The sequence below is a fragment of the Canis aureus genome, chromosome 1 (assembly GCF_053574225.1).
Source record: "Canis aureus isolate CA01 chromosome 1, VMU_Caureus_v.1.0, whole genome shotgun sequence".
NCBI lineage: Eukaryota > Metazoa > Chordata > Mammalia > Carnivora > Canidae > Canis > Canis aureus.
The window spans coordinates 2,821,985-2,894,073 of record NC_135611.1 but is presented as its reverse complement, the minus strand read 5'-3'; the positions used below and the strand labels follow the sequence as shown (position 1 = coordinate 2,894,073).

General features: G+C 46.3%; 2 long non-coding RNA genes across 4 annotated transcripts; one reads left to right on the top strand and one right to left on the bottom strand.

Moving 5' to 3' along the window:
- Positions 1-44,126: 44,126 nt before the first annotated feature.
- Positions 44,127-61,491, bottom strand: LOC144299669 (uncharacterized). Of its 2 annotated transcripts, XR_013366359.1 has the most exons (4): positions 61,271-61,491; positions 47,507-47,708; positions 45,565-45,753; positions 44,127-44,617 (listed from the first exon to the last, which is right to left on the bottom strand). It is a non-coding gene; the product is annotated as an uncharacterized LOC144299669 (long non-coding RNA). The 2 variants fall into 2 exon arrangements; XR_013366345.1 differs by having other exon boundaries at positions 44,127-45,753.
- A 126-nt stretch (positions 61,492-61,617) lies between these two features.
- Positions 61,618-65,654, top strand: LOC144322640 (uncharacterized). 2 transcript variants are annotated; one of them, XR_013388313.1, is made up of 3 exons: positions 61,618-61,878; positions 62,389-62,496; positions 63,535-65,654. It is a non-coding gene; the product is annotated as an uncharacterized LOC144322640 (long non-coding RNA). The 2 variants fall into 2 exon arrangements; XR_013388325.1 differs by lacking the exon at positions 63,535-65,654 and adding an exon at positions 62,591-62,725.
- The last annotated feature ends 6,435 nt before the right edge of the window (positions 65,655-72,089 follow it).

Here is a 72,089-nt window from a genome sequence, read left to right as displayed (position 1 = left end):
ACAGTCTAACAGGGAAGAAAATTCTTGCACAATTTACATGCATCGAAAGGGATGAATAGAGGGAGAGGGAATTTACACACATGAAGCAGGGGTCCGGGGAGCGTACATTATTTAAATGCAATCTAAAGGCCAGTGGATATAAGTGAGAGAGGCAGGAGCAAAATAAACCTTTCATATTGTAGCAGAAATGAAACCTGTGGGAATTTACATGGTTAAATATAATTGATCGGGTGATTACCTTATGCAGTGTGCACAGAATAAGCTCAAACATAAAACGTGTTTGCAGATTCATTACTTGGCTCCTTTGAAAGTACTGTGTTTGTGGCTTGAAATTTCTCTCCTTTTCTGGGAGTCTCAGTGGAATTGATATTGCATCTGGAATTCCAATAGGATGCAAAACAGTGTCAGAGGTAACACTTGCTCTTGGAGAGGTACTGCAGAGAACAGAACCACGGGTGACGTTAGCACACCATCTGGTGATTTCGGTAGCTCAGCGGAGCGAAGCTTGTTTCACGACATTTTTAATTCTCTGCTGACACTTAAATGCAACTTCATGGGCAGGAATACTCAACCATCTTCCTTCCCTTTTATTTAATAATTCTATGAGGACTGAAAAGACTTTTGAAACTCCATTAGAAGAGTCACTTTTGGCTCTAGATTAAACACAAGTGAGTAAGGTTGAGATGGTTCCCCCAGGGAATTTTAGTAATTTTACAAGAGTGTTCTTTAAAATACATAGCTGTTTGTGTTTAAAGGTCATGGATAGGATCCAATGGTGGGACTACTCCATTCAATGAGAATAGTGGTATCATATATTGTAAAAACACAAATAAAATTAATTTCAAACATAATATGAGTATTGCTTGAATTACCAGAATTAAGTATCATTTAACATGAGGGGCCCCTGGGCAATGCAAGAGGAAGAACAGGTTTCGCCAATTGTTCACTAACAGCCATGTTCGTTGGATTGTTCACAAATTATCATGTTCACATATGTGTCAGCATAGCAAATAGAAATATACTTAGCTTTAGGGTTGAGTAGGTAGGTTTCCCTAAAGACAAGAACTGGGTTGGTTTTGTTCACTTGTGCAAAATCTTAGCATCTATACTGGTGTCTATCACATTGCAAACACTCAGTAGAATGAATGAATGAATGAATGGGTGGTGAATGAATGAATGGATTTACAGAAAGATAAGGTATCAAAAGCATGACAATAATCCAGCAGCCCGTGCAGTTTTTATTACACTGATAAGGAGTCCGTCAGGGACAGAGAAGTTCAAGGGATTCCTTTTGGTGCTATAGCTTCTGGGTACTCGTCCCTCCTGGGTACATGTACCTTCTTGGAACCTGAGGTACAGGAGGCCTTCTGAGCAAAATGTGGTAGGCAGGATTCTGAAGTGCCCCCAGGACACCCCAGCTCTGGTGGAGATGCCCTCTGTGATTCCTTGCCTAAGCATGGATGGAACATGGTGAACTGGTCCCTCTGAGGTCACACCACTTTGTCTGCAGCTCTGTTGTCACAAGCTGGAAGGAGATCCTCCCACTGGCCTTGGGAAACAAGCAAGCACTTGTGACCTGTTTGGGGGGTCCACCGGGGGGATGCCTGACAATGGCCTCCAGATGCCAGGAGTGAGCACAAGCAGCAGCTAGCACGAAATCAGAAGGCCCAGACCTACAGCCTCCCAGCCATGGACCCTTCCCATGTCAGGGCATTGGTGGGAGGACCCTGTGCCTGAGACAATACCAACACCTTGATTCCAGCCTGGTCTGACCCCAAGCAGGGCTAACTCACAACTGGACCTCTGGTACAGGGAACTGTGAGCTAATAAATGTGTGTTTTTGTAAGTCACTAAATTTGCAGAAATTGTGAAGCAGCAGTTGAGAAGGAATGCACGTGTCTGAGCATGTGAAACTGGGGAAGATGCGTGCCTTGCAAAGCTTTTCTGAGGTAGAGACACTTGCGTGGATTTGCCACGTCAGCTCTTTCTGGGGTGACAGGAAGACCCTGTTCCCAGCAATGTGAGTGTGAGCTCTGCCAATGGACATGAAGGCCCTACCTTAACAATGTCCCTTCAGATGCTGGTCTGCGTTGCCTTTGGAGGCTGGCCTTCCTGGGGATGCACCTCAATGCTGAGAAGGTTCTGGAAGCCTGAGTCACTGCTTAGAAGAGAATCACCCATGTCGCCATAGACTCGGCCATTTAAACAACTCCTTTATTACAGCTCTGCAGGTCACAAGGAGTGGGCTCCACTGGTCCTCCACTCAGGGCCTGGGAACCCAAATCAGTGTCACACGGGCTTCCCAGTGTCTGAAGGTCATGAGGGACAACGTGCACTGAGCGGCTCCAGCAGGTGGCAGTGGGTTCCCAGAGGCCGAGGCACCAAAGTCCTTCTCCTCCCACTGGTGGGCAGCCAGGCCTGCCAGCCCACCCAGCCTCCAGGTGCCGTCCTCAGCAAGCAGCACCCGGTACTTAAATAGCATTTCTGTTGGAGAGATTTCTCCGCTTTTGAGCCCCACCCCCCACACCCATGATTGGACAATCTCCCTATTTTAAGGCTGCCTGCACATCATAATTTGGGGAGAAAAGACACATCTAGGAGGGAGGGAGCCAGGGAACCCAGAGTGTCTGACAATATAATTTGCTCCCTTCCCAACACCCCCTGTAGAATTACCAGCAGAATTAGGTTTCAGTAATGCTTTGTAGAGTGAATTTTCTTTTGAGAAAGAAGAGAGTTTCTGTACTCCAAGGCAAGTGTAGGGGCACACAGATGTTCACGCGTACACGCTATCTCTACAAGCACAGTCATCTGTTACATGCACAAATACACTGCAGGGGGATAAACACCATCCCATCAGAATGTTTCTAGGACTGGAGGGTTATTTTTTATACAAACTGATGGAATGTTCAGTACCAGGACAAAGGTTTATTCCCCGTGGGACGCCAAAATTAATTTTATTCGGGACATGCATCCCAGGGAGCCTCATTGTAAGTTCTCCTGGTTGTAGAGTTTGGTCTTCTGATTGCTATCAGTAGTGGGTCCCCACTTATGACTTGTCTCAAATCTGGTTTCTGAGCTCAGAGAGAATCCCCAGTCTCCCTACAGCTGTGGTAAGCTGTCCTTCTTCCGAGGCTGAGAACCAGAGCTCTTTGTAAATTAATTTAGAATACTTCCTGTTTCTGTTTTCAAATCACCATGGTTAAATAAAGATTAAAGTGATGTCATCAGAATCCTTGCACATTAACCTGTTCTTGAACCGAGGGAGGCTGACAATTCTCCCATGACCTCTGACACCATAAAAATTCCGTAAAATGATTTATTTCACAAACTGTAATGCAGAGAGAACACTGCTGGAAGTGGCTGGCTTTGGTATTGGTCTAGATTTCTGGCTGTAGATGGAGTAAAAGCAGGGTGTCTTGGCGGAGTCAGCGATTGCCTGTTGGAGGGAAGAGGGCATGCAAATGCAAACGTTCCAGGACATTCAGAAGGTTCTCGGCCACCACAGCCTGTGTGCCCTGCTCCTTCTCACCCTCAGGTAGCCTTGTGAAGTAAAAACACTTGAAAGGGAGTTTGAAAAGAACAATAACTAGGGAGCAAATGGGAGAAGGAAGGAGCACCTAACATGTAAACTGGGGTGTTTCTGAGAAAGAGCACAAAATAAGGTATACCCCCAAACCCTCAAGATAAAATTCATGGTGTTCCCATAAAGTGGAAGGTTGGATCAGGACAAATTATGCTCTAATGGGAAATATATTCCCAGCAGTTGCTACTGATTTATCTTAGTCTCCACTGACTTTTAATCCTCAGGACCCAGGGTAAACAGCCACTTGCAGTGAGGAAATAATCCAGTTAAGCCTCAGCCTCTCTCAAGGCCACACTGAGGACAGGTCATGGGGGATATCCACAAGCCAGATGATCTTCCCATGGCCTCCATGGCTGAATCCTGCCATGATGTCTGTGACCTATAGGATGTGACCTGTGGCCTGTGGAGTGGCATCATGACCTGCAGTGTGGCATCATGACTGTGGAGTGGCATCATGACCCTGCAAAGTGGCATCATGAATAATTAGGTTTGGCGTCATGACTCTTGTGACTTGGCGTCATGACTCTTGCCAGGCCTGCTCCTGTTCCCGTCCCTGCCTAACTTCTGACCGCCAGTTCCTGGGGTTCCCAGGGTGTGGCATGAGCTTCTCTCTTTGTGACCCTCCACTCAGAAACCCACGCTTCCTTGTCCTCCTCTTGGACCTGCCGGGGCATCCTGCCTATTGCTGGGCCGGTCCTGCCGCCTGCTGGCTGGGCTCTTCTCCTCTGTGCTCACCGTTGTAGGAGCCCATTTCCTAACTGTCAATGTTCCCAGCAATTTCTTCAGGAATTTTAATGTCTCGGTGAACACTGGAGTTGTTTCCATGGCAAGATCTCAGAGGGAACGAAGTAACAGAAAGCAATAATGAAGAGTCATCCTACATGAGACAGCTACCAAGGGGCAGTCTACTAGATCTGGGTGAAGAATTCTGCTTCTTGTTCTGTAGCAAATAGTAGCTAGTATCATCATCATAACACTAGCAAGCGCTGGCCATCTAGTTAAGGGGGATCCCTCTTGTATTCATCACAGAACAGCCACTATGGCAGACCAACAGCTCCAGGAGAAGATGCGAATGTGTGAATCGTTAGCAATGCAACCAATCTGGGAAGCCCTGAAATGGGATGAGGGAAGCTCCGCAGATGGCACAGTGACAGAAGAGGAGCGTAGTGGCTGAGGGTTTGCAGCCACTATTACCCTGTAACTGGCTGACTCTGGCCTCCCCTTGTAGCCTCAGCGGTGGTGAGAAAACCAAACATTTGTGACATTGGCCAAATCAGTGAGATCTAAGGGTGCCTAGGGTGTCCATGCATTTACGTTCTTCCAGGCTTCCAGTTCATAAACATGTGTGTATGAGCGCAACAACCCCACGAATGTTTACACTTTGGGGTTTATAAAAACACTTATATGATTTAGTAAATAGCAGATTTGAGATGGATTTAAAATAGCTGACCTATTACAGTGTGTGTGTGGGGCGGGGAGCAGTTCACACACATCGGCTTTCAGGGGCTCTCACTCTGATGTTAGCAGGTGCTTTTGCTGAGCTGGGATTAGCCAGCAATGAAGAACATAAGATCCCAGCACAGCTGGGCCCAGAGGGGACTGTCCAAAGCCCCTGGTAGCAGTGATCACAGTCCCGAGGCTGCAGGGAGACGTGCAGATGTTGAACGGGGCACAGCAGTCCTGACGGCAGCTGGACAGCCACATGCTCCATCTGTACAATATAACCAAATTAGCATTGAGTGGCAGAAGATGAGGGCAATTGTCCCAGCAAATAGTCCCAGTTGCTAGACCTTAACTAGTCTTCAGTCCCAGAAGCCTCTGGCTGACGAGGCTGTGTCCCCAGTGGAAAGGATCTTACAACATCGCCATGGTGAAGGCACACAGTCACAGTTCCCTGTCTTTCCCCACAGGAGTCTCCAGGAGGCTGAGCACCTGCATGCAGATAGAGGAGCGCCTCCCACAGTGGCCAGGATGCTCGGACCTGGGGCCCATGTGACACAGAAGCCCAGAGACCTCAGGCACCACCTTGACACCTCTTTGTGGCGGGAACACATAGGAGCAAATGGAGCACTGCCCCGACTGTACTACAGCCACTCGTGGACCTCACGGGGCCACCTGGTGGTCTTTTCCCTGGTCCCAAATGTAATTATGTGGTAATTAGCCTATCCCGGCACCGATTCCTCTTTGGCAGGTTAAGTGAAAACCACTAAGATGTCCCCGTGCTAACCAAGAGGGAGGATGAGAGCGATTCTGCACCTGGGGGAGCATCCAGAAACTGGTGCCACCCTAAGAGACCTAAAGGATGCAGGACGGTGGATTTCTCCATTTAATTCTATCTGCCACCCCTGGCACAGATCAGAGACAGCCTGAGGATGCGTGTGGGCCATGCCATCCCACATGTGATATGCTGGATGTAGGATATTTGGTGTGTTCTTTTCCATCTCTACCAGAAAGAAGGTCGGAGGCAGCTTGCCCTCCCTGGGAACAGATATGAGCACATGTTTACATTCCTCCACCAGGGCTGTGGTTTCCACCTCTGCACTGAGGTAGCCCACACTGACCTGGGTCAGCTGGGCATCAACTGGGTACACTAGATTGATGGCATCAGGCCGTTTGCACCAAATGGGCGGGAGGTGGCTAGTGCACGGGGTCCCCAGCCTCAGAGGGTGTGAGCTAAGGCTGACCGAAATTCTGGTGGCCACCACATGTACCCATGCTAGGGGTGACTAGGGGGCTAGATACGGGGAGCGGGGGCATCCATTCAGAGTAACAGACAGCTTGTCCTGTCTTGCAGTTCTCACTGCTGAGAAGGAACAATAATCCTTACATCTCTTGGCTTCTGGAGGCAGGATCTTCCCTGTCGAGGAATATTGCTTCAACGTATAACCAGGAGATTGAGAAAGGTGGCCAGTTTATGTGGGGGAAGAGCCTTGTCCTCTGGGTCATGTGACCTAGGAGACATTACACATTAGAGTCTCTGTTGTCGAAAAAAAGATGCCACACAGAGCTCACAGCGAACATGGAGGGGACAGTCTCTTCACCAGGGTTGAGAGAGGGCCATGCCGTCCGCAGTGGAGAATGATGCACCTGCAGAGAAGCAGCCCTTGGCTCTTACTGGCTCTGCTAATGTGGAGCATCGAACCACAGCTACCACCAGGCCATGTGACCCGAAATGCCACCCTTAGCTGGACTCTGCTGGCTCCACCGAGCTGTAGGGTCAAAGCATGCTAAAATCCTATACTGTGTGGAAAGAACCTGACATCTACTGATTTGTCATTTTGCTTTTGCTTCCTTGATTTCCAAATTCATCTAAGACAATTTTTCACATAAAATCCCCTGGTGTGCCCCTCACTAAGCCATCCCCACCAGCTCCTATTTTCCCTGTAGATTAACACATGATTTGAAAATGCTTCTGTAATAGATAATACCACGTGTACTGTGTGAGCAGATGTCGGTAGCAGGAATGCAGACAGAAAAAGATGTGATAGTCAGACATCGGTCAGATAATTCCCATAGGCCTCAAAGTCTACTGGTTATTGGGTCCTGGTTTCCTGGCTTCACAAAAATTTTACTAACAAGAAGACACAAGTTTTAAAATTCTCTGAGGTGTGCACAGGAATGATGCTATACAATTCAAATATATTTTAATATCAAAACAAGAAGTCTTGATATCTATTCTCTGAAACAGCTGTGCAGTAAATCAACCTAAGAAAGGATATATATATATTGCCACCCAGAACGATCAAAGTGAACGTAGACCAGATTTCTTAGTTCTGTCACATGCATTCTGCATGCATATGCATCACCCACAGGCACATTCATGCGTGTTGCTATTTGATCCCTGTGTCACAGTTCCTGACAGAACCACATCCACCTTCCATTGTAGAACAATGACCTGCTAGGACAAAAGTACTGGGGTTTATTTCTTAAGTAGGCTACTCATACAACATGCTAGCATCTCAGAGTTCATTTCTTGAAAGTCCCTTTTCTTCAACGTCCATCCTACAAGCTTTATTCCAGTATGTGATTATAGCATTTTAAAATTCAATTTTAATCTTTCCTGTTGCATTAATTTATATGTAATATGCTTTGACCTCTGCGTGCTCTCCCCATGTTTCCTCTCCTTAACCTTTTGCTGTGTTTCAAGTGATAGAAATTTGTTTTCTGGTTTTTAACATAATTTTTTCTTCACCAACATGGATCCTTGGAAGACCAAATTGTGTTTTTGACCAATAACCTTTCTTAGAGAAAGATGTTGTTTTTACACTTTGCTTGGAGTTCAAATGCTTTAAATCTGTTATCCTGCACATGCATGGCCTCCGCCTCCCCTTCTGGCCTGCCTGTCCCACAGGGACTCTGCTTTCCTGGCCCTGGAGCCTCGGTGTCCTGGGGGCAGAAGGCGGTAAGAATGGGGTGGGGGTGGGGGGAAGCTGGGTGGCTCAGTGGTTGAGTGTCTGCCTTCGGCTTAGGGCGTGACCCTGGGGTCCTGGGATTGAGTTCCGCATCGGGCTCCCCGCAGGGAGCCTTCTTCTCCCTCTGCCTGTGTCTCTGCCTCTCTCTCTGTGTCTCTCATGAGTAAATAAATAAAATCTTAAAAAAAAGGGGGGGGGAGGGTGGCACTGGTGACAATTGTAAAGTGCCTCCATCCTGCTGAGTGCCCAGTGAGGACTCAACCTGGGCAGGCATTCCTATCATGCTGCTACATGGGGATCCCAGGAAAAAAAAAAAGAAACAAATGTGATGTGGCTATTTTAATAACATTGATCTCTTGTGGTGGGAAGGAGAGAAATAGCTAAAGGCAAACATTTTTGAAACAGAAAGACCTTCTAAAGGACTGGTTCCATCCCTTTGTCTCCTGTTTCACTTTTTTGAGAACTGCTGCAGAGATGGCCCTTGGAACAGGCGAGGGGGCGGTCATGGTTCCTTCTTCATGGAAGGTCAACTTTTGCTCGATGCTGATGGGCATGTTTGTGTTCCAAAGCTCTCCAAAGAGTATCAAAAGTACTTGAGTAAAGTTTGTTAGGGTTTTGTTTTTTGTTTTTTGTTTTTCAAGGATCTTTCTAGAGACTATCCTCACAGTGGAACTAACAATGTTAAGTTGATCCAAGCTCCCAAGTTGCATTTCTCCAGTTCCTAAGAACACTTGTATCATTGTTGGTGTCATGCGGTTTAATTCAAATTTTCCCAGTATTTATGTTTCCTGTGCTGGTGAGGAAGTTGGCTTATCTGAGTGGGGGATGTGGCTGCTTTTCGGAATTGAGATGAACATTTCTGCAGACTGAAGAGTACCTGCTTGATGCATTAAGAATTAGGTAAAACATCAGAGGACATTCCAAAAAATATTTTAAAGATTTTATTTATTTATTTATGAGAGACAGAGAGAGAGAGAGAGGCAGAGACACAGGCAGAGAGAGAAGCAGGCTCCTCGCAGGGATCCTGACGTGGGACTTGATCCCAGGACCCCAGGGGTCATGCCCTGAGTTGAAGGCAGGTGCTCAACTGCTGAGCCACCCAGGGATCCCAGACCTACTCTCAATTTTACCTGCAAAAAGTATCCTGGCCTCAACGAGCCAAAATGCCAAAGAAATGTGTGAAGCTTGGCTTCTCCTTTTGTTAGTTATGCCTAGACACCTAGAAACATGAAAAAAATTCTATCTACATGTGGGTGCCAGTAGATTCTCATGTTTTTTAAGTGGAAGAATAGACATGGTTATGCTTTAAATGGTGTTTGCCCAGATTTTAATTAAGTCTGCTCAAGTGGCTTTTGGCGCATCAGTGAATGTCTTTCTTGGGAATCTGCACCCTGAGGGCTCTACCTTTGATCTTCTGCACTGAACCCTGACCCGTGTAGGAACCTATTGGAAATGCAACATACCTGGGGCCAGTCATCACCATTTGATTGGAGGCATTCCACTAAGTGTTCAAAAATGTGAACTGTATTATGCTGCTCTCATCTTTGAGAAATTTTCCAAGTGAAAGGCTGGATATTTTCTTTTCTGAAGCAAAGACACAGTTATCTCTAAATTTTAGTTTCACTTAATAGAATTTTTTTTTTTGCTTAGTGATATAGCTAAGGAAATGACCTGGATCATTTGTTCTCTTAATGGGTACGTTCACAAAAGCTTTATGGGCCAAATCTTTTTCTTTACTATGTGATATCAATGCATTTTCATTATTTACTATAAAATATAACAATATATCCATGAGTTAAATAGCCCCTAAACTATGTGACTATCATGACTGTGCATTTGTCTTTCATTTCTCCCACAAAATGAAATCATTTTTTCAGAAACTTAATATATCTTACACAAAATAGGGAAGTATTTTTGCTAGAATCTAAAAAAGTGTCATTAACCTATGGTTTCTAGGGCACATAGAGACATGTTTGATCAAATATTCTAAGGGAATTCTACTAACTTCTTTCTCTGGGCTCTGTCTCCTCACCTGAGGTGACCTCCATGGCTTTTACCTGCTCCCACAAACCAGGGCTCTATTTTCAATAGCTTAAGGAAGTGATTGTTTTGATGTGGGTGGTGATCCAAAACAGAATTCTGTTCAATGAGGTTTAAAGACTTTTCTCCAGGAAGGATAGCTCAGTAAGAAACTAGTATTTAGTTTATCCAGTGGAGAAGTCTTACCATCATTCTTCTGTTATGATTTGGGGAAGATCATTTAATGTACACAAAGAATTTTAGTTTTTTAACAAAGAGCACTTAGTGTATCACTTTTTGTCCTCCAAGTGTGGGCAAAGGACCAAGGGTGTCATTTTGGGTCTGTTTCCTGACTTCTGTTTGCATTCTTTCAGACCTCCTCTTAGCCACCTGCAATGAACTCAGTTAGACACTGGATATTGGCCTGTTTATTGGAAGAATTGCATAAATATGAATTCTGCTCAGGTTTGAGCAAACTTGTTTAAACACAAAACAGAAAGACTCGTGATCTAAGTGTACTCTGCTCCTTTTGTCCTCTTTCCAGCAACACAAATCCTGCTTATCCTATCCCCTCATTAGAAGAACATCACCCATGCACCTGGGTGTGTACCTACCCAATTCCACCAGAAGTTTAGCTTCAACCAAAAATAGTATAAATTTTTCTTTGTATAAGTAAGTAAATATTTTTGTTATCTGATTATATCAGTTAAATAGTTTCGTATGCATTGTACCTATTTTAACAGTGAAAATGAGTATCCTTTGGACTATTTCTCAAGAAAACAAATTATTGGCATAACATGTAGGTATGACATGGTTATATATCATGAAAGTAGATGAAGTAGTCACTATCAAGCTGTTTTCAGTGATAAACTATTTCAGAGTACAGAATCATCCCATCTTAATTACTGAGTTTCATAAACAAAGAATTTTATGAGTATAATTCATCGTGATGCTGCATTTAACGTAATGCCGTAAAACAAATTGAGTGTGGCTGCTGTGAACACGCATCTGACAACTTGAAATATTAATCCAAAGCATTCAGTCATGGTGATGGATCGGAAAACATGGATGCAATGTTATTGAACATTTTTTTATGAAATGCATTATGAATAGAAAAATATCTTAGATCATTTCTTGTAACTAAAAAACAATTTATAATGACATATATTGATTTTATTCTGTAAATATTTCTACTTGACTGATGATTCTAATCATGAAATGCACTGATATTTGTCAGTTGATGAGTTTTATCTTAAGTAATAGCATAAAGTTTCCTTGTTTATTGGAAGTTGTTTTAGAAATAAAGTGAGGAAAAAAAAAGAAAGAAGGTGGGAATGGTTTTTGAATTTTGAAAGGTTGTACCCTTCACTTGGAATTATTTGACTTTATAACGAGGTGCATATAAGTGCATGTTTCAGTAGAGCTATTAAAATCTGCACCTTTTTGAATCTATAATTTTGTAAGGGGAGATAACTTGTTATTATAAAGCACCCTACCCCCAGCTTCCCACTGAGGGATGTGCTGTGGGGTTATAGTGATAAATACTCAAAACCAAAATATATTTCTTGCATGTGGTTAGCTGTACTTCCAGCCTCCTGTGGTAGATCATCAGGGAATTAATCTCCTGGGGCCAACACCTCCCTTTCCTCTGTCACAACATTTTCATCTATTTTTGTTGTTGTTTCAACCTTTATAGTCAGGCTTCCAGCTGGAACTTGCTCTCCATCCCTGAGAATAAGAGATCTGGGTATGTTTGCAGGACCCAAGTGATCAGATGGGCCATGAATCTGTTAGCCAGGAGGCCTCCACAGGGGTTCAAACTTGGCAAATGGGCAGGTGCATGGCTTGGTCCAGGAACATGGCTCTTGGTGCCACAGGGGAAGGACCCACACACGTGTCCTAGGGAAAGCCAGGATGACCAAAGTTTTCTACTGAAAATACTTCTTCCTCAGACTTGGAAGCACAAGGCAAGCCATCTTTTTAGCCAATCATAAAGGAACTCAAGGGAAGGACACACATGCAGTTCTGCTGCCAAGATTCTCAACCTGGTGTCCACAGAGTGCCTTATCTAGACTCTGGATGGTTCTGCAAACTTGGATGGGAAAAAATTGTATCCTTACTTTGACTAATTTCAATGTGATATCTAGCATTTCCTTTAAGTATTAACACAGAAAACAGCTGGAACAAAACATACAGAAAACAAAGTATTAAAAGCACCATCTATTTCTTTGTTCCTGATGGAAATTGCAGATACGTCTCATGGTAGTCATGTAGATATGAGACTCATTGCTAGATCTTAGTATGTAACATGCTTATAATGAAGCACATCTGTTACTATAAAACACTTTTTCTTATATATAGATGACTGAATTTCAATATAATTGGCCTCTTTTATAACCCTGTGCATTTTGTTTTATGTATTTAAACACATTATTCCAAGAAAATGTGCATGGCCTTTGCCAGATCTCTGAGAAGGCTTAGGACTCCATTGTGCTACCAGCACACAGCTTTGTCACATGGGTTTGCAGGTGCTCTGGGGGTGCTGTCAGAACCTCACCCCTACTTACCATGGGCACCACACACGTCTACACTGTCAATGGTTGGAGGCAGGCCTTGGCTTGGATAAGGGAGTGAGGGCAAGGCTCTGCACATAAGCTGCTGACACTCTGCTACAGTTCCAATGGTTTGGTGACTTCATGAAGTTTAGAGGTAATCATGCTCCTTGGCAACCCATACCAGCGAAGAGGGATCATACAGTAGAGCCAGGCAACACATATCCATAGACCTTCTCTTTACCATGAAGAGCCATTACTTGGATGGTTCCAGAAATATTTGTAGAAGTGGGTTTACCATGGAGCTGGGTGTTAACAGGGGCCCCTTGTTCACCTCCTTTCATGGAGACTACCCCCCTCCAGGGACCCGAAGTTCTGTCCTTGGGGCTCTACTGAGGCAGGAGGAGTCTTGCCAGAAAAGGCATCCTGCTGTCAGGCCCCCATTTCCTGCTCCTCCGCTGGGACCCTGGGCTGCCCGTTTTCTTTCTACCTCTTCCTGTAATGTTGGTTGTGTCATAACTGCGCTTCTGTTGCAGGAGGGGAACCCGGAAGGAGTGGTGCTACTTTGGGCTGGACCAGACATTTCGTCCATGATTTGGGAATTAAGAGGTGAGGGCTTAGGGAGCAGGTGAGGGAGGACATGGGACAGGGACAAAATCCTGAAACCACCATCATGGTAAGAATGGGAAGTGGGAGCTGATGAGGGAAGCTGGGGACCCTGAGTTAGCAATGGTCCTAACTTTGTGGACAAAGAAAATGGATTAATCCAGGCTGGGAGTTCTGCTAGAAGAGCACGATTACAGGTCAGCGGGACTAAGAATTGTTGAGAATAGTTGCATAGACATGCAAAGGGCATGTCTTCCAATTGCCAGAACGATGTGTGCTAATTTTACTTTGAAAAGGATATGCATCATAACTGCAACCCCCACTGATTTTTCTGTAGTCATGATATTTAGGGCCTGCCACACCCATTGGAACATGCATTGGGGGAGACACGGAAGGGGGACAGAGTGCCACAGACCGCTAAAGGGTGAGGCACAGGACTGTGGCCACCTCTACTCCCTTGGATGCAAAGTGCGCATGAGGCCCAGCCGTGCCAACTGGTCTGCGGCCACATTCCCAACCCATTCAGCTGTGCGGAGACCCTGAGGGGATGTCCTCTGTGAGTCTGATTTGTCCCTAGAAGGACCTTGGGTCCCAGGCCTGCCGAAGGGTGCTTCCCGCATCTCCCATGATCCTGTATACAGGGCAGGTGTCCATAGATGTGTGTCGAATTCCACGGAGGGATGCTATCTCAGGTTCCTGGGGTTTTTCCCAGGTATGAGGGAGGAGTGCTCTGAGGTTGGAGCACTGAGGGGAGAGATTCTGGAAGGTCATGTAAGTAGACAAAGAAGCTGATGGAGGCTCCCGGGTCTGGCCTACTGGTGGAGTGTCCGTAGGGATGCGGCACCTGCTGCCCTCTCGTTCCTCTGAGGGCTGCGCCGTGTGTGTCTATTAAAGCATCAGAAAAGAAACAAGGCTTAGGGTTGATCTTCCAAAATAGATTCTCCTTCTTCTCTGGTTGGCCGTGGGAGTGCTTCTGTTTCTAAAAACACTTGTAACATTGCCCCAATTGTTTGGGAATCAATTAGTTTTCTCCAGGGACACATGCGTATTCAACAGTTGTAACTCTCCACATGAAAGCAGGTAAAAATCCACCTGCAGCTTAACTTAACCTAAACACATGGGCGAAGCAGCAGCTATCACATTTCCTATGAAACAGCTGACATTTCACAAGAAAGGAAAACCGCGCGAGATGGACCATTCTTCGCAGATCCCTGGAATCTCACGGCACAGAACAGCGAGGCAGGTGTAAGATTCGGAACAGAAATGGCTCAGCTCGTCTTTGCTTTAGTGGATTCAAAGGAATGATTTTTGAGGTGGAAATCTGAAGTCACCTTAGCCAGGGGTCATCTCCCTTTAGTGAGGGAGAGGCGGAATGATTCCCTGCGCTCTAGCCTTGGACACATCCCGGCTCGGCCCGTTCGCCCTCACCTGCCATTTGACCGTGTGGACCAGGAGCCGCGCTTACACGGACACAGATCCCTCAGGAGGTAGGAATCTTGTCAGGCAACAGGCATCAACCTGCCTCCTGCTACGATGGAAATGTGTCTTCTCCCCCGTGGAACTGAGAAATTCAATTCTTGGAGTGTGAAAAACAAAACAAAACAAAGACCAGCATCTCACAATACAGCTCCCCGAGAATCGTCTGAGATTTCCCTTTCCAGATGCCTCCACGATTAGCACCAGCTTTGCCTTCGATGAAGAGTGAGATGCAGCCTATGCAGGACACAGACCATGATGGGTGAGGCCCGCTGGAAGCTCTGGGCACAATGGTCACCCCCTTCCTGCCAAAACCATAATTACTTGGAAAACTGTTTCACTAACTCACATCTGGCCTTTGGGAACATGGATGCAGTGTGTTTTACGGTGAACTGTAATGCAGGCCAAGAATATTTCTAACTATTATTTAGGAATACATGAAAACATTTGTGCAAGATCTCTGCTAGTTGGAATAGGTACAAATTGAGAATTCAAGTTCTTACAGACAGCCAGTTGTCCACCATGTGTAGAGTGTATGTGTACCTGGCTTAATAAGTAAAAATAAGTGCAATGTCTATTTACTACGTGAAAATTTCTTTATTGCTAATGTAGAAAAATAGATCTTTAACCTTTCTCATTTAGACCATTAGTCACTGAAATTCTGTTTTTTAAATTTTTTTATTGGAGTTCAATTTACCAACATATAGCATAACACCCAGTGCTCATCCCAAGTGCCCTCCTCAGTGCCTGTAACCCAGTCACCCCAACCCCCGCCCACCTCCCCTTCCACTACCCTTTGTTCATTTCCCAGAGTTAGGTGTCGCTCATGTTTTGTCACCCTCAATGATATTTCACTCATTTTCTCTCCTTTCCCTTTATTTCTTTTCACTAAATTTAGATTCCCCAAATGAATGAGACCATATAATATTTGTCCTTCTCCTATTGACTTATTTCACTCAGCATAATACTAAGCAGATCCTACCTTAGGCGTCTGACTACTTGTTATCGGGCATTTGCTCCTCGTGGTCGTCACCCGAAGGGATAGTGACAAGTGAAGCCAGAGGGTGGCAGTGGGAACTCCCGCCGAATGATTTTGTCCAAATTTCTTTCACGTATCATGCCTCACTCACTGTGAATGAAGGCAGTGGAGCGAGCAGAAATGCTGGATAATCCCTGTCCTAAATGGACTGTAAAAGTCTTTCAAAATTGCAGAAGAAAATAATATGCTTCTTAACTGCAGTAAAGTGCAAGGAATTAAAAAACTTAGAATTCTCAGAAATCACACAATCCAGCTTCCTCGACATAGATGAACAACAGAGCCGTCTCTGGACAGAAAGCTCCTGGTTTCCTCAGTGCATCTGAAGGAGCAGAAGTTTCTACACTGGGGCCTTCTCAGGGGTCGGCTTCCTTGGCAGCAAGCCAACGTGGAGCTGTGCCCGGCGTGGGAGGCGCACGGCCTTGTCCCTCCCTGGGCTCCCCCATGGGGCTGCACGAGGACTGTCCCCCACCTCGGAGCACCTGCAGTCCAGGGTGGGTGAGCCTGCAGAGCCGGGGACGGGATGGGGGTTGTGGGAGAGCGAGCACCAGCCCAAAGGAGCCTCTGGGGGGTGTGAGGGGAAACCTGCTGTGGGTTTCCAAGGAGAAATCCAACATTCTAGGGGGCCAGGGACGCAGTGCCATTTGCTGGGGTTCTGTTACGTTCCAGGTGCTGACCCAAGCTCCTCATTCATGTTGTATCACTTCATCTCTTCCATCGACTTTTGAAGTCAGGGCTATTCCTGTCTTGGAGCTGGAATTCAGGTTGGTTGGTCTGCGTCCACTGTGCTGCCATGAAGGAGAGAGAGGTTACTGACTTAGCAAATGTGGGGGCCAGACTCACCTGGGATGCAGCATGCAGCACAGGTCACTGGAAGGCAAATACACTGGATCATTACAAAATATAGTCATGCTTCTCCCGTTGGGGAGTAGAAGGGGGGAGATGATGATTCCATCTACAGGTGGCCGAAAGTGTGGGGGTGTCATTCAGCAGCATTTGTAATAGACACCACCTGCGACGGGAATAGGTGAACCTTGCCTGAATGGGTGGAAGCCAGGACAAGCCAACGGGGAACAGAGAATCAGGTCGGTGGTTCTCCGCCTTGGCTCCCTGGAGAGCCCCCTGCAAACCTTTGGCTCTCCCCTCGGGGCCACCCTACAGGCCAGTCACTCAGAAGCTGTGCAGGAGGGAGCAGGTGGCCAGTGTTTCCCGGAGCTCCTGGGGTGACCGCAATGTGTCCCTGACCTTGAGGCTCACCGAGTTGGACGGGGAGGCCCCAGCACCAGCAGGGAAGCTGGGAATGTTTTGGGACAGAGGCAGGTACCCACATTCTCACATTCTCAGAGGTGAGTTCCCATAGGGGTATCCTGTGGTTCTTGCCAAATACACAGCCCGGGCTTTGCTCCGGAAGTTTCCAATGTGTGTTTTCAAGATGTAACTCAGTCTCTCGAGGATTAGGGACACTCACGTGGTTTTCACATGGGGTTCTTAGGAGCATGCCCAAAGAAAGCCAGCACGGTGGGATCTGGCCCCAGGTGCAGGGCAGACCCCTGGTGCACTCGGGCTTTTGGACGGGGCCACTCAGCGAGCCTGCCGAGTGTAGCTCTCCCCACAGGGACGCGCTGTGGTCAGAATACATAGGACACAGCTGGTTTGGGTGTCAAAGGTATGGAGAGGGACCGTGCCAAGGCCGAGGGGTGGCTTGTCCCTGCAGCTGACCTTCATGCTTACAGCCTGCCCTGGGGGACAGTGAGCGAAAGCCTCCAAAGAGGGAGGAGTAAGCTTCATGCTCCTTGCCAGTGAGAGCAGAGAGACCCCCCATCCCATGAGGTCAGAGTGGGTGCAGGCCCTGGACTGTGGCTGGTGGGGTAGCCCCGTCTGCTTCCTAACTCCCTTCCCAGGCAAGCTGAGCAGAGAAGCCCAGAGCACCAGCCCTCGAGAAAGCACAGAAGTGAATTTGTCACCTCGTCAGGGAAGGTAACACGCCAGGAAGAAATCCCCTGATAGGGGTAAGTCAGGGGCTTCTAAGTCCGACAAAGGAGTTTGTGCTGGCTATGCCTTTTAAACAGCGAGTTCCGGGTTGGGACAGGAAGGGCTAAAAACACAGCTATGTCCATGGGTGTTGCGAAAGGTATGGTCATCGTCCAGCGGCCAGGAGAACCTCCGGTTAAGGGGCTGGGGGTCTGCGTGCGGACCACTCTGAGGATGTGGTGCTGGGACTGGTCCAGTTACATTGGCACAGGCTGTGGCCAAGCACGGCCTCCAGGGTGCATCTCCTAAGCAAGCCCTGGTGCGAATGGAGGATGCTCCTTGCACGAAGCTACCATGTTGCGGGGTCTCTGTGGGCTCCATCCTGGGACACACTTCTTGCATCTTTCAGACTCAGGCTGAAAATAACAGAGAATCAATACTTAAGGTCAAGGAAGCTTTGGGTTTCCTGATGTGATTTCTTTGCTGTTGGGACAGATGCAGTTATTCAGGCCTCTAAGATTTTTCTGATTTAAAAAAAATTTTTTTTTAAAAGATTTTATTTATTGATTCACGAGACACACACACACACACACACACACACACACGCAGGCAGAGACAAAGGCAGAGGGAGAAGCAGGCCCCATGCAGGGAGCCCGATGTGGGACTCAATCTCAGGACTCCAGGATCACACCCTGAACCAAAGGCAGGCGCTAAACTGCTGAGCCATCCAGGCATCCCCTAAAAATTTATTTTGCCCACCAATTCACTGAATTGCAGAAATGAAATTTCTGTGCATAGCTTTAGTAATGTGACCCAGAGTCTCAGCCAAGATGTACTAAATCCGACTTCATTCTTCATCTAGCCTGATGTCGGACATCAGTGAGGATTGTCCACACCAACCCGTGGAAGTGAACTCCAGGTAAAACCACGCCGCCCCGACAAGCAGCTTTCTTACTAAGAAACCCAAGGGGTCAGTATACAGTTTTGGAGGTGGCCCATCCTTCTGATTACTGACTGTTTTGTGCTTACGTTTGGTATGTGGATCAACTAATTGCTAAAGCTCTGGGACTTGAGAGAATGCCGCACTTTGCCTATTAAAATAATTCTCTTTGCAAACTTTATTGTTGGTCGAGGAAGAAAATAGTCCCCTTGAAGAAAGTGTGTGGGGAGATGAGAGCATGCCCGGTAAGGCAGGAAGAGAGAGTACGATGTCCTTAGGAGGCAGAGCTCTATCATCAGACATTGTTCCTTCTCCGCAAAGGCAAGCCCAGCCCTGTCCAGGTGGCTTCACTTGCCCTCTGTGAGGCTGCGGGTTTCCTGCCCCTTAGGGGCCCTGCCGGGTTCAGACACACCTGCGAATCCAGAGGGTTAACAAGAGAGAGGGAAACGGCTCTGTAAGCAGGCACCTCGCCTCCCTCCCCGCCTCCCTCCCCTCCCACAAAATGTGCCCAGGGCTGATCTGTGCCAGGGGTGGTCCCAGGGGAGGCCTCACCTTCTGGGTGTGTCGTGTTGGAGGTGACCTCACTTCTGAAACACGTCTTAAATTCAGATCTTCTGAGATGCCACAGAGCTGGGTCTGGTCTTTTAGTGTTTACCTCCATTTACTCATAATTGCACCTGGGGGATCAGTTTCCATTGTGTAAGTGGATGTGCTTCAGAACTCCTTGCTTTAATATGGCCTTAGTTGAGTCTGTTGGCTTGTCAGTAGGGAATCCTAACAACTGCACAGGGTAACGGCCTCTCGCACTCCATCAGCTGGACCTCTGCTTATTTGCCACTAATATATCTATATTTGTTTGAATTTCAAGAACTGGCACTAAGTATCAGCCACGTGTGATGTTCTCAGCTTGTTCTTGATCTTAACAGGGCCCTTTGTGCAGCATTTTGCAAATTGTGTTCTGGCGTACAGACATAACCCCCCAAATAAAACATACATATTCTTAGAAAAATATTTTTGGAATTTATGAAATGAAATGGTAAATATATTTAAATACATTATGTATAACATACATATTTGGTTAACATCCGTATCAGGTCAGTTGAGATGTAATTTGTATGTAGTAAGAATCACCATTTTTAAGTTTATGGGCTGAAGAGTGTTTACAGATTTGTAGAGTTGGGTATGTGGCACCAGAGTCGTGAGCCTAACCACTACCTTCACCACAAATTCCCTCGTCCTTCATCCATAACCCCGATAACCACTGGTCTGTTTGCTCTCCCAGTCATTTTGCCTAATCTAAAATTCCACATAAGAAGAAATCTGAGGGGCCCTTGGGTGGCTCAGTTGGTTAAGCATCTGACTTTTGATTTGGCTCAGGTCGTGATCTCAGGTTTGTACAATCGAGCCCTGAGTCGGGCTCCACCCACGGAGCCTGTTTGGATTCTCTTTCTCTTCCTCTCTAAATTAAAAAAAAAAAAAAAAGTGATATTTGGTCTTTGGATTCTTCACTTAGCTTCATACTCTCGAGATTCATCCATACTACTGTGAAGTTCAGCAGTCTATCTCTCTTGATCGCTGAAGAGAACTGCACTGTGTGGATACACCAGAAATTGTTTATTCAACCCCAGTTCTGGTTGTACTTTGTTTTTAACTATTCAGAATGAAGCTACTATAAGCATTTGTGTAGTAATTGTGTATATACGTTCCTTTTTTCTAGTAAATGCCGGTATTTTCTCTCCCGTATTCTCATTAAAAATGCATGAGAGTTCCTGTCGCTTCTATCCCCGTCCACCCTTTGCAGTGCTGCTGGCTGTCACTGCTGTCACTGCAGCCGTCCAGGAGGGTACGATGCCTCTTGTGGTTTCAGCTTACATCTCTTTGTTCAGTGGCATTGCTGAGACTGTTTTCCTGTCTTATTGGTGGGTCACATACCTTTTAGGGTAAAGAGTCTGTTCAAATATTTTGTCCACTTATATGTAGTTCATTGTCTTATCTTTTAGTTATAAAAATTCCTTATATATTTTGGAATCAATACCTTTATTAGGTAGTTGTTTGTAAATATTTTCTCCCATTGTGCAGATTATCTTTTCATGTATTTACTTAATTTTTGTTGTGAAGAAGGAGATGTTTCCAATGTACATAAAGAATAGAAAGTTGTATAACAGGCGGGTGTGTTTGCTGTATCTTTCCACCTGGCCCTGTCTCACTTCACGCCTGTGTTCCCTCTTCCGGGATGGCAAAAATACACATCATCAATTGTGATTTTGTCAATTCTTCATTTACTTGGACAATTTTTGTTTTATTTTTATTTATTTATTTTAAAGATTTTACTCATTTATTCATGAGAGAGAGAGAGAGAAGCAGAGACACAGAAGAGGGAGAAGCAGGCTCCATGCAGGGAGCCCGACGTGGGACTCAATCTCGGGATCAGGATCCAGATCAACCCCTCAGGATCAGGATCATGCTCTGGGCTGAAGGCAGACACTCAACTGCTGAGCCATCCAGGCATCCCAATTTTTGTTTTAGATAGTAGTGTTCTACTCTGGTGCATAAACGCTAATAAATTTTATATTCGTCACTAGCAATTTCCTTTATTAATGAACAGGAACCAGCATCTTTGCCACAGTTGATGGCTTTGCCTTCATACTGTTGTGTCCACACTCACATATATCAACAACTTTATTGGGGTTCTCCAACTTTCCCTTAGGATATTCCACTTTACAAACACTGAAGACAGGCTGAAGTAAATTCAGTGCCACACAAGTGAAAGCTGATCAAACTGTTTGTTTTGATGAAATTTTGAGTTTGCACTATTTCTCTAATAATATTAGATTCAACAGTTTCAACAGTTTTAAGAAGATATGATTAAGCAATTTGCTTTTTTCCCCTTATTTTTTCCTGGTTCTCTGTGAGTCCTTTTCATTTGCAATCTCAATATTTCCTCATTTAGATAGATTTTAATGTTATTTCATTCTGTAGTGCTTCCCCTCACTGGCTTCTGATCCATTGCTGTTCTATGTTTATATCCACTGAGACTTGTGATTTTATGGCCACATTTTCATGATTTCACACATTTTCCATAATCCTTTATTATGTGGACCTCTCCCCTCTCATGAGCCCTCTCTGTTATTTGATAAGTGTTGTGTCTTCCTAGATACTGCAGAGGACATAGATCCAAACCATATGTCCTATTCTTACTGTAATGACATTTCATGACACTATGATTGTCCTGAGTCTATTGCTGGGCTGCGGGGTCACCTCTTCTGCAAGTGATTCCTCTCTGTGTGGCAGTTGGGGTTAGTTAAGGTTCACAGTATGGCAATCCTGACTCAGGTATCCTTTGAGGAAAATTCATGCCTCACAGTTGGCTGGTCACAGATGATGCTGCAGGCACAGGTGGGGGGTGGGAGGGCTGCCAGGTGTGAGCTGGGCCTCCTGGGGTGCCCTGAGCAGCTGCCATGGGAGCCTGCTCTTTGTTGCCATGGTGGGAGAAGTTGGGGAGGCAGAGCGGCTGGGGTCGGGTGGGGGTGATGCCGTGAGTTGTCTGCCTTCGGTTCCTCCCGCAGGGACTGTCAGGCCCAGGCCTCCTCACTGTCCTGCTGGTGGCCTGCTGTAGCCTTTGTCCCACATTTCAGACACAATAGGACATTTTCTGTCCTCATCTCTGCCCACCATCAGGAGGGCTCTTTCTGCTAATGAGGGGCCCATAGGCCATAGGCCTCCTGCTCTGTGACTGGGAGAAATTCCCAGAACTCTGAGGTGGGAATGATTCCACACCTAGATTTTGGGGCTACTGCATGTCTTCTCATTATGAAATGTTTGGTCATTTTCGTGAGAGTCAAACATAAAGCAATTAAATTCTGAGGGCTTTTCTTCTCTCAATTTTATCTTGAGCTCCTTATAAGATTGCTCATTTGAAAGCAAGTCAAATGTAACCTCATTTATTTCTCTGTTGAGCAGAGTCAAATGCTGTATAAAGAGCTCATGTGCCATACCTTGGAAATAGTAGCGTGTGTGGTTGTCTAAATTTGATTTAATTATTTTTATTATAATTTGGGTGACACTCTGGCCTCCAGTCCCTTCCAGTGCTCAAACTCACTGTGCTTCTTATGAAGGCCTAGACTCTCAAAGGCTGCTTCCAGTCTAAGAGTTATTCTGGAAAGAAAAATTCTCCCAGTCATACCAGTGTCTCCTGACTCACTGAGATTTGGGGGCCATGGATGTGACTGAGGAACTGTAGGAGCACAGGTCCCCAGGAGCAGCATGTCTTATCAACTTCCCTCCTTTTCCTACACTTTCTTTCTAACAGATGTTCTAGAATCATCACAACTTCAAGTATATTAAAAATGGATTAATCTTGAAACACGGTGCCTCAAAAGCATTGACAGCAACACCATTGACGTCTTGGTTAAATATGCTCATTATGTGATTATGCCAAACTTTCCATGTTTACTTGTATTTCTATAATTCATGCACTAGTGTTGCTGGCAAATCTGTGCTCATCCTGTTGAGGAATGAGGATTCATGGTCCCTGGGCTGAGAATAAGCTTGCTCTCTCCATCTCTCCATCTGCGTCATTCCTAAGACATGGCAGGGGTGTGGCAGCAAGCACAGAACCTCTTGTAAGTGAATAAAAATGCCAAAACTCACTTGAACCAAAGCAGGATGTAAAGCCATGGCTGGCCTCACATCTGGCTTTGTCTGTGGCCCCATCCTAGCCATGAGAGCACTAGGTCACCCTGCATGGTGAACCTGGATAAATCATGTTCAATCCAGAGTGAAATGTTAACAGGGAGCTGTCAGTAGAGCCAGGCCAGGGGCCAGAGGGAATGTGAGGGCTGTTCCTAACCAGAAAGAGAACTTGATAAAGCAAGTGGCATTAAGGACATATTAGAGCTTTGTGGATGAGCAGAGAAGGGGTCTTGGCCTGTGGAAGGAGGCCATTGGGTGAATGAAGCTGGCATGTGGACGGGAAGGAGGGAGGTCCCAGAGGAGAGGATGTGTCTCCTGTGGGCCTATTCCCCTGGGCCCTAGGTTTTCCGTGCACCTCTGCCTTAGGTTCTAGGCTCCTAACCATGCTAACCTTCAAAAGAACCAAGAGGTGACGTGTTTCCTCTGCATATAACAAAATTTTATGCTTATTCTCTGCATGCCATTGTGCCTTGATGGGGAGAAGTCAGGAGGGCAGCAGTCCTCTCAGGGCTGTTGAGGGAACTGTAAAACAAACAAAGTGCTTTTCCTGTGCCTGGCTGTCAGAGTGGCTTTGATGTCAATGGTTCCTGTGACCTAGTAGAAATTATGCTCATCTGATTTCAACATAACCCAAGGTATCATGAAGATGCTAAGTCTATACCTGGATGATGTTCTATTTATTCTAACCATAACCACGACACTGTGTTCCAAGCATCTTGTGAATAGTAGAAGTAACTCTGATCCCTCAAAACAACCTTAGGAGGTCATTACCATCCGACCTGCCCTCTATCGATGCCGGGAAGTGAGGCACAGAGGGGTCAACCGCTCGCCCCGATCAAGCTGAGGGTGGCAACCAGGACTCAGCTCAGGCTTCCTGGCCTGATGAGTCATCCTCTATTATCCGGGTGGGTGCTTTACGAACAAGCTGAAGAGACACGGTCAGTCTGATGGAATGCACCCGCTTCCTTGGCAAGACTTCACGTTGGTCTCCCAGAGGACACGTCACACAGCCCAACTCCCAGGGTGATGAAGCAGTGAGCCACCCATTTCCACAGTCGTCCCTGTAACCTGTGCTCATGGGTCCTGATGTGCCCCCCTTGCCCCGTGCCCCCCGTGCCATCCAGGGAGCCAGGCGTAGTGGGGAAGGAAGCAGGAGGCAGGGCTTCATAGCCATTGCACTCCTGAGGGCTGGCTCTGGGGTGGAATTGTGGCTCCTTCTCCAGAGGATGCTCCTCTCCCCTCCTCTTGGCCTCTTTCCTTTCCATTCATCTTTTTGATTATTTGGAAGCTAAGTCCTAATTATTCATTGAACTCCTGTGTCTGTTTCCTATGAAGAGAAATGTTTTTGAACAAACTACAAGATTCGTGGAGGCGTGCAGCTGTGGGCAGTCTGGAAAGGAGGCCGGGCGGAGGCGGCTGCCCCTGAGCATCCCTCAGGTCTGTTCCTCCAGATGCGGCTGGTTCCCGACCCCCATCTCCACTCTTCCTTGTTTCCTGGGTGTAACTTTTTTTTTTTTTTCCCCTGGGTGTAACTGAAATGATCTGAGACAATCAAACTCAACTGCCCTCCCGAATTAAAAGACAACACAGGTGTAATAGCCGACAGAGAAATAGTACAGGGGCAGGGCGTGGACATTGTAATATTAATTTATTCACCAGGGTCAAAAGCTCTTGCTAATCAAATTCTCTTTTAAATCGAAGATGTCCTTCTCCCTTACTCTGCCCTTGCTCCATCCCGTCCTCTCCCTAGGTGAGGCACTGGGTGCGAGTCCCATTCATAGGATCCTCTTAGAGGACAGGAAGCTGGGCTCCCCTGAGAAGGACCCCCCCCACCATTCCTCTGCAGGGGTTCATCGGCGGGGGAAGAATCCAGGTAGAAGTCGCTGCTCCTGCTGCCCTCTCTGCAGGTGTGCTGTCTGGAGGTCACTTCCTGAGAGCCCAGACAACCAGGGAAGGGATGCATCCGGCCATTGGGCAGTTGCATTGGTGGTGTCACCCTTGGTTTGCCTTTTTCCTTTGCCTTTTGGGGGAAAACCCTAACTTTTCTGAGCATCAATTTCCTTTTCTGTAAACAGAAGTAATTTATCCCTGCCTCTCATGTACACATGGGACTTCAATGGGAAGTGTGTTCTAAACACTCCATAGTGCGTAGCCCATCAGGAGGGCTCAGTACAGAAACATTAATATGATCAGCTAAAGTGCATTTTATGAAAGGTGTGATTATTAGAAACTGCTGATTTTTTTGCCATCTTATCTCTTCAGCCAAAATTAACATTAAGTCTCTACATCTGACAGACTGGATGTGTGTCTCCCCAGATTCATATGTGGAAGCCCTAACCTCAAATGTGTTACTGTTAAGGAGGGGGGTGTTTGAGAAGTAAGTAGGTCTAGATGAGGTCATGGTGATGAGCACATCCTTATGAAAAGAGACCCAAGCCCTTGCCCCCTACCTGTTCCTACCACATGAGGACCCAGGGAGGACTGTGCAGGCATGCCAGTCTCCCCGCCCCTGGGACGGCAGGGGGCTGAGCTCAGTCCCTATTTCTTTACCCATAGCCTGAGCTGGTTGGTGTGTCTGTGTGTTACTTTTGTCTGCATTTATCTTTTGAAGATTCCCAGGATGGTATCTGTTTAAAAGTCCACAAGTCTGAAATAGCACCTATGCAGGCCAGCAGGCCACGGGGAATGTGGAGGCGGCAAAAGTGAACTCCAAGTAAGGGTGCTTCTAGTTTGGACCAGGCACTGACAGAAACGTGGCCTCCCTGCAGGTGATCCGAGCTCCTGTGTGCAAGGAGCCGACCATGTGCGCTCAGGAGTCAGACTGCAGGCTGGGGAGGGCCAGCCTGGGCGAGGAGAGGGTGCGACTCTTCTCAGCCCTCCTGAGCCTCCCCGATGGGGGAAGGGCTGGGGACCTGGCTGCTACGGCCTCAGTGCCATGTGGACACTCACTCCCTGGAAGCCCTCATGGTAGCTTGGAGGGAGGCACACAAATTTGAGAACTGGTTGGGCTCAGAAATGCTTGAAAGGAACAAAAGGTACATGAAATGCTTGCAAGACAACCTCCCCTCATGTGAGCCCTGGGGTCTTCGAAGGGCATTGCTGCATCTTCCTGTCCACTCCCCACAGAGGCACCCCCCTCTGGGCGGCAGAGGCCTACCCACTCTGGTGGGGGATGCAGAAGATGAGCCAGCTTCACCATCCCTATGAGTACCCTCAGCTAGGATGCCGTCCCCGCCTCCCTGAACCTGTCGCACAGCCCCCTGAGACCAGAGCCCTCCCCCTCCTCCCCTTCCTCCTCGGAGAACATCTTCCTTAACTCAGAGCCTGTACAGGTGATTGCCATGCTAGCTCACCTTGCTCACCGTGTGGTGGTGTAGAGTATGCAATGGGCCTGAGACTCTGCAAACAACAGACAATACCAAAAATATCAATGATAAGCACATAGGTTGAATAATCGATTCCCATTTTAACTCTATACTTTGTTATTTTATATTATATTATTTCTCTTTCTTCAGTCTCATTGTTAGTGTATAGAAATGCCACTGACTTCTGGGCATTGATTTTGTATCCTGCCATGCTACCGAATTGCTGTATTAGTTCTAGCAATCTTGGGGTGGAGTCTTTTGGGTTTTCTAGGTACAGGAAGATATTTGTTAATGACCTATCAGATAAAGGGCTAGTATCCAAGATCTATAAAGAACTTATTAAACTCAACAGCAAAGAAACAAACAATCCAATCTTGAAATGGGCAAAAGACATGAACAGAAATTTCACCAAAGAAGACATAGACATGGCCAACAAGCACATGAGAACATGCTCCGCATCACTGGCCATCAGGGAAATACAAATCAAAACCACAACAAGATACCACCTCACACCAGTGAGAATGGGGAAAATTAACAAGGCAGGAAACAACAAATGTTGGAGAGGATGCGGAGAAAAGGGAACCCTCTTGCACTGTTGGTGGGAATGTGAACTGGTGCAGCCACTCTGGAAAACTGTGTGGAGGTTCCTCAAAGAGTTAAAAATAGACCTGCCCTACGACCCAGCAATTGCACTGTTGGGGATTTACCCCAAATACAGATGCAGTGAAACGGCAGGACACCTGCACCTCGATGTTTCTAGCAGCAAAGTCCACAATAGCCAAACTGTGGAAGGAGCCTCGGTGTCCATCGAAAGATGAATGGATAAAGAAGATGTGGTTTATGTATACAATGGAATATTCCTCAGCCATTAGAAACGACAAATACCCACCATTTGCTTCGACGTGGATGGAACTGGAGGGTATTATGCTGAGTGAAGTAAGCCAGTCGGAGAAGGACAAACATTGTATGTTCTCATTCATTTGGGGAATATAAATAATAGTGAAAGGGAATAAAGGGAAAGGAGAGAAAATGAGTGAAAATATCAGTGAGGATGACATAACATGAGAGACTCCTAACTCTGGGAAATGAACAAGGGGTTCATGGAGGGAAGGTGGGCAGGAGTCTGGGGTGACTGGGTGATGGGCACTGAGGGTGGCACTCGACAGGATGAGCACTGGGTGTTATGCTATATGTTGGCAAATTGAACTCCAAAAAAAAAAATAAAAATAAATAAAATAAAATTTGACATATCCAAACCAACAAACAAGCAAATAGTGTGGAGGATGGTCGGAAAGCCAGCCATCCTCGACGTTCCCACGGTGGTTTGGGGGCACTCCTGAGAGCACTGGCCCCATCGCGTTGTGTGTTCTCGCTGAGGCAGCCGAGCCTCATCCGTTTGTGAGTTGGTACGTGGGTCCCAGAAAACGTCCGAGGCTGTGCTTGCTTCGGTGCCTCCACTGTGCCTGGTGTGGAGCAGTGTTTCTCGGCTGAGCTGAGGCTCCCGTCGAGCAGGCCTGATGGAGTCCCTACACCCAGTATGCAGCGGTGTCGCCAGCAGCTGCGTCAGCAGGACTGGGTGGTCGGGCACACACCAGTAGCCGGGCATCTGCCAAGGCGGTTTCTTTGTGTTTTTCAGAGGGGTTACACATACATGAATTATACCTGTGAGTGTGGCCTCCAGAAGCCTTCCTTCTCTGGGAAAAAAGGAGTGTGGGGCCCCCCCCAACGGCACCTGTGGGCTGCCCTGAGCCCCACAGACCCCCACCCAGGGTCCCCCAAGGCCTCTCATTTTCCGGCCGCTGCAAGTGCGCCCACTGTCCCCCCGCCCCGGCTGCCTGGGCAGCGTTCGCAGGTGCAAGCAGCTTCTAAGCAATTTTCTTGTGTAGACGTGACGTTGATAGAAAGAAGCAACGTGTGGGAGGGCAAAATAGATTTCCTGTGCCTCTTCTTTTCTCTGTCACCGAAACAGTGAATCCAATATCCGTGTTATTCGCAAAGGTCATTGACTCATCTGGTTATTCAGCACCAGGAGGAACTTGTGGGACTTCCCCCAATTCTGACCCTTCAGGGGCCGCGGGGACTCCCGTCTGCCCTAGAGCTAAGCCTCATCCTCTGGAGGAGCCTTTATCACCCGTAAAGATGAAATTTTGGTCCATGAGTTTCCTATTTCTCGATTTGCTGAGAACTGTCTACTAGAAACGTCCAAGCTATGACAGCCATGTGTAAGATCATCTCCGGCTCAATTTCTGACAGTGGCACTTTGAGTACAAAGGTTAGCTTATGCCTACATTTTAAATCATTACATTTTTGAAAAGAGATACATTTTTTCTTCTCGGTAATTGCACTGAGTTGTCACCTGTTCTCAAAAAGTTTTAGAAGAGACATAAATTTTAAAAGATCAAAGCATTCTAGCATCTTATTAGGAAATTCTATTTCCAGTGAGAAGATCTCTTTTCCATGCTAAATAAAATCAACAAAGATTTACTGAGCAGCTTATTTCTTCCTTTGTTATAAATTATACATTGTATATTGCAGTCATTGTGAAAATTCAAAGAAAATGCAAGAACGTTCCTACTGAGAAAAAGTTTAGGGTCGATTCTATGATACAAGATAGGAATACATGATGAGAAAAATAACAAAATAGTTCAACATCCCTTTTTAACTCATTGCCAGATGAAATCTCCCAATATTATTTGCTTTAGTGATTCAGATGGAGGGACTCTGGAAGGCATTGGGGAGGGTGTAGGACCTGAGTCCGAGTTTTGAGAGAGCATCTAAGAGGACACAGAGAAGGTATAAAAGCTCCCGGGCAGGTGATGTGGCTAGTGTAGGGCCTGGAGGACACCGTGGGTGATGCCCTAAGGCCAGCAGATCAAGGCAGAGGCAGAGAGTGGACTTGTTTGCTTGCTTGTCTAAAGGCCTGGAAGGATCTGGAAAGGGTGCAGCCCAAACTCAAAACAATGACTTTCTGGACTGGAGCTGACCTGGGCTGGACATGTGAATAACTGGTGACAGACCCAAAATTTTCATCTCCAGACCATTGCCTGACAGTGTGTATCTGCAAACACCCATCCACCTGTCCTCACAGCCCCACCCCTGAGCGTTTGTGGCCATGAAATGGGGGCAGTTCTGGTGAAAGATGTCTCATGAGCCAGAAAGCACCGTGAGGTCTTAGCACGCAGAAGCTGAGCCATCGGTAACAGCAGCATAGGGGGATCTCCCTCTCCAGCCAGTGTGGGCTGAGAGGGGGGAATTTTTTTGGACCAGCAGAGAGGGGTTAGAAGCGTAATGGGATGCACACATTTTTTTCAGCCTGACAGTGTGTGTTCCCAAGAGCTAAATGTGTTATTGCAAGAATCAAAGATGCGGGAATGAAGTTCGGGGTGTGAAAATATTAGGACTGGAGAAGCCTAAAATATTAGGCCCCAGGGTGGAAGGCTTCTGATGACACGTCCCCAGCTTGTGGGCGTGGGGTTCAACAGCCCTGCTGGCAGTTCACCCCATGGCTCGCCTCTGACTGCAAGGAAAGTCAGAGTAAATTCTCCTGCTGTGAGGGTTTGCAAAACACTCTTCCAGAAATTTATTTTTATGGAATCACAGGTGATGGGCTTATGTATCGGTTTCTTCTCCTGGACTTCAGTGGTCGGTGGCAGAGGCCTGAGTTAGATTCTTTGCTCATGGCTCTGTCCACGGAGCCACCCTCACATGCTGTTACTCTGTTGTCTTGTCCTAAAATTTTCGTTCGGTTGCCTACAACTCCTGTTTCTTCCCAAAGGATTTTCATTTCTTGGCTGAAGCTTCTTGTTTTCATCCTTCATTTCATACATGTTTGTAATGGTTCCCTGAGCTGTGTTTCTGGCGGCTGCACCCTGGGCTTTGTCAGGTAACCCGGCATCCTGTCTCAGGTGTTGGCATTGACTGACTGTCTCATCCCTTCCACGTTGGCATCTCCCTGCTTCCTGGCATAAGGAGTGATCATTAGTGGAAAGCAAGGCACACTGGGGACCATTTTGCAAGATCCTGTTTTATTTACCTGTGTGCACCTGCTTCGGTGGCGCTAACTTGGCCCGTAACCGTGCACCCACTCCACCTCTGCTAATGGGACAGTCCTCTCTGTGGTGTGGCCGGAGGGGGGGATTGCTTCTGAAGTGTCGTTTTGGCTGGTGCCCTGTCCTGGCCCTTTATGCAGAGAGCTCGGCCTCTGTTGGGGTTTCTTGTTGGCACCTCCCGGCAGTTGCCAGGCGCTCCTGCTCTCGTCCTGGAACACACAGGGAACCACCGTGTGTCCCTTGGGTGCCCCACTCCCCAGCCAGCCCCCCTTCTCTGGCATCGTCCTCTGTTCATTTTATACATTAAGTTCAAGGCTCTCAGTTGTCCTTAGAGGGTGGGAACAGGGAAAAGTGTGCCTGTACCATCCTCCCGGGAGAGGAGTCCCCTCCCGTTTCTTCCTCAATTACTTGCTCATGTTCCCTTCTATCACTTACGGATTGCCAGGATCTGGAAAGGGTGCAGCCCAAACTCAAAACACGGTCCTAGACAACTATGGCTCAAGGACCAGGAATGTCCAAGTAGGGAGTCAGTCCCTTTGCTGCGTCCCCCTGAAAGCTGAGCGCAGGAGCATGACGTCCACAGGAGCCCCTGCCTGTTCCTGGGTCAGTGTGCCGTCACCTCAGCTGAGTGTCCCAACCTGGACGACCAAGCTGAGAGAGCAATAAAGTCCTAAGATTATTGGAATTATATAATTTGAAGTATTTGTTTTTTTAAAAATAAAAGTATTACATATTTGTGTGCATTAAAGCAAAATAAAAATGGCTTTTTACATGACTATTCGATAAGTAAAAATCACTTCAGCAGTCACGTTTCTTGTCATATATTCACTTAATTTTAAAAGTTCCTGGCTGTGTCTACACAGACACTGTGTCACTCCTATTTTCTTAAAAAAAATAGATACTTTTTGTAGCTTCATCTTTTAATTCTTTTCTTCATAAAATACCTGATTCGTTTTCAAAGTCGCAAATTCCAGGGATGTGTGTGGACACTTTTCAATGCTGTGAATTGACTGTGATAAAATATGGTTACTCACGCCCTGGTTGTGGACGTGCCAGGCCCACGTAGGGGCGAGGGTGCCATACCTGGGCCTTTCCCATCTACATGCCTTTGTAGTGAAATATGTAAATATTTTAGCCGAAATATTTGATGTCCAGATATGTTGCCCCCATGAAAAGTACCCTTTTTACCTTTGATTTTTATAAGAGAAAATGTTTCAGATTATTTGATGTCTGGTTATGCCTGTTCACTGTTTCATTAAATGTAGACATTGCAAAGTCACAGGCTTTCTCAATTTTGTCCCGCTTGGGACAGAAGAGACGTATCCCAAACCCAACTTTTCCAGCTGAGAATGGGAGCTGTCCTGTCCTCCCTGATGGTGTGGTATTCACCAGAGTGCTGCGTGTGACCCGTGGTGACCAGTGGTGACTGGTGGTGAGCACACCGGTCGTGGCCAGCACCGAGTCATGGGTAGGATTCTTGGATGCGTGTGCCGTATGCCTAAACTAACACAAACCCATGTGCTAATTATACTTTGATAAAAAGAAAAAAGTATTTAAAAATGGGGATCTATTAAAGATTCCACGTTGCTATGTGTCAAATCACAGTTACCGAATTTCAGAATTAAATCTCATCGAGAAGGAGCTGTCCTCGTTGAGCTTATTCTGTTTCTCCATCACTTTGAGGGGACAGACGTCCCTGTGATCCCATTTCCATGGAGAAATTTCCCGGCGAATCCTTTCAGAGAACTTTGGTGAAAAGCTTCCTGCTAATTTGAATGAAATGATAGCGCCCGTCAGGGGGAGCTCAAATACATAAATGTCCACAGTCACCACAGGACATAGGGGGCGGTTTTGCAAAGAGAAAACTTCAGGCACTCAGGCGTCGAGATCTGCCCGGGGCTGAGCAGCAGCCAGCGAGGCCCGCGCCAGGCCCCAGGCCGCGCTCCCCTTCCGTCTGCGGGGGCTTCGTCCCCAGAGCAGCGGGAGCCAGTGCCTGCGGATGCGATCTCTGACAACTGCGCCTCGTTCTACTAGAACTTTCCTGTCCTAGACTTCCTTATTACGCTTTCTGCTGGGTGCGGGTTGGCTTCGGGGAATGCGGCGGTGGAACGTTTGGGGAAGTAATACACAGTCGACTTTCTTTTCTTGGAGAGAAATAACAGTTTCTTGGACCCATTAGAGACTGACTCCATCTGCAGGTGGGGCTTTGGACCCTCTGTTGGGCCACCCGCCACGCAGCCCTGGGAACACCCGCCTGCTCCCCGATGTTGGCTCACCACCCCCCCAGCCCAGCCTGGCCCCTGAGGGCCCCGCTGCAAGGCCCCAGGGTCACGAGCCACCTCCCTGGGTGCCGGGTCCTGCCTGGGGGACTGGGGACATGCATCCCTCACCCAGAGTGGGGGCAGCTGCCGAACAACAGGGGTGGCTTCCCCAGGTCAGGCCCCCTGAGCGCAAAGTTCTGTGTTCAGGTGTTGGCAGTGGTGGCCCTGAGACAGGCCGGGCCACAGGCCAGTCCTCCCAGTGGGCCCGGTTTCCACCTCGACATCCCGGGGGCTCCTCGACCACGACGTGTCCCCCCGCACTCCGGGCTCCGCTCAGATGCTTGCTCCTGTGGCCTCCTTGGCCACCTGCCAGCTTGGTGCTCCGAGGCTGCCCTGTGGCGAGGCCAGACCGGGAGAGGGAGGCGACTGCCCGGCTGCACCCCCCATGGGGACCCAGGGTCCACCGCCTCACTCGATTCTGGAATATTGCCAGGAACCCGGAGCCCTTCAGGCAGTATTTGTCGAGCTGAATTTTGTTGGATTAAACTGAATTTAGTGTTTCATAGAACATAGAAATGTATTCCATTCATCTCTATTCTGATCGTTTCTCTTTACTCCTGCGGCAACTCTCTGTATGCGTTTATATACCTTCTTCCTCCTAAATTTTGGGCCAGGGGAAGCCATCCAGCGTCACCCACCAGTGGGTCCATGAGTTCCGTGCTCCTGAGCCACCACCGGTTTGCTTGTGCGTGGAGCCCCTCACAGCAGGAACTCAGGCAGAGCTCTGCGGCTGTGCAGCAGGGCCCTCGCCCCTGGGCCACCGCTCCCCCGCCACCCTGCAGGGCCTCTACAGGCCCCCTGCTCTCTGCCGCCTGCTGGCAGCCAGGCTTCAGGGTTTGGACAGGAAATCTCCAATGAACTGGGAGAACCCCCTGACGAGTGAGGTGCTGGGGTAAGGGACCCCTATTCCCTGTGGGGGAAAGGGCAGGCCTGGGAGGGGATAGGGGACCTCAGCTCCTCCATCAGGGGGAAGGGGCAGGTCTGGGGGACCCCAGCTCCCTGAGGGGGAGGGGCAGGCCTGGGAGGTGAAGTGTCAGGGTTTCTCCCTAGCTCCGATGCTCTGCCTACGGCATTATATGGCTCTGGTGGCTCAAGCTGCTCACTGGCCTGGACAAGCACGCATAGATATTGCTATTTCTACTTATGTTACATTCCTTTCTGCATTTTCACAGGAATTTTACTGAGAAGCTAGGAATCCATAAAATGAACTGTGCAGCCCAACTGAGAAGTTTCCATACTGATCCAGAATGCTCTACAGCAAGTGTTACAAGATTCCCCGATTTCATTACAAAGCCAACATTCCAGTCCTGTCCACATCAACCTCTAACTGTAGGTATAGAGTCATCAGTACACATGCATCCATGTGGGTTTAGAATTTGTACGCAGATCAGTGTCTCTCTGTTTCTAGGCATGTGGAGAAACTTTCTGTCTCCCCCCATGATCCAGTGTACTCTCTAATTGTCCGCGAGAACTCCCACTGGCTTGTGCTGCACCTGCACCGGGGTGATGATGAGTCCCTGGTGAGGCAAGCAGCCTCTCCCACAGGCCAGCTCTGCCCCCTGCTGCTCCCTCCAGAGAGCTTCCCTTTACCCACAGCTCGCAGGAGGCTGCTTTACAGGCCCCCAGGAACCTGAGCGGAGGCCTCTCTTGGTGACTTTTTTGCCTTCTGTTTTTGAGACCATATAGACTGAGTGAGGATTTGGGGGTTTATTTTTTTTTAATCTTTTTATTAGGGAGTATTGAAAATGACTTTGGCTTACATTTGATTTTTTTTTCTTCTTAATCAAAAGTGGCATTAGGAGCTACTTGCAAGGAGCGGCATGATGCCGTAGCCGGGACCATGGGGATTGACAGCAGACACAAGTCTGGTTCCATCACTGAGACCTGGGTCACCAAGCCCTCAAGGAGGCCTGGAAGATGCAGAATAAGGCCAAGATGAGTCAAAACATACTGAAACAAGAAGTTAACGCAGGTTTCAGGTTCTGCTCCTAGAAGCTGTGGAGAAGTCCTGGGGGTAGATGGGATTTCTCCACCTGGAGCACTGCATGCCCACAAGAAATACAAGAATCAGGTAGGTAGGTAAGTAGTGTGCTACTGGGTGCATCCTAAGTGGTCAGATAACAACATAACCATGCTATTTAAAAAACTAATAAACCTGCTTCCTTAACCGCATGCTTCCTGGGTGTAGCCTCTGGATTCTGGTTGGACAGGAGAGCAAGCGCTGTAACCAGGAGTAGCTAGTTCTCTGGGAATAAATCCCCATGACCTTCCCCCCCCGCCGCCCTTGAAATGATGGTAACAGGACATATATGGAGGAGATCACGTTCAAACATCCCAAGGCAAAGAGAAGGAGCCTGAGTAGTTGCCATGACCCATGGCAGGTGCTGGACAGAGCCGAGCTTCGGACAGAAGGATCCTGGCCTCACCTTGGGGGGGACCTTGAGCAGCCACGTGACCATCCATGGCTCCTCCATAGTAAATAGGGGTTGTAGGTAGCATTTGTGTCCGTGCAGCGGGTCACTTCGAGAACATTATGTAGCCCTTGCAGGATTGTTTTAGTGCGTGGACAGTGCCACGGGCCTGTCTCAAGGGAAACAAGTCCCGAATCAAATACAGATAATAAAATCCTAACAGTGTAAAGTAAAACAATGAGGGAAAATAAAGCAGATGTGGAATCAGCCATGGAATCATCAACACACACTTCCCAGTGTTTCATCAGGTAAGTTTTCAGTGTTTGCAAATATGAAATGAATATTTTCCTGACCTCGTGAAGCTCGGCTGCCCTCCCGCTGCAGCCCCGCGGTGGCCTGCCTCGCACACACGTTCCCAGAGCTTGGGTCTATGAGAAGAGCCGAGAAGGACAGGGTGACGAGGCCTGGCCTGGCCGTCATGGGGCTGTGAGCACCGCCCTGAGGGCCACCCTCCCTCAGCCTGTGGGTCAGGGTCTGGGCGGGAGAGCGAGACTCCACCGCTTATGAGCCCCACTGTGCTGTGGGGACCCAGGGTCCTCAGGGTCCAGCCTCACTGGTTTTGATGCTGTCTAATTTACTTTTTATAGAGGCTCAGAGGAGTCGGTATTTATCAGGGAACAAATGCGAAGCTGTCTTCACAGACTCATCCTTTACGCCGTGCTGAGGCTGGCCAACACTGACCATGTCACCTAAAATACATGTTGTTGGGACAATCTGTGTCCCCAGTCACCTCCCGTCAGCCTCTGAGAGGTCATGGGGCCTGCGGGGGGCTGAGGGGGTCTGAAGTGCTTTCCAAATGAGTCACCCCTGCAGATCGGTGAGCTTTCCTTCGTCTTCCTCAGCTTCTGTGCATGAAAGAAGAGCTCCTGAAATGCAGCTCTGTGATCGCTACACCCCGAGGCCAGCCGGGTGTCCTGAGGCTGGGGTGCTGGTCCCCTGTGAGTGTCCTCCCCTCCGGCAGGTGGCGGAGCCCCCACGGGTGACCTTTTTGTCCTGGACCCAGAGTGGAGGTCGGACGGGCTCCGTGTGACCTGCTGTCCAACGCATCCAATGAGCAAATCTGTTACAATGGACATGGACATGGTACTGCCTAGGTCTCGTGTGCGCGAGCCCACCTGCGTGGGGCGACAGGAGGTCAGCCTCCTGGGGTAGGGGGCTCCCTTTGCTTTCTCTGTCCACCCTTCTGTGCCTTGGCTGGCCTGAAATAGAAGATGTTCCCATTTAATCTGCAGGTTTGGGAGGAACCACCCAGGAGAGCGGATCAGAGGAGATGGAATTACAACCTGTCTCATGTTTTGTCTCCTGCCCATGGAACACGATGAACTGCACACCTTAACTTTGAAAGAACTAGATTTCTGCTCCTTTATCTGTAAGATTTTTCCTTCCCTTTTCTATCACTGGGGTTAATTCTACCTTCCATGACTGGTTTCTGGAAGGAAAAGCACATGCCATTTTATAAGGAGGACCGAATGTCTTGGAAGGAAAACACAATGAGGCACAGAGGAGAGAGCTCTGCAGAGCCGCTGCTGCCCAGCTGGTGCAGCCAAACAACGTGGATGAAAGGGCAGCGGCCAGATGCCGGGTGCTTCTCCCATCCTCTGTGGCTGTGGAAGGCTTTAGGAAAGATTCACACACACGTGCTGAAAGCCAAGAGCATCACATGAAGGGTGGTGTCCTCCAGAAGCATCTCGAGATGTTTTCTGGGCCTGGTCAGCAGAAGCAAGAGCTGAACACTGGGGGTGAAAACACATGGGCCGATGAGCCTCAGCATGTGCATTCCCCTGTGTGCAGGGGCTGGAGGCGGGGGGCATGAGGCTGGGGGCTGATCTCATGGACCATTTCTTCTTCTCCAGCTTTCCTTGGTGGCCCTGGATCTCGGGACACCTTCCAAATGGTAATCTTTCTATGTGTGAAATGCATCACCCCAAATAGAGCAGATTGAGAGGAATTGTTAATGTATGCTGATCAAGGGGACGTAGATCAGCCCCTGGATCCCAGCAGAGCCTTGCCTAGTGAACATTTTCACGGACCTGGGTCAGGATGGCGACTGTTTTCACAGGCTTGCCTTGGGCTCCCCGGGAAACAACTCTGACATGGAGGTTTCCTGAGGAGGACACGGCAGGAAAGTGGAGCTGTTAAGGCAGCAGGGGCTCTGCCAACGGCTGCCCAGAGATGCCCCACGGGAGGTGGGCATTTGTGCTCACACCCACCCGCTGTCACGTAGCCCAAGCACAGGAAGACACCTGCAAGGCCTAGCATCCCATTACAGAGAAGAGGCACTGGTTCCTACCCTAGAGACAGGAATTCAGCTGACTCGAAAAGCAGTGTATGTGACAATAAGGTCCTCACAGACCGCCTAAAGTCCACAGCGCCTGTGGGATGCTGGAGCTCAGAGCCACAATCCTGATCCTATAGCAGGAAATCTAGCCCTTGTTGGTCTTCCTGAGAGCCGCAGTGATGGTGACCACATGGAATGATGTCCTTAATGCCCATGACAGGCAAGCTGCCCATGACACAGAAAACATGCCAGACACCCGGGCTCACTGTCACTGCCATACCCCCGATGGCATCTGTGCTGTATTTATATTTTACTCTGAGTCGGTTACATGTTTTAAAGGATTTCTGGAATGCTGATGTAAATTCTATCACACATCCATAAATACTCATGACTGCCGAAATAAATGTACCCCAACAGTGCTTACATAAATTCTAACTTCATTGTTTTTGAAAGCCTTTGGAAATTCAAATTTATAATCCTGAAATGTAAGAATTACAAATTTTTATAATTAAATTGGCACAGAAATACCCAATGCATGATTCTAGACTCTGTCTTCTGGATGGCTCTCTCTTCATTTCCAAAGAGGATATTTTGATGTGTCGATCCTGCAGTAGGAATTGGTCACTGCAAAGGTTGCCAAGCAAACTCCCCCAGATGCTCAGGGGGTTGATCGTCTCAGTGGGTCTTGGGGTCATGCGGACCGCTGCTCTGTGCCGAACTCGTGGTGTGGCTCAAGCCCAAGTGCTAGGGGCAGAGGTGAGCCCTGCAGGTCCCCGTGGGCCTGTGGAGCACATGGTCCAGCAGGAGAAAAGCACAGGTGCAGATTCAGGCACACGAGCACTTCTCCAGCCACGTGTCTTGTCTCTCCCAGCAGGGCTGTCCTGGTAAAGCAAAGCACTGGCCAAGCCCAGTTAGGGGATAGGAGGATATCCCTCTCGGTCAGTGAGAGGCAGGACAAAGTGACACGCTAGTGAGCACGGACATGGGCAGAGGGGGTGGTTTGAGCTGCTGATGCACCCATCATGGCTACCAACCTGCCCCTGCCCGCGTGCACAACAAGCTGACCTCGCTCGGAAGGCCTTCCTCCTGCAGGTCGGTGCAGACCACGGGATCCTGCACCGGCTCGAGGGCCTCCGTGGCCCCACAGGCTGTTTGACACTTGCTGCGAAGTCACTCATTTTTTCTCTCCCCTTTGTTCACTTGCAGCTTCCATATGTTTGTCTGAAATCGTCGTAAGCAATAGTCACTCTGAGATCAGTTTTGGGATATGTATTATGATCAAAACAGATTTACCACTTGCCGCTGAGAAGCCTGAAAAAAAATTCCTTTGGCCAGGGCCACAAGTTTTCTTGCTACATTGTGATTGAATCATAACAATAATAATCTCTGTATTAAGAAAACACAATGTTTCAAAATTGGACATGAAAGTCTTAAAGACTGGTTCATTGTGGTGTCCATTTTTCCAATTTCTTTTGGGAAAAACATATTTTAAGCATTTTAAAATATTTAAACATGTTTTATTCATGGTTTAAGTTACAGGATAATAATAACATATTTAATGAAGATCTACTTACATGGGTAAATTTTATGGAACACGATGAACTGGGCACCTTAACTTTGAAATAACTAGATTTCTGCTCCTTTATCTGTAAGATTTTTCCTTAATTAAGACTCCTGTTACTTATTGAAATTATGAACAGCTGGAGAAAGAATACTTATACCTAAATATATGGCTAAATTATTTCAAGCCTCCTCAAACCTTATCCAAAGCCGGGGAAGCCCTGAAGGTAACATCACGCCTGTGCACGGTGGCCAGGGTCAAGCTGCATTCACTGTCCGAGCACTGCTGGGCAGTGGGGAGGTGGGTCTGTTTGAACTCATGACCCGACAATCGAGGCCTGAGTCAAGATCAAGAGTAGGACCCTTAACGGGCTGAGCCATCCAGGCTCCTTGAGACTTTAAATTTTGAAGTTTTATTGTGTAACGTTTGAATAATGCAGTAGAGAGAAGGGTACAAATCAGAACACCTATGACTTATCCTTAATGATTGTCAATATTTTTCCAATATTATTTCATCTACAACTCCCCATATTTGGAAACAAGATAGATGTTTATTTTCCTGCCCTGTAACAAAACATGAGATGGTTTCCAGGACTAGTTCCAGCTTTACTGATATATCTGTGGGTGGTGCAGAAATGAACGCACATCTCAGAATCTATTTTGTTATTATTCACATAAAAGACATCTGTCCAGCCCCAGTGCAGTGCCCTCCGCAACCCCAGCCAGCTTCTCCCAGTGCCCTGAGGCCCGGAGTGGCCATGCCCATCTCTCACTGCTCTCATTGGGGTGTGAGCAAAGTGTGTGCCACCTTCGTCCAGCCCCTAAAAGAACCAGAGACATATGTTCCCTCTTCTTTCCTACTTGTTCTGGGCTGACAGCAACCGTCGTGCTGGATCTGCTTCTGACTCTGTGGCATTAACCGTGGAGACTAATGGCTAAGGGCTGTTGCCTACAAAGTCCATTGGCTGAACAACACGGAGCAAATTACGTGACCTGACACTAGTTTCCTTCACTCGTAAAATGGCCACAACAAGTGGTTGACGTCTTTTAAAACTCAAAGTAGGTACCTGAAAATATCTGGCTCATAATAGGGAGTGGCTTTCCCCCCAGATTACTGCTAAATATTGCATAATATACAAAAGCTACCTCAAAGATAGCATTAAGAATGGAGGAATCAAAATCAAATAGCCTGAAAAAATATCCCGGGTCATTTCTAGTAGCTGTTCTGGAAGACCAAGTACAGCGCGCTAATTACAGTGTAACAGGTGAAGTGAGTAAACTTTGAAGAAAAGGATCTCTTTCCCTTCCTCCGAAAGTAAACAGAAAACCATTGCAATTCATGTTTATTTGGTTGTTTCTGGGACAAATGATATGACCATAGAGTGCCCCCTTCTAAAGAAAATTGTAATGGCCTCTTGTTTAAGTAAGAATAATGTGTCCCACGATTATCAATCTGTCTTACCAGAGACAACAATTGGGCATTCATGGACACATCCTTTAAACTTTATCTCCCAGTCTGTCCTTCCCATTCACACAGGGTTTTGGAAGAGATACCTAAATGGAGAGCCAAGACCCCTTAGTGACCAGAGGAAAGGAGACAGAGTAATCCTATCTCAGCATTGCCTCTAAGACAAGACTATTATCTGGGGGACAAAGCGATAAATCCAATCTGCTTTTCCATTAGCACTTTAAGTAGCTGTATTATAAGTACGGCGGTCCCATCAGTGGTCCTGGAAATGACACCATACATACTGTTCATAATGCTCTTCTGTCCACAGCACTCATCTGTAAATATTTTAGTTTCTCAGGTGAATTTTTAATGTTGAAGACTTTTTAAAATCATTTTTTCCCTAAAATTATTCTTCTTAAAGATAATTCAGTAGTAAATGAACCAATCAACCTGTAAAAATCCCTCAACATTGAAGGACTTCTTCTATATTATGGGCCAGCATTTGCTGTGCCAATTCTCCTACGTTTAATCTTAAACATCATCCTATTTTCCCAATACATTATGAATCAAAATGTGTTCTTTACTTTTATAATTTTCTGCTATTTTTCTTCACACTGAATGAAAAGAGAAGAAGCGAGCATGGACAACCAAATGGAAGATTGAAGTGAGGAACTCTTTTATTCTCTAAAATGGAATCAACATGAAGGAAAAGAAGTTCACCTGTCCAGGGACGTGCTGGGTAAGATGTGTCTCGGGGGCAATTATGTTCCGTATGTAGCACACCCTACAGAATGCCAGTGAGCCCCATTGATAGGGACAGGAATCGTCCCACGGAGCCTTAATGGGCTTAAGCAATTAGATTCAGTGTCTGGCTCCTGGGAAGTGCTGTGATGTGGCTAGAAGGGCAGAGGCCGCTGCAGACTGAGGGCTTCCTGAGGCTCTCCCAGTGGGGAAGGGACTCCACCCTGCAGCTCACTCTAGCCTCCTGTCCATCCCCAGAGGGAGAACACTGCAGGCAGCACGTGCAGGGCTCTCAGGGGAGCTGCTGCACAGGGGAGACAAAGACTAAGCTGCATGGCAAGGGTTCTGGCTGGAGAAGCCCTCGGCTTCCCGCCACCACAGGACTGAGACTTTATCAAGGGACCCTGGGAAACGCCCCCACCTCCACCCCTCGGTGATGCCTGCTGGGCCATGACCATGACAGTGGGAGCCGAGAAGGGTGGCCCTTGGGAAGCCCCGGGTCAGGATGGGAGGCAGACCCAATGGAGTGCCCACCAGGGATCTGAGGTCCCTGGCCCCCAGCACCACAGCAGCCATGCCACACAACCCAGCTCACAGCCAGATGAGCACAGAACCTCACACGGAAGCCCTATGACCCCCAGCTCCTGTCACCGTGCCTGGCTCGCAGCAAAAATGGCAAGGCGACCAAAGGCACGAAAGAGTGGGCTGGAAAGCGAGGTGGCATGGAAATCGGACTCAGGGAAGCAGGCCCCAGGTCTGCAGCCGATGCGCAGGCTGAGATCAGGGGCTCAGGAGCTGGCGGAGCAGCAGACGCCGCTGAGAGGGCGGAAACCCCAAGCATCCAAACAGGTGCTGGATTCAAATATGGTGGCGGGACTGGAGAGGGCCTTAGCCCCTGACAGCTGGCTGGCAAGCCTCAGGGAAGAATCCTTGACCTTGACGGCCAGTCAGCAGAAACGTCCCCACTGGAAGGCTGAGACACAGGGGAGCATGCTGGTAGCACACACACAACAGGTGCTACAGCAGAGAGGCTGGCAGAGGGATCTCCGGGCACAGGCCTGCACTTCCCAGATCTACCCCCAGTGAGCCAGTGTGCAACCTGAGCTTCCGTCCCACACCCACCAACAGCGGGTCACATGGTGGGCAGCTCCCACCCACATCCTTCTCCGTGCTGGCCACCAGCCCTGGCAGAGCTCTCTCCTCGGTCGGAAAGGGCCTTTCACAAACTCGAAATTGTTTTTTGAGACATTTTTTGGGAAAATCCTTTTTAAAAAACTTGACATGGTGATTCTAAAGCTCATTTGTAAGAATACAGGAGCCAGTTTGGCTGAGAAAATTCTAAAAATAAAAAGAAATGACAGGAGATCATGGTTCTTGATGCTACCAAAGTTCACTGCAAAATCACAGCAATTGAAACAGATCGATGGATCAGAAGAGACGGTTTAAATCAAGCTCAAGTATGTAAGAACGTAACATAGTCTGTGCAGTATATCCAAATGGTGTCAAATAGATGGATTATTCTATAGGTGGGGTTTGAACAAGTGGACAATCATGAACACAAAAATAAATGAATAAATGTTAAAAACGATGTATTAATTTCCATTTCTTTCCAAGTAATGATTTAAAATATTATTTGAATTAAAGATGTCAATGTAAACATTAAAGTCACAAAATTACCAGGAGAAAAACAGGAGGATATTTAATTATTGGTAGGAGCTGCAGAGGAAATTTAAGAAGATTGCTGAGGACACTTCCAAGGGCAAAATATAAAAGAAAAAACCACTAAATGTACCTACATTAATGCTAAAATGTTCCAAGTACCCAAACTTCTCAAAACAAAATTAAAAAAGACAGCAGACTCCCACATGCTGTCGGAGGCACGCTGACACCCTGGAGCAGCAGCGGCCACCCTGCAGCGGGCCCCTGGCTGCTTCTGCACAAGGGTGGTAGCGCTCAGAAAGCGGCATGTGTTTCACTTCCTGAGTTCCTATGTTCTTCTTGTACAGTTTCATAAAGCAAAAATCATACAAATAAATGACACTCTTTAATAGAATTTCTAGTCCTGGGTTTTCTTTCTTTCTTTTTTTCTTTTTAGAGATTTATTTATTGGTGAGAGAGCGAGATAGTAAGCAGGGGAGTGAGGGGCTGAGGGAGAGGCAGGAGGTGAATCTCCAGGGCACCCCTTGCTGAGCTCAGAGCCCAGCGAAGTGGGGCTCCATCTCACCACTCTGAGATCAAGACCTGGGCTGAAATCAAGAGTCGGGCGCTTACCCGACTGAGTCCCTCAGGCGCCCCTCCAGTCCTGAGTTTTCAAGGTCACTGTAAAAAAATTGTATGGGCATCTTACTACCTAATCATTAGAAAATTTTGATAATATTTTAAATAAGATTAAATGTAAAGAATTTCCTTCTAGTTGATATTAAGTATTTGTATTTCCTCCAACGAAGGCAAAAGTAAATAAAATGTCATTTCGTATGTAAATCGACTTTTAGGAAAGGCTTGAATACATTTCATGAGATAAAAATGAAATATTATGCATCAAACCAGAAAGATCATTTCTTTTTTTTTTAAGATTTTTATTTATTTATTCATGAGAGACACAGAGAGAGAGGTAGAGAGACACAGGCAGAGGGAGGAGAAGGCTTCTTGCAGGGAGCCCAATGCAGGACTCTATCCCAGGACCCCGGGATCATGCTCTGAGCTGAAGGCAGATGCTCAACCACTGAGCCACCCAGGTGTCCCCAAAAGATCTCTTCTTACTGATTCCAGGGTCTGTGCAAGACTTACTGCAGAAAGATTTGGATGCCAAGGCCGATTCTTGAAATAATAACCGTATGTCTTGTATTAAAGTGGTAACATATAAAATGTTCTTTAAAAGTGGAGCCAAAAGTTGGAAGTCAGACCACGAAGCCTCCAGAGATGAAGAAATAAAACCGTTGTTCAAACTAAATCATAACTTGTGCGCTGCTGGCCAACTCAGGCCTTCCAAGAGACCAGGGTGGGGTGCAGGGTGGGGGTACATGCAGCATTGGGGCACATGCTCTGAGCAGCCGGCGGGGATGAGATCGTGCTCAGGAAACATCCACGTGGATAAGCTGAAGGAGGCATGAGCAGTGAGCAGTGATGGGCATTTCCCAGGACCATGTGTGTGTGGAGATGCAAGGAAGAGTGGACACCATCCAAGTGCACAGAATTGTGTGGGTTGAGGGGAGGCCCTACTGGTGGAGATGAGAAATGTTCGAGTTTTATTAATGAAGTAGAAAAGGAATGAAGCTAAATGAAATCTAATTAACGTCTAATATCGTAAAGGGAAATACTACTCATTTGTGAGTCTAGATGATGATTGTAAATAATTGTAATGGCCTCTTTGCTTTCAGTAAAAGCTATGCAAATAAGTCCCTTTCTCGTTGTAAAATTCTAAATGATATTAATAGAAATCAGTGTTTTAAATAAATATTAACAGCCATGGTTTCATTTTATTTAGCAAAGAATAATCATTGTCTTACATCTGGAATTGCTACACTTTCAGAAATTCGAAATGAAGATATGCTCATTCTGGGAATCATCCTGTCCGTGTTCTCACGCCCAGAATCCTCACACTGGCCACCCAGGGAACAGGACAGACACGGCGTTGCCCACCTGGAGCCGCACCCCAGCTGTGGGGGATACAGCTCACTTTCACACAGAGAGAAGACCAGTGAAGATACGTGCCATGCGGGAAGCCAACGGGATACAAATATTTTGAAATAAAATTGTTCTTCTTATTAAAAAAAAACAAACTAATTTTATATAATGTAAATAATGAGTATGCAGTATTCTATTCTAATGAAGTGTGTTGAAAACATTTTTCTTAACATTTTGGCCGTGGCTCCTTTGTCACTGACATTGACGCTTGGCCTTCCCATGGCCCTGGTACCCTGGGTGCTCTCAGTGTCCTCTGGCTGCCTGTCACAGGGGAGTGGATAGGTGTCATGGGCTCCAGAGGATGCTTAGAGGTTTGTATGAAAACTTACAGGTCTCCCTTTGTCCCTACCTGACCTACCTGGGGTCGAAAGAATGTCTTCCATTGTTGGCAACAAAAATCCTCCTGCAGGGAGCTGTGCTCACTTCTGAGGCTGTCGATTCAGTCTCACTTGTATATGGGTTTCCGTGGCCAGCAATTCAGTGGAGGCAATTCATTAACTCATGAAACACTCTTCAGGGATGTTCTCGTGATGAGTGGACATGCTGTCTGTAGAGGAAGATGACAAATAGCTGTGGGTCCCAAGAATGCTGGGCTTCTACTCTGGCAGAGGGTCCGCCCTGGGCCTATGGGACGACTGAGAAGTAAAGACACTTGGGGCTGTGTCTTCACCCTGCGATTCAGGCCTGAGCTACCACAGGACTCTGCCTCTCAGAGGGAAGTGGAGACACTTATAAATGTGAAGTTTTATAAGAATTTGGAAGTAATTTGCTCATGCAAACACAATGCAGCATGAAAAGGAATTTGTAGGAAAAGCTGATGGTACAGAAGGCTAGTCAGTCTCCCAGCATGAAAGAGATAACAAGAGTAGCTTTGCTGATAAAGATTATGATTTTGCTCCTTTACAACACGGAGTTTTACCCTTTGGATATTGCCAAATCCTTGGGCAAACATAGACATTTCCTTTCTTTATTTTAATTTTATTTATTTATTTGATATTTGGGGCCATCATGAGCCACTTACTGGGAAAGAAATCGCATCACAAGTGTGGAATCTAGGATTGCTGTGCTTCGGGATGATTCTGAAGGAATGACTAATCTGACTTTCTAAGATCTCAAATATTACCTTTTCTCATACCTGTCTAGGTGGAGGCAATTTTTTGTTACTTATTGTGATTTACCCCAAGGCAATCTATGTTTTGCTTATAGAACTTTAAAAATTTCAAAAAGCTTAAATCATGGTAAACCTTTATTTTTAGCTAAAATCAGGCAGTCTTCTTAAGCTGGATTAATTAGAATCAGAGACACAAATATGAATCCAGAAACGAAGGAGTGATGTGTCCTCCTCACAAATGCTGCAGATAAGGGCAGCACGAGCGGTTTTATGAGCTCCTCAGTCTTTCTGTTTGATGACATCGTTGTAATGCTGTAGGGTCTTTGAAGGCCAGTGGGTGCTGTGCAGGTGGCGAGGACTGTTCTGGGGCAGGGCAGGCACTGCAACTTACGGGAAACTCCCCCAAACCTAGGCTATCTAATCTCTGAAGGAAAAGGCCATAAATAAGCAATTTGTCCCCACAAGTGAAAAAGGGAGTCATCTGCCTGAAAATCCTTCTGAACAGTGATTCTGCCCCGGGCTCCAGCCCAATGTGTCGCTCAGAGTGAGACACTGCAGACGTCCACGCACGGTGTGGCCAAGGCAAGACGGCTTTGCGGAGGGTCGGGGGTGGGGGGTGGCTTGTTCTCGGAAAGCCTGAAAGAATCATCCCCGTGCTCCACGAAAGTGGGGTGGGCTCCCGAGCCATAATAAAAGGCCATGCATCCGTAGCATCTTCCAGCAGAAACGGGAAGAGAGATACCCCAGCCTCGCCAGCCTACGTAAGAGGAAGACGAGTATGCAGAGAGAATCAAGGTTTCCCTTGGGGAAGGAAAAGGGTGAAAATAACCCCTCATTCCCTGCGGGAAAGATAATGTTACAGGACAGGCTTCCTTTCTCTGCTTCTGCAGAACATCAGCGATGAAACCTCCGTGCAGGTGTGCAGGTGTGCAGCTGCTGGGGCTGCCCCCGGTCACCAAGACACAGGAGCGAGCGGATGGGTGGGGCCCACCAGGTGGGGTGGGAGAGGGCACAGCGGTCCTACGGGACGTGATAACTGTGCGATCAGCTGAGGCTGAAGGCGCATTTGCACGTGCAGCCAGCCAGCGCTGGAGATCGTATCAGGGATGTGGTGACCGGGTCTCGGGGCTGCGGCCACGTCGGGGAGCACGACTCACACCGTCAGTGCCAGTTTCCTCGTCTGCCTCACCTTGTACACACAGAGCTCCACAGGGCCAGGAGGGCCTCTCTTCAGTGTGGATCTCCTGCACCCAACACAGTGTGTGGCCCTAGCAGGTGCTTCAGGCATCTTCTGTGGCTTCTGGACTCCACTTCAGGTGGCCGATATTCCCCACTGCCTCCCTCGGAGACAGAGGACATGTGGTTGAAAAGGCAGTTCTCAGGCTTTTGTTCTGGGAAACAGCAGAGAGGAAATGTCACCATCAGTGAGGACCGCTCACCAGGACCAAGGCATGTGGGGATGACAGATCCTCTCTGTGCGGACCCTTGCTTGAAACCCACTCAGCCTCATGTAAAGAAGCATCTGACCCAGAAGCTATCAGCCCAAACTACGGAGGGTTTTTCGACAAATGCAGTTTACAAAGGACACACGGAAGATGTAGAAACAACTGCAAGGTCAAAGAAGTTATACAGGTGTCTAATGTAAACGCAGAAGGACGATGTCAGGAGGGCACGTCTGGAGTCCGAAAGTGGTGTGGGCGAGCTGGGACCAGACCAGGGGGGTCCGTCCTGCTCCACGAAGGGGACATTGAATGACAGGGAAAATCATGCCCCGAGTGGCCTCATCCCCTCTCTGTAGATATCAGGAGGGAACCCATTAATGAAAACATTACAGGAATTTTTAGAAGCAAGAAAACATCGCATATAATGGGCCAAGTCTCCACAGTTCTCATGCCCCAGTTGATTCAGGGGTCATGGTTTCGAGGAGTTGTGCGGAGAGGGACTCCCCTGAGTCACTAGCTGCCTGCAACCTGCCCTGTCGCACCCTGTCTTGACCTGTCCCGTCCTGTTCCATCCTGCTCCTGGTTCTGGTCCTGCTCATTTCCTGCTCCTCTTTCTGCTCCGGCTCTCCTCCTGCTCCTCCTCTGCTCCTGCTCCTTCTCCTGCTCCTCTCTTGCTCCTTATCCAACTCCTCTCCAGCTTCCGATCCTTCTCCCCTCCTGCTCCTCTCCTGTTCCTGCTCCTCTCCTGCTCCTGCTCCTCTCCTGCTCCTGCTCCTCTCCTGTTCCTCTCCTCTTGTGCTCCTCTCCGGCTCCTGCTCCTCTCCTCCTCCTCCTCCTGCTCCTGCTCCTGCTCCTGCTCCTGCTCTTGCTCCTCTCTTGATCCTGCTCCTCTCCTGCTGCTCCAAATATCCTGCTCCTGCTCCTGCTCCTGCTTCCCTCCTACTCTTCAACTGTTCCTGCTCTCTGTGCTTCTGCTCCAGCTCATGCACTACTCCTGCGCCTGCTTCTCTCCTGCTCCTGCCTCTGCTCCTGCTCCTGCTCCTCTCCTGGTCCTGCTCCTCTCCTGCCCCTTCTCTTATTCTGCTCCTACTCATCTCCTGCTACAGCTCCTCTCCTGCTCCTGCTCTTCTCCTGCTTCTGCTCCTTTCCTGCTCCTGCTCCTGCTCCTCTGTGACTCCTGCTCTTACTCCCCTCCTGCACCTCCCCTGCTCCTGTTCCTTCTCCTGCTCCCATGCCTCTCGTGCTCCTCTCCTGCAACTCTCCTGCTCCTGTTCCTCTCCTGTTCTTGCTCCTCTCCTGCTCCTCTCCAGCTCCTGCTCCTCTCCTTCTCTTGTTCATCTCTTCCTCCACAACTGGTCCTCTCCTGCTCCTCTCGTGCTCCTGCTCTTCCTTCTCTCATGCTCCTGCTCCCCTCCTGCTACTCTCCTACCCCTGCTCCTCTCCTTCTCCTGTTCCTCTCCTTCTCCTCTCCTGCTTCTCTCCTGTTCCTGCACCTGCACTTCTCCTGCACCTGCTCCTGCTTCGGCTCCTGCACCTCTCCCACTCCTGCTCCTCTCCCGCTTCTGTCCTGTTTCTTCTCCTGCTCCTTCTCCTCTCCTGCTCTTGGTGTTCTCCAGCTCTTCTGCTCTTGCTCCTCTCCTGCTCTTGCTCCTCCTCCTGCTCCTCTCCTCCTCCTGCTCCTTTCATGGTCCTCTCCTGCACATTTCCTGCTCCTGCTTTTTTTCTGCTCCTGCTCCACTCCTGCTCCTGCTTCTGCTCCTCACCTACTCCTGCTCCTCTCCAGCTCCAGCTCCTGGTACTACTCCCCTCCTGCACCTCCCCTACTCCTTTCCTGCTCCTGCTCATTCTCCTGCTCCTCTCTGGCTCATGCACTAAGCCTGCTTCTGCTCCTTTCTTCTTCATTCAACTAATCCTTGCCTGCTCATGCTCCTTCTTGTCTCCTGCTCCTGCTCCTCTCCTACTCCTGTTCCTCTCATGCTCCTCCCCTGTAACTTTTCTGCTCCTGCTCCTCTCCTACTCTTGCTCCACTCCTGCTCCTACTCCTCACCTGCTCCTGCTCCTCTCCTGCTCTGGCTCATGCACTACTCTTGCTCCTCCTCCTCACTTGTTCATGCAACTGCTCATTGCCTGCTCATGCTCCACTCCTGAACCTCTCCTGTCCCTGCTCCTACTCCACTCCTGCTCTTGCTCCTCTCCTGATCTTGCTCCTGCTCTCTCCTGTTCCTGCTCCACTCCTGCCCCTTCTCTCCTTCCCTTGCTCCTCTCCTTCTTCTGCTCCTGCTCGTCTCCTGCTCCTGCTCTTGCTCTTGCTATTCTCGTGCTCTTCTTCTGCTCCTCTCCTGTTCTTGCTTCTTTTTTGCTTCTCTCCTGCTCCTGATCCTTCTCTTGCTCCAGCTCATGCACTATTCCTGCTCCTGCTCCTCTCTTGTTCATGCAACTGCTCCTTGCCTATTCATGCTTCACTCCTCCTCCTGTCCTGCTCCTTTTCCTCTCCTGTGCTTGCTCCTCTCCTGCTCCTACTCCTCTCCTACTCCTGCTCCTCTCCTGTTGCTGCTCCTCTCCTGCTCTTCCTCTGTTCCTGCTTGGCTCCTGCTCCTGCTCCTCTTGGGCTCCTGCTCCTGCTCCTTCCCTGCTCCTGGTCCTCTCCTGTACCTCTCTTGATCTTGCTTCTCCCCTGCTCTTGCTCCTTCTCCTTCTCCTTTCATGCTCCTCCTGATCCTGATCCTGCTCTTCTATGCTCCTCTCCTGCTCCTTTTCTGCTCCTGCTCCTCTCCTGCTCCTTTCCTGCTCCTGCTCCTCTCCTGCTCCAGGAAGATATTTCTGTCCCGCTGCTCTGCCCTCATCCTTGGCTCTCTCTTTCCCACACTCATTTTTTTCTGTCAACATTAATTTATCACCAATGGAAAATTTGCTTGTTCTCTTAAAAAAACAACCTAACGACAAGAAATGTGAAGCATAAAGCATGTAAGAAGCCAGAATCATGCTCATTAGATAGAAACACTAATAATAATTTGTACTTTAATAATTTAAATAATTTGTACAAATTAATTATTTCATAATTTCCATATGTGTACATATTTGAGATAATTACTAAAAAAGAACAATATGATCTATTCTCTTTTGCAAGTTGCCTTTCTTCTTGGTGTGCTTTGGCTCTGTGTTCATTTCATCTCCTCCATTATTAATCCATATGTTAGAAGAGTGCTTAGCATACAGTAGGCATTAAATAAATGCTTGTGGCGTGGGTGGATGCATGGAAGAGTGACAGGCACATTTTAATGTGTGTGGCCTAGGCAATGGCCCTGTGTGTGGACGGGTCTGAAACTGAGTTCTGGGCCTCCCCTCCCCACTCTCCGGGGTGCCCTGCACCTGGTCCTTCCTGACCTTCTGGAGGACTCAACTGGCCTAGTGCTCAGTGAAGTGCCCCAGGAAAGTGGCCCCCAAATGGCTGTGTGGGGAAGGATGACTCTTCTTCCCACCAGGTCCACTGGAGCTGGTGTTGGCCATTGGGATTCCGTTGAGATTTGGGGAATTATTTTTATAGCAGAGAGCCTATCCCAACTCATATAGTAACCATTCTACTCGTTCTCCAGATATTTTTATTGTTATACGGAAGTCCTGCCAACAAGGGTGATAACAGATGGTAGCCTTACACCATGGCCAATGCTCTATATTATTAAACTTGAAAAAGTGCTCACTGCTGTGGAACAAGAAATCTCACTGTGATTTCATGTGGATCTAGTCAGGGATTCTGTGTTCTTTGCTTATTACCTCTTCTGTGAGGTGGCTGGGGGAGCAGAATATGAAGAGGGGAGAGAGGGGGAGGGGAGGGAGAGGAAACAGAGACAGATGGGGAGATTGGGAGAGAGGGAACTCAAGGTCCCCTGCTGCCCTGGCCCCAGCTGTTTGAGTCTCCCCAGGTAGCTCAGCCCATGAGTGAGGAAGCCTGGGCTTGACCCCGAATTCAGACACCTTAGGGCATCTATATGGACCATTGGCTGGGGGGAGGAAGGCCACTGTCTGAGCCCAGGTCACAGCCAGAACCATAACAGGTCACCATGAAGGACATCATTTTGCTTCACCATGTCTGTAGAGGTTCATCACACAGCAACAGGTAACCCCAAGAGTTCCCATGTGATTTTTACCAGTACGTGAACATTTATCCAGGCCTGAGGTCAATCGTCCTCTCCTCACAAAGAAAGCAAACACTTTAGCAGTATAAGATGACCTTAGGAAAAAAATCTGCAACTCTGAAGACACTTTTTCTAGGCTGAGATGACGATACACCCCGTTTGTCTAGGGTGGCCCTAGTTTGCATATTTTGTATATTTGTGATTTTAAGGAGCACTTTTTTTTCTCAAAAGTTTGGTTGATAAGTTGTAAGCTCCTCTGTTTTATGGAATCATCACCTGGTTAGTGGCTTCAAAAACCAGTACTTTGCACTCTGTTAAGCTACTTGGACAAACTTTGACAGCAGACAGAAATAAACCAGTTGGTAACTGTGCTCCCAGATGGGTGTGTGTGTGTGTGTGTCCACCCCAGGCCCTGGGAATATGACCTTCTTTGGACCCACGACATTTGCAGGTGTAATCAAGTTGAGACTAGGTCATGGTGGAGCATGGCAGGCCCTGACACAGTGACCAGTGTCACAGGGAGTCCAGGACCAGAGTCATGGACACAGGAAGAAGTCATGCATCCTTGGAGGCAGAGCTTCAAGAGACACTGAGGATTTCTGAGACACCAGAAGCTGGAAATGCTGGAGCAGGAGGTTCTCCCCTGGAGCCCTCACGGGGGACTCGGGTCTGACTGTGAACTTCTGTCCTCCAGGCTGAGAGAGAATACACTTGTGGTGGGTAAGGTCCCCCATTTATACTGATCTATGACAGCAGCCAGCGGCCATAGAAAACTAGTGGAAGCAGCAAAGACATTCTCCATTAAGGCCACAGATCAATGAGGAAAACACAACCTGGGTGAGAGTTTTAGCTCTTGCAAGCATGAAGTCCATGAGGAGCAGGTGCTCCCCGGAGTGATGAGGAAGGAGGTGTGGCCCTCTAGTTCAAGCCTGCGCTGACCGGCGTGCCACTGGGATCTCTGTCGAGCTTCCAGCCCCTCACCCCGACTTTCTCCTGCCACAGATCCTGCCGTTTTCAGTGAGAGTTTGCAGAAACTGCCTTCTTGTCTTGCTTGGGGACCAGGCTGTCATGGTTCCTTGAGAATGGACAGCCAATGGTAAAAACCAATAGGTCTTAGAGCACCTTGCTTGTCATTTTCTCACTTAAAAGTGTTCTTCCATTTCACCAGGTAATTAAAAATGATACTAGGAAGGAAAAAAAGAAAGAAGAAAGAAGAAAAAAGAAAGAGAAAGAAAGAAAGAAAGAAAGAAAGAAAGAAAGAAGAAAGAAAGAAGAAAGAAAGGAAGGAAGGAAGGAAGGAAGGAAGGAAGGAAGGAAGGAAGGAAGAAAGAAAGAAAGAAAGAAAGAAAGAAAGAAAGAAAGAAAGAAAGAAAGAAAGAAAGAAAGAAAGAAAGAAGAGTTTTGATTTAAAATTGCTGAACCAATAGGCTAGGGCAAGATGGCAAAAGAGTAGGGGTCTCCAACTCACCTGTCACCACCAACTTACCTAGATAACTTTCAAACCATCCTGAAAGCCTACGAATTCTACCTGAGATTTAAAGAGAGAACAGCTGGAATGTTATAGAGAGAAGGGTTTTTGCTTCCTTTTTAAAAAAGTATTATTTGTTTATTTATTCATGAGAGACACACAGAGAGAGAGGCAGAGGGAGAAGTAGGCTCCATGCAGGGATCCTGACGGGGAAATGGATCCCAGGACTCTAGGATCACACCCTGGGCTGAAGGCGGCACTAAACCGCTGGGCCACCGGGGCTGCCCGGGTTTCTTCTTATAACAAGGTAGGAAGACAGAAAAAAATAAAAAAGAATCAAGTGGGGGGGGTCCCCATGAGGAGCCGGACTAAGGCCACAACAAAAGCCTCTGGACAGGAAAGCCCAGCCCCGGAGAAGCAGGAACTTTCAAAAATCCACAATGGATTCTTCCGGACAGGAAGGTGCTTAGCAGGAAAATCCAGCCGAATCTCAGGAGGGGCGGTGGGGCCTCCAGTCTCCCGGGGTCACTCACAGAGGGGGGCGCACGGGGGAGAGCGCCCCACACCGCGGGCCCAGCCATAAAGGGCTGGAGCACCCGGCGGGGCCTTGGGGAGAAGCCGAGGGTCAGGGGGGACTCCGCGGGGGACCTGCTGCCTTTGGGGGACCTGGCCTAGAGCGTGATCCCAGTGGCACAGGCCCTGGATCCCAGGGCGCCGGGGACACAGCCCAGGATCTTGTGCTCCCCACGGGACAGAAGGAGGCAGGGAGGGCACAGGACAGCTAGGAGCTCCTGCCACCAGGGCTCCCAAGCTGTGCAGAGCAGAGCCCCTCACCCCCAGAGCATCCAGGCCCCTGTGGACTGGGAGCTGTGGTGGTTACTGCGGCACCTGACTCCAGGGCTGGAGAGCTGGCCACCGCCAGTGTCATTGTTCCTCCTGGTGTCACCTGTGCCTGGGAGGGGCGGGGCCCTAGGGCACAGAGGCCTCACGGGGTAAACAGCTCCCACTGAGCCCCGAACCTGGGGGGAGGGGGACGGGGCATCTCCTCCAGGTGCACACACCTGAGAGTCAGCACAGCAGCCCCTCCCCCAGAAGACCAGCTGTAAGGACAGGGGGAGAGCAAGTTCTCCACCGAGCAGCGCTGGAAAGATCAAGGGGAAGTCGAGGGATTTACAGTATATAGAGCCAGAGGGTACTCTTCCTTTTTTTTTTTTCTTCCTTTTTCCAGTATAACTCATTTTTATATCAGACTGTAAATTTCCATTTTTTTTCTCTTTTCCCACCTTAACTACAATATTTTACCACCTCTTCATTTTTAAGATTCTTCCTTTTGACTTTCATATTTCTAAAATTACAGGTCCTAGATATATTTTCCTATTCTAGATTCTCTTCAAGATACTCAACTTAATCCTGGAAGATACACAAAATATAATTTTTTTGGTTTTGTGTATGGTTTTTTTTCTCTGCCTCATTTTGTTCTACAATGGCAGAAGTTAATACCTTCTATGACATGACCAGTATGCATCCAAAACCAAGTGGCATACCGTACTGGTTCATTCTGTGAGATTCCTCAAACTCATTCTGCCCCCCTTTTTTTATCTCATTTCTGTTTTGGTGGTCAATGTTGGGGCCTTCTACAAGTATTTCTGGTTTATATAAATTTGGGACTGAGCATCTTCTAACATACATAACTTAATATATTCAGAACCAAGACAATGACTCTCTAGAACCACTCAGGTAGACTACATGCTGCCTCCACTACAACTTCCTCACCACCACCATCTCCCAGTCTCCCCTCCTTTTTTCTTCTAATTTTTTTTCCTTTTTCTTTTTTTTTCCTCTTCTTCTTTGGGATTCTTGGTCTTTTACTTTTTACTACTTTGTTTTAAAATTTGTTTTTCACTTTAGTGGCTCTTTTGCTTTATTTCATTCTGCTCTTTGTTTTCAATTTCTGGTCTCTGACCTCAGCGGAATCATCTAGGGTGAAATTTACTTAGGTCGTGGTTGATATTCTTGACTCAGCCCGCTCATACAGCCACTGTGTACTGAGCAAAATGACTAGAAAGAAGAACTCACCACAAAAGAAAGAATTAGAAACAGTATTCTCTGCCACTGAGTTACAGAATCTGGATTACAATTCGAGTCAGAAAGCCAATTCAGAAGCACTATTATAGAGCTACTGGTGGCTCTGGAAAAAAGCATAAAGGAATCAAGAGACTTCATGACTGCAGAATTTAGATCTAATCAGGCTGAAATTAAAAATTACATGAGATGCAATCCAAACGGGAGGTCCTAACAGTGATGATTCATGAGGTAGAAGAACGAGTGAATGACATAGAAGATAAATTGATGACAAGGAAGGAAGCTGAGGAAAAAGAGAAAACAATTAGAAGATCATGAAGAAAGGTTAAGGGAAATAAATGATAGCCTCAGAAGGAAAAAATCTATGTATAATTGGGGTTCCAGAGAGAGCCAAAAGGGCCAGAGGGCCAGAAAGCATATTTAAACAAATAATAGCTGAGACTTCCCTAATTTGGGGAAGGAAGAGGGATTCAGATCCAGGAGATAGAGAGTCCCCCCCCAAAAAAAATCAATAAAATCATCCAACACCTCAACATTTAATAGTGAAACTTGCAAAGTCCAAAGATAAAGAGAAAATCCTTAAAGCAGCAAGAAACAAGAGATCCCTAAATTATATGGGGAGAAATATTAGATTAAAAGCAGACCTCTCCACAGAGACCTGGCAGGCCAGAAAGGAATGGCAGGATATATTCAGGCACTAAATGAGAAGAACATGCAGCTAAGAATACTTTACCAGCAAGGCTTTCATTCAGAATAGAAGGAGAGATAAAGAGCTTCCAAGATCAGCAGAAACTGAACGAATATGTGACCACCAAACCAATTCTGCAAGAAATATTAAGAGGGACTCTGTAAAAGAAAGAAGAAGCCCAAAGAATTAATCCACAATAACAGGAACTGAATAGGTATTACGAAGACACTAAATTCATATCTTTCAAAAGTAACTCTGAATGTGAAAGGGGTAAATTATCCCATCAAAAGATGCAGGGTTTCAGACTGGATAAAAAGCAAGACCCATCTATTTGCTGTCTACAAGAGACTCATTTGAGACCTAAGGACACCTCCAGCCTGAAAATAAAAGGTTGGAGAACCATTTACCATTCAAATGGTCCTTCAAAAGAAAGTTGGGGTAGCCATCCTCATATCAGATAAATTAAATTTTATCCCAAAGACTGTAGTAAGAGATGAAGAGGACACTATATCATACTTAAAGGGCCTATCCAACAAGAGAAGTTAGCAATAATGAATATTTATGCCCACAATGTGAGAGCCGCCAAGTATATCAATCAATTAATAACCAAAGTAAAGACATACTTAGATAATAATACACTAATAGTAAGAGACTTCAACACGGCCCTTTCTGCAAATGACAGATCTTCTAAGCACAACATCTCCAAAGAAACAAGAGCTTTAAATGATAGACTGACCAGATGGATTTCACAGATATATACAGAACTTTGCATCTGAACGTAACTGAATACACATTCTTCTCAAGTGCACATGGAACTTTCTCCAGAACAGACCACATACTGGGTCACAAATCAGGTCTCAACTGATACCAAAAGACTGGGATTGTCCCCGTCGTATTTTCAGACCATAATGCTTTGAAACTTGAACTCAATCACGAGAAGAAATTTGGAAGAAACTCAAACACATAGAGGTTAAAGAGCATCCTGCTGAAAGATGAAGGGGTCAAACAAGGGAATTAGAGAAGAATTAAAAAGATTTATCAAAACTCGTGAAACTGAAGACACAACCATTGAAAATCTCTGGGAAACAGCCAAAGCAGTCCTAAGGGGGAAATACATCGCAATACAAGCATCCATCCAAAAATTGGGAAAAAAAAATACACAAGCTAACCTCGCACCTAAAAGAACAGCAAATAATACCTACACCCAGCAGAAGAAGAGAGTTTATAAAGATTCAAGCAGAACTCAATGAAATACAGACCAGAAGAACTGTGGAACAGATCAACAAAACCAGGAGTTGGTTCTTTGAAAGAATTAATAAGATAGATAAGTCATTAGCCAGCCTTATGAAAAATAAAAGAGAAAAGATTCAAATTAATAAAATCACGAATGAAAAAGGAGAGATCACAACCAATACCAAGGAAATACATATTATTTTAAAAATATATTATGAGCAGCTATACACCAGTAAATTAGGCACTCTAGAAGAAATGGGTGCATTTCTTGAAAACCACAAACTACCAAAACTGGAACAGGAAGAAATAGAAAACCTGAACAGACCAATACCCAGGGAGGACATTGAAGCAGTCACCAAAAGCCTCCCAAACACAAAAGTCTAGGGCCAGATGGCTTCCCAGGGGAATTCTATCAAACGTTTAAAGAAAAAAAATACCTATTCTACTAAAGCTGTTCCAAAAGATAGAAAGGGACAGAATACTTCCAAACTCATTCTATGAGGCCAGCATCACCTTAATTCCAAAACCACACAAAGACCCCCCCAAAAAGGAGAACTGTAGACCAATATCCCTGATGAACACAGATGCAAAAATACTCAACAAGATACTATCCAATAGGATCCAACAATACATTAGGAAGAGTATTCACCATGACCAAGTGGGATTTATCCCTGGGTTGCAAGGTTGGTTCAACACTCGTAAAACAATCAACGTGATAGATCATATCAACAAGAGAAAAAACAAGAACCATATGATCCTCTCAATAGATGCAGAGAAAGCATTTGACAAAATATAGCATCTATTCCTGATCAAAACTCTTCAGAGTATAGGGAAAGAGGGAACATTCCTCAGCATTTTAAAAGACATCTATGAAAAGCCCACAGCAAATATCATTGTCAATAGGGAAACACTGGGAGCCTTTGCCCTAAGATCAGGAACAGGACCGGATGTCCACTCCTACCACTGCTATTCAACATAGTACTAGAAGTACTGATTGCCTCAGTAATCAGACAACAAAAAGAAATAAAAGGCATTTAAATTGGCAAATAAGAAGTCAAACTCTCCCTCTTCACAGATGACATGATACTGTACGTAGAAAACCCAAAAGAGTCTACCCCAAGATTGCTAGAACTCATACAGCAATTTGGCAGTGTGGCAGGATACAAAATCAATGCCCAGAAATCAGTGGCATGTCTATACACTAACAATGAGACTGAAGAAAGAGAAATTAGAGTCAATCCCATTTATAACTGCACCCAAAAGCATAAGAGACCTGGGAATAAACCTAACCAAAGAGGTAAAGGATCTAAACCCTAAAAACTACAGAACACTTCTGAAAGCAATTGAGGAAGACACAAATAGATGGAAAAATGGAATCCATGCTCATGGATTGGAAGAATTAATATTGTGAAAATGTCAATGCTACCCGGGACAATGTACACATCCAATGCAATCCCTATCAAAATACCATGGACTTTCTTCAGAGAGTTGGAACAAATCATCTTAAGAGTTGTGTGGAATCAGAAAATACCCTGAATAGCCAGGGGAATATTGAAAAAGAAAACCAGAGCCAGGGACATCACAATGCCAGATTTCAAGGTGTACTACAAAGCTGTGGTCATCAAGACAGTGTGGTACTGGCACAAAAACAGACACATAGATCAATGGAACAGAATAGAGAGCACAGAAATGGGCCCTCAACTCTGTGGTCAACTAATATTCGACAAAGCAGGAAAGACTATCCACTGGAAAAAAGACAGTCTCTTCAATAAATGGTGCTGGGAAAATTGGACATCCACATGCAGAAGAATGAAACTAGACCATTCTCTTACACCAGACACAAAGATAAACTCAAAATGGATGAAAGATCTACATGTGAGACAAGAATCCACCAAAATCCTAGAGGAAAACACAGGCAACACCTGTTTTGAATTTGGCCACAGCAACTTCTTGCAAGATACATCTATGAAGGCAAGGGAAACAAAAGCAAAAATGAACTCTTGGGACTTCATCAAGATAAAAAGCTTCTGCACAGCAAAAGAAACAGTCAACAAAACTAAAAGACAACCTACAGAATGGGAGAAGATATTTGCAAATGACCTATCAGATAAAGGGCTCATATCCAAGATCTATAAAGAACTTATTAAACTCAACAGCAAAGAAACAAATAATCCAATCTTGAAATGGGCCAAAAACATGAACAGAAATTTCACCAAAGAAGGCATAGACATGGCCAAGCACCTGTTGCTCCGCATCACTGGCCATCAGGAAAATACAAATCAAAACCACAATGAGATACCACCTCACACCAGTGAGAATGGGGAAAATTAACAAGGCAGGAAACCACAAATGTTGGAGAGGATGTGGAGAAAGGGGAACCCTCTTGCACTGTTGGTGGGAATGTGAACTGGTGCAGCCACTCTGGAAAACTGTGTGGAGGTTCCTCAAAGAGTTAAAAATAGATCTGCCCTATGACCCAGCAATTGCAGTACTGGGGATTTACCCCAAAGATGCATATGCAGTGAAAGGCTGAGACACCTGCACCCCGATGTTTCTAGCAGCAATGTCCACAATAGCCAAACTGTGGAAGGAGCCTCGGTGTCCAACGAAAGATGAATGGATAAAGAAGATGTGGTCTATGTATACAGTGGAATATTACTCAGCCATTAGAAAGGACACATACCCACCATTTGCTACAACATGGATGGAACTGAAGGGTATTATGTTCAGTGAAGTAAGTCAGTCGGAGAAGGACAAACATTATATGGTGTCATTCATTTGGGGAATATAAAAAATAGTGAAAGGGATTAAAGGGGAAAGGGGAGAAAATGAGTGGATAATATCAGAGAGAGGGTGACATAACATGAGTGACACCTACTCTGGGAAACCAAGAAGGGGTAGTGGAAGGGGAGGTGGGTAGGGGGCTGGGGTGACTGGATGACGGGCACTGAGGGGGGCACTTGACAGGATGAACACTGGGTGTTATGCTATATGTTGGCAAATTGCACTCCAATATAAAAACCACAATAAAATAAATAAAATAAAATCGCTGAGCCAAGGAAATTAGAGATACTGGAGCCACTGTGACTTGAATTATTGAATTCACACTGTGAATCTGAGTGTGAGCCTCAGATTCCTCCTGGGAATGGGGTGACAGGGCTCCCCACGGGGTGACTGTGCAGAGGGATGCCAACCAAGCAGAACCCCAACATGCTGTGTCTGCAACGCATTCATTTGACATGCTCCGTAATCTCATGGAAAATAATGCAACTTTCAAAAACAACTGACACTCAGCCCTCTTAAATACTGCCATACTTTTCCAAAGGATATGAATAAACAAAAAGTGGAGCGGTTGGGCTGCTTATGCATTTGTTCTGCTTCTGCCGTTGGTGAAACACCCATGGTCACTCTTCGGAGTGGCCACAAGATTCTTGGAAGTTCACCTATAAAATGTTCCCCTTAGTTTCCCCCCAAAACCATTTAGTGTAACGTTCTTTGTGGGAGCATTCTGTACAAGAAGGATTGGTTTTCAGTCACTTTCCCTGACACAGTGAGTGGCTTCTCCCCCAACCCAGTCAGTGTGTGTGCTTATGTTATCAGGTGCTTCACCTCCAACCTCAGGGGGATGGGAGAAGGTTTGTTCTGTTCCTGCAAACACCAGAAATACAGGGGTCGGATTTGAGAAGGAATCGGTCACAGAAGCATCCCTTGTCTGCTGTGTCCATTCCTCCCAGTAGTTGGGTGATTGGATGGGCACTGGGATGGGCCCGCATCCTCGAGGGGAAGTTACCAGGGCACCAGCAAGTGCTTTTCCTACCTCCCCACTATTCATGGAGAGGCCAGGAACCCTCTGTTCCTCCCTTCCCCTCAACCCACCCCGTTTAACCCACCAGCAATTTCTACCAACCTTTGCTGCCAGAGTGTATTAAAACCATCGACGTGACTCCATCTCCTCGTCCTCCGACCCTGGTTCAAGCTCCCATCACCACACGTCCAGGCTGCAGTGACTCTGCCTTTGCCCACATCTCTTGCAATCACATTTCCACCCAGCAACCAGATGCCTTCTGCAGGAAAACCCATCCTCTGTCTGCTCAGAAATCCCCAGAGACCCAGGCGCCTTGCACCACTCCTAGGATAAAATCCAAATGATTGAAACATGTCCAGTTCTTGCATTGTGAGGCGGTCCCTTCCCACCTTTGTGACTCAAGGTAGACTCCCTCTGGCTGTCTCACTGCCTGTGTCAGGCCTCCTTCTTCCTGACATCTCTCCCCAGAATGGAAGGCATCAACCACACAATATAAAATAATACACCCATGGCCCTTGTTGTATTCTCCGCAGTATCTAAGCACAACTGAAGTCACGCTGTTCATGCATCAACTTGTCCTACTGTGCGGTTTGCTTGCTTATTGCCCCTCAGTCTCCCAAGGTCCCCAGAGAGAATTGGCTCTCCAGGCAAAGGCCCTTGTCTCTGTGCCTTGTGCTATATGACCACGGAACACAGCTTGAGAAATATAAGTAAGTCAGTGCTTACCGTGCTCAGCCCAGGGGGATTTCTTTCTTTGGACCAGTCCAGTTATTTTCAAGAGTATATTATAACTGGGCTGGGGGATATTGTATCAACTAAATAAAATGAACAAGTATGTGACATGCTTGTTTGCATGATGTTTATTTTGTGTGGGACAGAGTTGTAACAGTTGGAAATAGATTAGCAGCTTATAACCAGTGGTGAAAGGAGAAACTTTCTGTGGGTGGGAGGATTCTTGGTAAGAAAATCAATCCCAAGTAATCTGTGTTTTAATTGTTTCAGCCCCAGTTTTTCTCTACCTTGAGACCTCTCTTACATCTGCCATTTGCCGCATGTACGAGGGTATCTGTCTAAGCACTAGAAAAATGTGGCAAAGCTGAAGAAATAGTTTATTGGACTTCGCAGGGAAGGGTTTGTTTGTTTGTTTGTTTTTAATTTTCATGCAAGGCATACATTCCCGTTATGAAAACAATGAATCTTATTGAGATTTTTACCTTCAGTGTGTGATGGAAAAAGGACATGGACATCCTGGTGAAAAATAATTGGATGGCTGTTTCCATGGGAACTGATAGAGGGACATCACTGAATTCTTCTGAAGAATAGCAATTGTAAGTAGTCGACTGCCAATCTCCCACGTTTATGTGAAGGTCGTTTCTATAAGCCCCAAATGAATGGCCTAAAGTGAGTCCACCTCTTCACTAGATATGCTGATGATGATCAGTATCCATTGTGAGATGACCTGACCTGACCAGAGCGGCAAGACCATTACTCGATGTGCTTTCAGAATGAGACACAATCCAAATGGGAGGTCAGAATTCTATGGCTGGAAGTCCACACATTAAGATGATTAATAATTAAATATTTATTAAACTTTGTGTCCAAAAGATTAATCAAATATATATATATATATATATATAAAAGAATAAGCTCTTCCCTTAATATGTTAGATTTGAAAAGGACAAGATTCTTAATGCACTTTTTACATTTTTTTTATTATTTTATTATTTTTAATGCACTTTCTATGTTGAGTTTTATTCATTTTAATTAGAGAACAGAATGAAACTCAGCGTAATGGTGACTATAATATGGTTAACTATTTGAGTATCTTATGGAGAGAATTCTATGAACTTCTTTGGTGTTTTAATTAGATGTTTAGTATATAGTTATAATGTGTTCTCAAATATTTTTGTTTCTTTTACACTTCACCCTATAGACACATGTTATTATGCACTTGTCCACCAGGCACTGTGCTGCATCAAGCAGTGGAGATTCCACAGTGAAAGATAGACAAAGGATCTCAGCTCTCATAAGACTCATAAACCTGAGTGTTTATATTTAATTAGCTATCTTTCTTGTAGCTGTCTTTTTATCACAAAGAATGCTATATTTGTTTCTTTTCCCTTCAAAAAAACCGTATCTAGTCATTACTCTAATTTTCCACAGAAAAGACAATTCTTTACTTTCAGAATGTTATGGGACAATAAAATCTTTTGGCAGATTCGTGGGTACAATGGAAAAATAAACACTGGAATAAGTATCAGAAGATTTATCCAGTGTTCTTCTCAGATAAACTCACAAAGTAAATCACTAAATCTAATTTGTACCATTCTTAAAATGAGAAACACGATCTCATACTCTTTTCTCAGGATAATTGGAGCTTGGAACTGCGTGCTCTGTGACAGTGGCTTGGATGGTGTCCTGATGTGAAGCATGTTCTTCTAACCTACAGAGCTCTCCTCGCTCCTCCCTGAACAGCCAGCCCTGGTTGTACTCAGCCGAAATCAATGCAATCAATGAAAACAGCACACAAGTTCCACTGAACTTTATAGTCTAACATAGGCCTGGAGCTTACAGTTTTATTTATTTATTTATAAGATTTTATTTGTTTATTCATGAGAGACACAGAGAAAGAGGCAGAGACACCAGCAGAGGAAGAAGCAGGCTCCCTGCAGGGAGCTGGATGTGAGACTTGATCCCAGAACCCGGGTGGAAGGGCGATGCTCAACCGCTGAGCCACCCAGGCATCGCTGGAGCTTATAGTTTATACGGACGTTTGGCAGGCAGCCCCGATGCAGCCTACCAGGCTCTTACTTGGGAGGCATCCTCCTCTATATTCGCCTACCCCCCCCCCCCCCCCCCTTGCCCCACGCTGTTCACGCAGGCCTGGAGCTCCTTGCCCCGGGTCAATACGGAGCGAGCCGGCTGCCAAACAGAAAGAGCAAGGACTTAAGCGTTTGTTTTCCCACAACGCCGTCTGGTATTTCCTGCAACTGCGAGTGAATCGGCTGTTACCCTAAAATAAGAAGTTGAAGAGATATGAATGTCTTGGACAGCCTGCGCGCACACCCAGGGCAGCTCTTCTGTCTTTGTGAAGATGCGCACAGACCAGCGAGCCCGTGATAACCACCTGCCGAGTCAGCCAACAGCTGCCAGGACTCCGCTCCCGCCGCGCCCGCGATCCCACCGCCTCGGCAGCCCCAGCCCGGCGCCTGCCCCTGCCCCTGCGAGCGAACCCTGCACCCTGCGCCTGGGGCTGGGGGTGTGAGGGACGCACTCCCGTCACCCACTTCTGTTGTAAGGCCCAGCAGTGTAACACGAGGAGGTTTTCTGGGCGCGCTTGACCTGTATTCGGGAGCCGCTTAGGACGAGGTTCCTCTGGCTGCTCACAGAAGGCGAAGCCAGGGTTGCAAAGCATCAGAAGGATTCAGGCACCTGGCCCTGAACTTGGAGGTGCGGCGTGGCAAGGGGCGTGGGGGCGAGCCAAGGGGGACGGACGTCGCCCTACAACCATAAAGAACGAGGTCCTGCGGCAGCAGGAATGGGTTCGGGAGGGAGCCCCAGCTGCACACGGCGCTGCTCGGAGAGCCCAGCTGGCCGTGCGCCCTACTGGACGGGCGCCCACTAATGCACGTTGTTGTGACCTCCTAATGTGTGATAACCTGCTCGCAACAAGAAAACAGAGTCTCATGGAAAACTGCAGCCCCCAGAAATGAAAAGGAGGCGGCAGGCACATGATGCCTGGGTATTCTCTGACTGTTGGGAATTGTGATCCTTTTAAACAACGCTCTGCAGCTGAGCAGTGAGGGTATTCGTTCTGGGGGTTTGACTTTTCATGAACAGAGTTCACACTCCAAAGTGGCCAAGAGCCAGAGAGGGGGAATCAGAGACTATCCCTTCTCTGCCCAAACGAGTTGCCATAAAGGATAGTCGGGGTTGTGGGTTTGATTGGGGAGCATCTGAAGTCAACAGACCACCAGTGGTAGAATCAGAGGTGCTGGGTGCCTTCCTGCAGGAAGGTGAGGCTGGGCACTGCCGATCACCTGGGCATCTGGGAGCCCTGGGCCTGAGGGGAGTGGAGTTCAGTTATCAGCAAACGGAAAGCAAGCAATACTCAACCAATCTTTTCTGCCAAAAAGAGAAGGCCATACTACCCTGAAGGTCAGAAGAAAACCATCAGCAGACAGCTGGCTACTCTGCCTGACAATTTACCAATGTCCACTTTACACACAGCCTTTGAGAGACAGGAGGCAGAGGTCAAGGTGCAGGGGAGAGGCCAGAAGATGTTTCCTGGAGACCACACATGAGGGCAAGCGGCAGATGACGCAGGACTTATTCTCATCAGATTAAGCTTAATTAAAATCTGTCACATTAAACGGGCACAGGATTAATGCAAATGTGGAGGGGGGGGTCAATGCACCAAAGAGAGAACTGGAAATTTACTTTAGAAATTACTGCACTTTTTAGAGATTAGTGGCTTATTAGACATGAAAAAATAGAACATTCTTTTTGTGTGTGTATGATTATTTTTTTGTATATTTTTTTTAATTGAAGTTTGATTTGCCGGCATGTAGTATAACTCTCAGTGCTCATCCTGTCAAGTGCCCCCCTCAGTGCCTGTCATCCAGTCACCCCATCCCCCCGCCCACCTCCCCTTCCACGGCCCCTTGTTGGTTTCCCAGAATTAGGAGTCTCTCATGTCCTGTCACCCTCTCTGATATTTCCCACTCATTTTCTCTCCTTTCCCCTATAATCCCTTTCACTATTTTTTTATTCCCCGTATGAATGAGACCATAAAATGTTTGTCCTTCTCTGACTGACTTACTTCACTGAACATAATACCCTCTGGTTCCATCCACATTGAAGCAAATGGTGAGTATTTGTCCTTTCTGATGGCTGAGTAATATTCCATTGTATGCATAGACCACATCTTCTTTATCCATTCATCTTTTGGTGGACCCCGAGGCTCCTTCCACAGTTTGTCTCTTGTGGACATTGCTGCTATAAACATTGGGGTGCAGGTGTCTCGGCCTTTCACAGCATCTGCATCTTTGGGGTATATCTCCGGCAGTGCAATTGCTGGGTCGTAGGGTAGCTCTATTTTTAACTCTTTGAGAAACATTCTTTTTAAAGCATGAATATAGAGATGCCTGGGTGGCTCAGTGGTGAAGCATCTTCCTTCATCTTAGGTCATGACCCAGGGGTCCTGGGATCGAGTCCCACATCAGGCTCTCCGCAGGGAGCCTGCTTCTGCCTCTGCCTGTGTCTCTGCCTCTTTCTGTCTCATGAATAAATAAATAAAATCTTAAAAAAATAAAGGATGAGTATAGTTGACTATATTTATGGATAAGGTTGGAGTCTCACTGTTACATAAATACTTTAACCAACATAGATGTTCAAGAAATGTGAGTCAATCTTTCAGCTTCTACAATTATGAACATTTTGGCAAACTTGTTCTTCTATCATCCTACTTGTTTCTTGTGTTTCTTCCAGCAAATCTATTGTCATGCAAACCCTGAATATTTCTCCATTATCAACCTTGAATGGTGAAAACTTCTGAAGTTGAATTATCACACCATCATTACCCCTAACAACATAACACAAGCAAGTCTTTTATCTAACACTGAGATATTGGGACACCTGGGTGGCTTAGCAGTTAAGTGTCTGCCTTCGGCTCAGGGCGTGACCCCAGAGTCTCCCACATCAGGCTCCCCGCAGGAAGCCTGCTTCTCCCTCTGTCTGTGTCTTTTCCTCTCTCTCTCTCTGTGTCTCTCATGAATATATAAATAAAGTCTTTAAAAAGTAAAATAAAAATAAAAATAAAACATTAAAAAATAATACTGAGATATTAACCAGACATTTAAAAATGTTCTCTGTAACAACATAAAATATTTAGGATCCCATAAGTGAAAAGCATACAGTTCACTATCTTATCTCCGAATCAGAATATCATTCAGGTATGTACATATTTGCACAGAAAAAAAGAGATTTGAAGAAAACGAAGATGCTAATCATGGTTGTTGATTCGTAATGGGATGTGTGATTATGTGTTTTTCTTTTTATGTTTTTCTAACATTTCTAAATATTCTGAAATAAGCATAAACTTATTTCATCCTCAGAAAATATTCAAAAAAAGAAGATATGGGATCCCTGGGTGGCTGGGTGGTTTAGCACCTGCCTTTGGCCCAGGGCATGATCCTGGAGTCCTGGGATCAAGTACCACATTGGGCTCCCTGCATGGAGCCTGCTTCTTCCTCTGCCAATCTCTCTCTCTCTCTCTCTCTTTCTCTCTCTCTCTCATGAATAAACAAGATCTTTTTTAAAAAAGAAGATATTATTCATAAAAATGATTTTTATGTAAATTCAAATATGCTGCCAGGCATAGAACACTGTTCTTGGAAGAGACACAGTGATTTCAATTATTTATCAACATGAATGTCTCTGTAACACCCTAAATTTGTGGAATTCCCTTTAGACACTTTCATTGCTGTAGCTTGATACTGATGTGTGAGAGATGTAGGAGGCTCACCTTCCTCACACTGTGTTAATTCGGTTTTCACTTGGTGACCCAATGGCCAAAGCGACAGGCGTGGTGTCATTCAGGGAGTAATTGAGCAGGTGGCGAGGGGAGTTTCACATCTGCCCCAGGAGTGCTTACACACATCAGACAATTGATCAGAGCTCTCCACAGAGCAGATTTATCAGAAATAATATTAACAGCAAACTGGCCCAGGAGTGGGAGGCATCTTTCTGTACCCGCAGAAGCCTGACCCATAAACTCTCCCTCGCCGGAGGAAATTGAAACGTTTACTGGGACTGCATGTCTGATTCCTCCAGAGCTCACTGTGAAGCTCCTCACCTAATCAGTCCTCAAGCATTGCCATCTGTGCTGCGCAGGACGCGTCCATGCGGGTTATTTCAGGGAGCCTCACGCAGCAGCTTTCCATCAATTTAGATCTGTCGCTGATTTTGTTTGATCTGCAAACGTCTACACCTGCCTTTACTTCCAGTGTGCTAATTTTCCCATTACTGCTGAAAATTCGTATTTTGTTCTGAAAAAGTGCCACTTCAGTTCTCCCGGTGACATTTATTCCTGTTCCATTTTGGTGTGTGGGTTCATAAAAAAAAAATGAACTTTTAGCTCTTACTAAAAAGGTAGGAGAATATAATCACAGATGAGTTTATAAATCTGCACAAAATGTGAATGAACTGGGATGTCTTTACGTAGCATTTTATTATATGATTATTTCCTAAAACCATAATTCTATCTTGGGTGGGTTTTGTCTAGATTTCAAAGAAAGTTTTATAAAGATAACTTGTAAATTTTAGAACTTAATTTCCTTATGATGTGTGATAATAATTTACTTAACGTTATTGTGTTCGTAAGATCTTGCTGAGAGTTTCAGACAGACTTGAAACTGTAATTTCCACTTTAACAATAACCTTTGACTGTAACACAAGAGTCTCTGGGATAGAGACCTCGTGATTTGGCTGCTTTGACTCAGACTCTGATTAATTGATGCAATGGCCCAATATTGCTCTTTAGGAAAGTTGTATTTATATAACTCAATTTTGCAGAAGCCAGCTAGTTTTGATCCTCTCTTGTTAGGAGGAAGCCATTTAAACATATAAAATTTAAAAATAAGGCCGATAGAGAGAAAAGTCATCACCTTATAGAAACCCTGAATAATTCCGTGGGGTCTAGGAAAGAGTTTCTAATGAACAGAGGAGAAATTGTTGCCGAAAAACAATGTGTGACTAACAAAGAAAAAAAAATCGGTATACATAATTATTTAATTTTCTAGTCTTCCAAAACCCTGATGGAGTGAAAGATTTTGTTTGTTTTTTAAATAGGCCTATATCAGGCAGCCTGGGTGGGTCAGCGGTTTAGCGCTGCCTTCAGCCCAGGCCATGATCCTGGAGACCTGGGATGGAGTCCCACCTCCCTGCGTGGAGCCTGCTTCTGCCTCTGCCTGTGTCTCTGCCTCTCTCTCTCTCTTTCTATGTCTCCCATAAATAAACAAAATCTTAAACTAAATAAATAAATAAGTAAATAGGCCTAAATTCTGGCTTATAAGAAGTGGAGGCCATTCTGGTGGATCTGCAGGAAAGGAAGGAACCTCCCAGGCAAAGTCATGGGTTGCACTAACATCATGGGAGTTGTGAGCTGCTTTAACTTCGGAGAGTTGGGTTCTCCTTTACAGAAACCGGCATGCTGCTCAAAATGGCTTGGTTCCTAACACAATGTTATAGTAATTTCATATTAATTTTCTTGCTTTTTCTTTGTATATGTTGGAATATATATATATATTCCCAATATTGCTATCAACCATCAGAACCACACCATGAAGGTCGCGCTGAATTGTCACTCTGTTTGACTTCAGAATGCATCCAGCCGTGGACGTGCACTCAGAAAACACCACATTATAAAGTTGTGGGCAGGTTCCTGATGCTGAGGAGATTGAGAACCATCGTCCTGAGACTGGCACATACATTTAGGTTCAATTATAAATTTCAGGGCTTGCTCATTTTCATTCTGATGAATCATAGTTTTAAATATGTGATAGTCTCCACCAGTGAGAGGGATTTTCCCATCCTTTACTTACAGCTCTATAGCATTTCACTGTCCCTTACCAAGGGGGCTATCGTCAGCCTTGTTACAGTAAAACAAAGTGGCAGTGAATAGTCTTTAGTATATGTCAATTATGATTTTTTTTGGCCTGTTATGCACTTAGCTTTCATCAGAGAACTGCAAAGAGCCTGTGAAGATTGTTTCCATATTTGCCGTATGGACACTGGCAATGACAAGGTTTATTACATCTTTCAAACTTCCCTCTTTGAAGTTCTATTTTAAAATACTCTTTAGAAATAAATGCTATGGGCTACAATCCAGTTTGATTTTACCAAGAACTATTGAAATATGTGTATATATATATATATATATATATATATATATATATTCTTTAAACTAACAATTCTAAAATGCATTCCACTCTCCTCTTAAATATTGTTTGAATAGCTACATTGTTCTAGAACCTTATGATACACCAGTGAGTAACACAGAACAAGACCTTGGCCCAAGACATGACATCTGAGGTGGAGCTAACCAACAAACATTTGAGTGAGTGTGTTTCTCAGAAGGAAGTTATTAGGGGGAGAGAAGATGACCCATCTGAGAAATGACAAAACAGGCATTTTTTGCTGGAAAGGCGGGATGTTGGGGACACAAGGGCAGAGGTTAGAGGTCAGAAGCCAGCGCCCATTGGACCATGCTGAACATGAGTTTGTTCTTTCTCTGAAATGGAGAGCAGGGGACGGCTGGAATTTGGCTTACATTTCCCAGGAACCTCTCTGGCTGGTCTTTGGGAAGAGGCAGTAGGGCAACAAGGGTTGAAATGAGGACAACTGTCCAGATGGTGTGCACTAGCCCAGCAGAGCGTACTGCAACTGCATCCCTGTCACAGTGGGAATGGTCACAAGTGGTGACATTCCAGATGTTCCTTGAAGGTAGAGCAACAAGATTTCCTGAAGGGTTGTATATAGAATGTGAGAAAAAGATTCCAAAATTGTATGGAGATTGGACTCTCTGGTAGGGACAGGTGAGCATGCTGCCCAGGACCACATCTCTGGATTCAGAAACATTACAACACTTCCCAAGGAATTCAAGTAATAATATTTCCTTAGTTTCTGAGATTTAAAATGAATGATTAGATGGGTATTTCCTACGTTTTAGACCAAGGATAATATGTGATATGATGAAACAGACATTGGTATAGACTATTACAAATTGGAGAAGAGTAATTTCTAATCTATATTTATATCCTGTTTGTTTTTTTCTAACAAACACATTCCCCAAAGCTTTTAAAATCTTAGGGACACTTGAATTAATGTTCATAAACACTCCAGGTAAATAGGCTATTTTTGTTCATTCCATCAGCTTTGGTTCATAATGGAAAATACAAGGATATAATCAATACACAATTTTTATTACAGTAAAACTGATTGGAAGTTATATTAAGCTTATTAATCCTAAGATTTATGAGGTAACCTAAGTTTTGATGTTGTCCAAATATAAATGGGTTCTTGTGCTTGGAACATCCCAATTACACATATGGTAAACTCAACTTTTTAGTGGCAAGTTAGTTACAACTTTTGTCCACCTATAACATCCTCCTTGGCTCTGATGCTATCAGTTACATTCTCTGCCTGGGTTAAGGTAGGTGGCAATAGAAATTGGACATTAATTTTGACACGTTGACCATGTGGATGGGCTTTTATGTCACACTTATTATTGGCGTGGGGTGTGGGGATCAGGGTGGATGAACTTTAAAGCTGGAACATAAAACACTTGGATTTCAAATATATGGTAATTTTATTGCTTTGATACTAATCTCCCCCACTTAACATTGATCACTGAACAATAGAGGATACGAAAACAAAGAGTTTCTCTTGTACCTTATTTTCAAAATATCAACACTGCAGTTTGCTACATTTTAAAGAGAAACTCTGAAAATCTCAAAAGAATTAGAGATTATGATGATTTTTCTCATCAAAACTTTAAATTCTTTTCTAAATGAAAAACATTTTGAGATGATTAGCTCAAAAATGGGCAACTAACTTGACACGGAGAAGAAAAATACCATGAGGAAAACAAATTCAGACTCATTACTTTCCCAACACAGAATCCTGCAAATCGCCCATTCATTTCCCCGAGCTACAGATTTGACTAAGCATAAGAATTTGAATATATTCTTGAGTCAATTCAAGGAACGCTAATGCGTGATCTTCCATTTCCCATAAGCGGACGTCGCTTCTCTGACAAGTGCAGATGAGCTCCTTCAGACTCGAGCTCTGGCTCAGTTTGTGACCTTAGGCAAATCACATTTTTTTCTATTATAGATTTCTCATCTGTAAAATGATTATG